Raw genomic sequence first — 72,089 nt, 5'->3', positions numbered from 1 at the left:
GTGAGGTCACCCAAACCCAGAAAAATAAACGCTGTATGTTCTTTCTCACATTCACATTCTCTCTTCAATTGATTTTTTTGTTTGTTTAACCTGGAATATATGTAGAAGGAAGAATACTAGAAACAATTTATTGGTGGATGGATGCTGTAAAGGAATGCTGTTAGAAAAGAAAGCTAAAGTCAAAGTAGAGAAGGGTATTACTGAGGACAGAAATGTTTAAGCATGGGGAGAGCAGAATATAGGAAATGAGGTATTGAACTAAAGCTTACAGTTCTTTTAAAAGCTGTGTTGAAACATGTAATCTCCCAACCTAGGGAAAACAGTTCAATTAGAGAGGGTAGTGGAACAGTGGTGAGATGAAATAAGGGAGAAAATACTCAGGGTAAAAGGTTTAAGTGGTTCTGCCTCAAAGATGTACCACACTTTGTTTACTCCCCATGGGAAGCCTTATCCTCTCTGAGGAGTGGATGAGGAGTGATGTGGGGCTGAGGTGGAGGGAACAGGAGGAGGGGAGGTTGTGGGATCTAGGATTGGTATGTAAAAATGAGAAAAGATTGCTTTAAAATATAGGATTGCAGAAAGGAAAAGGTAAAGGGAGAGTGGGGCAATTTGAAAGAAAAAGGTCCCCAAATGGAGTGGCACTATTAGAAGGTATAACCTTGGTGGAGTAGGTGTGGCCCTGGTGGAGGAAGTGTGACACAGTGAAGGCAGACTTTGAGGTCTCATATATGCTTAAGCCATTCCCAGTGAGACAGACCACTTCCTGCTACTGGAGAGTTAAGATGTAAGAATTCTCAGCACTTCTCTAGCACCATGTCAGCCTCCTTGTCACCACACTCCCAACTGCCATGTTTGCCTCATTGTAATGGACTGAGCCTCAGAAAGTATAAACTGACATCTCAATTAAACTTTTTCCTTATAAGAGTTGCCATGGTGGTGGTGTCTCTTCACAGAAATAGAAACCCTAATTAAGACAGTGGAGTAGTCAAAGCTAATAGTGCATGAAGATGTCTTGAGTAAATCTACTAGTTTATAAGCAAATTAAACATGTGTGTGTATTTGTGTGTGTGTGTTATTAGTTTGAATGATAAACTCCCCAGTATCCTCACATATTTAAATATTGTTGTCTATTTGGTGGATGTGTTTGGGAAGGATTCTTAAGTGTAGCCTTGCAGAAGGATGTTTATCACTTGGGGCAGGCTTTGAGGTTTCAAAAGCCCAGGACATCCAGAGTTAGCTTTCTCTCTGCTTCTTAAGATGTAAGTTCTCAGTTACTGTTCCTAAGTCATACCTGCCTGTCTGCTTTCCTTTCATGTTAACCACCATAATTGTCATGAGCTTTAACCTTCTGAAACTATCTAATTGCCTTGGTCAAGGTGTCTTATTATAGCAACAGAAAGTAACTAAAACATATGCATCTAAGGAGGGAGTATGGACAGAATTATTCTGCAAGGGTATACAATGCCAGAACATATAGGTTAGCTAAGTCTCAATGCCATCCATGGGATATCTCCCTGTCAGTTATTCTTCAGGGAGACCCTAGAGGCACCCAAAACAAAACATGTTATTGTCATTGTTCTTAGTTTCTCATAATAATCAAATAGTGTGGTCCTATTTGTGAAGACACTACTCATTTTTGATGCAGGGCTTGAAGAAATAAATGTCCAACTGACTAGGAAACTCCCTACTGGCTACCTTACATAAAGTGACAAGGTGGTATCTATCCTTCTGGGGGGAAAATTCCCTGGCTTTCCATGCTACAGCACTGACCTGTTGGCAAGGTGGACCTATTAGTGTAATACTGGTAAGATGATTATGGGGGTAACTACTTTCTGGTTGGATATTGGGCCTGATCCAAGAGGAAAATTTGTGCTTGGTACTGTAAATATGCTCAAAACTCCACTACTGGGAAGACTAATAGCTCTAGAGGGAAGCAGATATACTATTGTTTTGCTATGTATCTTATGCTGTCAAATTGCGTTCTGAACCCTTGCCTTTGCACAATAGATTTGTGCTGCCCCTGACTGCAGGAAAAGAAACTTCTTTGTGAGGTAACCAATTTTGAAAAGACCAAATACAAATAACTGAGTGTTGTGCTTACAACCATCCAAAGCTGAGGGAAGATTACAGAAGACCAAGCAGAAAGCATAATAGAGGGAATTGGGAGGAGAGCTATGAAATGCTAACTTCTGAAGATGACACATCTGTAGCAAACATCAACTCATAGCTGCTATGATTACTTGCACAAGGTCAAGTCTCTAAAAACCTCATTATGGATGAGAAATGCCTAGTTCCTCACTCCTATCAAAAGAACTATAAGAAGTTGATGACTACTGAGGGAGGAAGGCTCCTTTGTGGATGTGGCACACTAGGGGATGGCTCATGTATCACTTCATATAGATGTATTATTATCTTCTTTAATTTAAAATGAACATTCAACAGTCATTTATTCCCAGAATTTTGACCAGTTATAATTCTCCACAGTAACCATTGCTCAGTATATAAAAGAGATTTTTGAGACTGAAACTGACAGAAGCAATAATACATATATATATATATGTATATATATATGTATTAAGAATGCAATTTGACAGGTACATCATGCTCACCAACAAAACAATAGCAGATATTTCCCCAGTGAGACCTATGATCATTCTAGCTAAAGGATATTCTTATCTTGATTTAAAATATTAGACACAGATTTCTTCATGCTGTAATCCTTTGAAAAACCTTGTGCTCATTTCAATCTCTTTTCTCTACATATATACATATATATACATATATAGATATGTATGGTATCTTTTCCAACAATATATTGCCTGCACTTGGGGGAGGTGTGTAGCATGAATAATAAAACCAGAGGCAGATATATGGGTTCAGGCTGAAAAATCAGAGAATAAAAGCAGCCATCCACTAGGCCTTACATCTACCTCAGATTGAAAGGGCTGCCCTGTCCGCAGTGTGGCTAGAGAATAAATCTCTGAGACTGAATGCTGAATGCCCCACTCTTATCTTATATGCCTCTCTGGAGCTGGGATTAAAGACATGGGATGCCAAATGCTGAGATCTCCTTAGTGTGAGCTGTTTTCTCTTTTAGATTGATTCACTGTGATGTAACCCTGGGTGGCCTTGAACTCACAGAGATCTATTTGCCTTTGTCTCCTGAGTTCTGGGATTAAAGGTGTGTGCCCAACTTCTATAGCTAACGAGTGTAGCTGGTGGAATTAAAGGTGTGTGTCACCATTGCCTGGCTCTGTGGCTTTGGCTAGCTTTGCATTTTGATTACCAGTGACTCTATTAAATCATAAACAATATATCACAGAAGTATAAGATGAATAATGTAAATCTTTCTTTCCTCTGATTTTCAATGAATTTTACTTTTGTGGTATATCATAATCTTTCACAAGGACCTCTTATTTTTGTGAAGGGATTTTTTTAAATTTTATTTCCCAGTTTAAATTTAGATAAGAAACAAGGTTGCTTCACAAGTCAGTTCCAGGTCCCTCTCCCTTTCCCTCCCCTCCTCCCGTGCCCTGCCCCCAACCCCCCCCCATTATCCCCTCATTTCCCCAGGGAGGGTGAGGCCCTCCATGGGGGTGTCCATAGTCTGTCATTTCATATAGGGCAGGGCCTAGACCCTTCCCCAAGAGTTCAGGGTGAGAGTGCACCTCACATTGTTCTATGGGAGTCCAAAGTCCGTGTGCATACTTGGGATGGGTACTGATCTGCTGCCCAAGGCTCAATAGATTACCTAGGCCTCCTCACTGACACCCAGATTCAGGGGGTCTTGATCAGTCCCATGCTGGATTCCCAGGCAACAAATGGTGAAGGGATTTTTAAGTATGGATAGTTTATAAAAATGACGTTTTTACAAGGGGACAAGTACTGAAATGTACTATTTATTATGTTTCTGTTACTGTTCCCACTTAATATTTTAATCCTCAAACTTTTCAGTTTTATAAATTTTAAAATATTTATTTTTACTTTATGGTTATGTGTTAGTACCTGCATGTACGCATATGCAGCATTTCCATGCATAGTACCATAGAGGGCCAGAAGAGGACATGGTATGCACTGAAACTAGAGTTACATGTGGTTGTGAGCTGCCCAGTATAGGTCCTGAGAACCAAATCAGGGTCTTCTGCTATATTTGAAATCCCTCTTAACCACTGGGCCATCAACACAGTCTACTATTGTTTTCAAATTTAAAGTGTAACTAATATTAGTGTTGTAAAAGACTGCATCTGTTTTTTTGTTGCTGTTGTTGCAGTAATACAACAATTAGACAAAAGCAACTTTTAGAAAAAAGAGTTATTTGACTTTCCAGTGGATTAGCATTCATAATGATGGTGAAGACATGGTGTCAAAAGCAGGAAACTGACAAGTCATATCTCAACAGCATACAAAAAACAAACAGCTAACAAGAATTTGCATGAGGCAACAGAACCATAAAGCCCTCCTCAAGGACTTATATTTTCCAACAAAATGGCTCTATAATGTTTCCAAACAGCACCACTAACTGAGAACCAAGTAGTCAAATATATTAGCCTATTGGGGGAGGGCATTATTCTTTTAAACCACAGCAAAGAGCTGTTAGATAACTTTTATAAATTGCCTAGAACTGATACCTATATATAGTAAAAATCTCATGGATAGCAAATCTGTCCTTTTCAATTAGTAAATTAGCATAATTAAGGCATATTTCCCATCACATTAAAGCTGAATGACAGAGAAGGGCTATTTGACTCAAAGTTACTTTAAAGTAAAATTATTAATAAGCTTATATGCAGCACATATGCTTCTGGGCTTAGACCTGTTAGTATAGCATGAAGAAAACACTTGAGTTGGCTACTTGCTTTAGTCAAAATTTTATTATTTCAGTCAATGTTTGAGTCGTGAAAGAACAAATAAAACTAGGGAGTATTTACAAGGAAGTAGATTAATAAGTGATGATTTCAGTGAGTATGTGGAGAGCACAGCCAGTGGGTTATGAGGAACTTGGCAGTTAGGATGTTCACACAAGATTTGTTGTTTTGATATGCCAAGTTTATTCACATCAGCATTCTTTGCAATATCATGCTATAATACAGGTTACCATAATGTTATGAAAACAGGTAACTCACTAGGCAGGGAACAGTTTGTCAGGCAGATAACTGATGCAGAGTTCCATTCAGGAATCCTTCCCTGTTAGAATGCTTCTTGCAGACCTGACCTACTTTGTTGTGAAGCCCTTCACCTGTGGCAGGCACAGAGGATGGCACTGTTGGAAGTCCCAAAAGGTTCTTGAGAAGGCCACTACTAGCACTGACAGGTAGGCATGCGTGAACTCAGTAACAGTACAAGAAACTGAACAGTTATCAAAGCCAGAACCACACAGAGGCCATTCTCAAAGTGGATGGATATCAGTGCAGAGGCTTGAGATGCCATCTAAGGGAAGTATAACACTGGAATCACGTCCAAATTTCCAATCTTTGTGTTCTTCCAATAGTGTTAGATTTGTGCTATGGAACTTACACATTTCAGGGTGCTTTCACCATTATATCAATACCAACTTGGGGTTGTTCAATAAAAACACCAAAACCTGTGTTGGACTCGGCTCATATGGGGATACCCTGTGGCTGGCTCCTGTCCTGTAAGCCCTACATTATTCCATGTAACACAACATTGTTTTCAAGTTATACAAATTGTTTCATTTACATTCCTAATAGAAGGTCAAAAAGCTGGGAAACAGAACCTGCATTCAGTGGCTGATGGAAGAAGAGGCAGACTCCCACAGCTAAGCACTGAGCTGAATTCAAGAAATCCAGTGACAGAGGGGAAGGACTGATGACCAAAGGGATTAAGACTGGGCTGGTTTAACCCCCAGAAACAGCTGACCTGACAAGGGTTAGCTCTTGAATCCCAGACTGATGCCTGGGAATCCAGCATGGGACTGATCAAGATCCCCTGAATGTGGGTGTCAGTGAGGAGGCTTGGGTAATCTATTGAGCCTTGGGTAGTAGATCAGTATTTATCCCGGGTATACAAATGGACTTTGGGCTCCCATCCAACAATGAGAGATGCACTCTCACCATGGACTCTTGGGGGCGGGTCTAGGCCCGGCCCTGGATGAAATGACATACATTGGACACACTCATGGAGGGCCTCACCCTCCCTGGGGAAATGAGGGGATATTGGGGGTTTGGTGGGAGGGCATGGGAGGATGGGAGGGAAATGGAGAGGGACCTAGAATTGGCATGTGAAGCAACCTTGTTTCTAATTTAAATTTAAATTTAAAAATAAATTATATATATACATATATATATATGCTAGTTGGGTAGGGTGTGCTTTAGTCCTTCCTGGGTGGTAAAACAAAATCTCTTAACCTGGCTATAGCAACATATATTTCTCATAGTTCTATAGTTTTGGAGTACAAGATCAAGATGTTGGCAGATTCACCATTTGGTCCATGTCTACTTCCTCTTGTGTTTTCACATGATGAAAGGGGAAGGGATACTTATGATCAATATGTTTTTTCATAAGGTTACTAATCCTTTTCATGAAGTCTCTCTTCTCAAGACCTAATCACTAAATGACCACCTACAAATACCCTACTATTAGAGTTTAGGTTTTAACATATGAGTTTGGAGAAGATAAAAACATTTAGACCATAGCACGGGGTTAATGTTTAGTAACTATAATAACTGTTATTACCAGTATCTAATGGGATAATTTCAGTTGCTGGGTTCCTCTGTTTAGAACTCAGATAAGGGGTCTATAAATGCTCCTCTTAGGTCTTCCAAAAATCCTTGTTTTGTTCCTTTTATGGATACGGACATTGTGGTTCAAAATGGTTTAAGCTACTTTTTCAAAGTCATCAGTATATAAGTCAGGGAGTGATTAAGAACCTCAAATCAGGAGGAAAACTCAGTCTATTGCTGAGCTACACTCATACTTGTTTAAGAAGGACATGTTTAGAATCAGGTTTTGGCTTTCATTCTGGCATGAGTTTGTGCTACTTGCATTCTTGGGCATTTCAGTCTATTTCTCTGATTTTGAGTTCCCTACTTTATAAAATAATGAAAAGACTACGTACTTCAAAGGGCTGCCAATGAGGCAGATTAATTCATGTATATAAAATATTTTGAGAAGACTCACCTTAACAAATATTCATAGAGACAAGACAAGAGAAATATCTGCGACACGATCTGAGAGGGAATATTTTGAGAAAGAGAAGGAAACCAAGAGAAGGAAATTTTATTTCAACAAAAGAATGTTTCCAAAAGAAAAATAACCAACACTGGAAACAGCTGTGAATAATGAAGAAAATGAGCAAAAATGTTCCCTAGTATTTGGCATTAAAGTTGTCCTTTGTGGTCTAACAAACAACACATGGGGTAAGGAGCCTGATTACAATATATTATGCTGTTGGAAGAAATTATACATGGAAACAGTAAGTATGGAGTACTATGATCAGAAATTTAAAAATTATTTTATTAATATATGTTAATTATATATAGTAATAGGCTTCATTGCTGCATTTTCATAAATGTACATGATATAGGTACCACATCCACTAATGCTTTCCCTCTTCCAAGCTAAGTCCCCTCAATTTTCATGGTGTGTGTGTGTGTGTGTGTGTGATTCAATGGCTTTCATAGAGGTTGTTTATTTACAGGAGCATAAGTGAGTGGTTGTTGACACGACTGTGGAAATATTTGTCTCCCAATCAACCATTCACACTATATAAATCCTCAGGCAAAGTGCAGGGGAGAATCCTGTCCTTACTTCAGGACACAGTGTTTACAGGTCCATGATTGTGCAGATTTCATGCAAGTAACAATGGATGTTGTGAGTTCAAGAGTGCAGTAACAATGTTATTTTTACAAAACAGTGATCCATTCCTGCCCCTACTTTCAGTTCTGATATACTTTTTACACATTTCATGTTATTTCCTGAGTCTTGCAGGGAGTGATTTAGATGTCCCATTCATAGCTAAAAATTCAACAATCACTTAGTCTCTAGACTTTAACTATTTTAGTCTCTTTAGCTGCATTTTTCCATTGCAAAATGAAGATTCTTTGAATGCTAATCTATTGGCCTAAACATAGTTATTCAGAAATTATTTGATTAGCTATTAACTATTAGTGGCATTAACAATAACATTAGTCTATAGGCCTAAACACAGTTATTCAGGAGTGATTTGATTAGCACATTATGCCTATTTATCAAAACAACAGAAACAACAACAAAAAACCCAGCATCTTACCTACTAGGGCCTATGACATCTAGAGTCATGGGATTTTGTCTGAATTTATAGTATCTGACCCAGTATCTAGTCAGAACCTTAACTAAGAAAGGAGAATAGTAGGTTCAAGTTAATTTTACAGTGGGAGGGAGATGAAAACGTGTTTGTGGGTAGAGGAGGGTGGTCACAACAGAGAAGACAAATAATACTGATATGAGTGAAGATGTGAATGATGGATGAAGCATGTTCATGAGGAACAAGAAGAGGATTGTTTCTCCTCTTCTACTTTCAGAGGGAAGGGCAGGACAGGTAGAGAAAGCATGACTATTAAGGATTTAAGTAAACAAAGCAAAGGTATTAAATACCCCAAACTCTCAGATGTTCGTGGCAATAAAAGGCCAAAGTTCATTTTCAAGACTGAAAAGTCAGTACTGAGTAGGAAATTAAGTAAACATTTGAAGTATAAAATAGTTCTCCAGTGTTCAACATCCTTAGCCATCAGGGAAATGAAAATCAAAACAACTCTGTGAAACCTTCTTACTCCTGCCAGAATGTCTAAAATCAAAAACACCAATGACAGTTTATGCTGCAGAGGATGTGGAGAAAGGGGAACACACCTCCACTGCTGGTGAAAGTGCAAACTTGTACAGCCACTTTGGAAAACAGTTTGGCGATTCCTCAGGAAAATGAGAATCGGTTTACAAGATCCAGCAATTCCACTCAGGCATATACCCAAAAGATGCACATTCATACAGCAAGGACATCTGTTCAACCATGTTCATAGCAGCATTATTTGTAATAGCCAGAACCTGAAAGCAACCTAGATGGACCTCAACTGAAGAATGGATGGAGGAAGTGTGGTACATTTACACAATGGAGTACTACTCAGCGAAAAAAAAATGGAATCTTGAAATTCGCAGGCAAATGGATGGAACTCGAAGAAACCATCCTAAGTGAGGTAACCCAGTCACAAAAAGACAAACATGGTATGTACTCACTCACATATGAATTTTAGACCTAGAGCAAAGGAGAAGCAGCTTACAATACACACTTCCAGAGAAGATAGGAAACAAGGAGGACCCTAAGAACGACATACATGGTCTCCCAGAGAAAGGGAAAGGGAAGATCTCCTGAGCTAATTGGGAGTATGGGGGAGGGGACAGGGAGTTAGAAAAAGGAGAAGGGGAGAAGCAGAGGGGAGAGGAGGACAGAAGAGAGCAGGAAGATCGAGTCAGGGGAATAATAGAGGAGAGCAAAATAAGAGATATCATAATAGAGGGAGCCATTATAGGTTTAAAGAGAAATCTAGCACTAGGAAAATTGCCAGAGATCTACAAGGATGACTCCAACTAACAATCAAAGCAATAGTGGAGAGTCTACCTTAAAAACCCTTCTCCGATAATGTCATCCTAGAGCCTTCATCCAGTAGCTGATGGAAGCAGAAGCAGACATACACAGCTAAACACTGAACTGATCTCTGGAATCCAGTTGCAGAGATGGAGGAGTGATGAGCAAAAGGGTCAAGACCAGGCTGGAGACAGCCGCAGAAACAACTGACCTGAGCAAAGTGGTTGCTCATAGACTCTAGACTGATAGCTGGGAAACCAGCAAAGGACTGTTCAAGAGCCCCTGAACATGGGTGTCAATGAGGAGGCCTCTGCAAACTACTGGGCCTCTGGTAGTGGATCAGCATTTATCACTACTACACGAATGGATTTTGGATCCCACTCCACATAGAGGGATACTCTCTCAGCCTAGACACATGGGTGCGGGTCTTGACCCTGAACCAAAGGATATGACAGACATTGAAGATCCCCCATGGAAGGCCTCACCCTCCCTGGGGAGCAGAAAGGGGATGGGATAGGGGGTCGGTGGGTGGCAAAGGAGGAAGGGAGGGAGAGGGAACTGGGATTAACATGTAAAGCAAGCTTGTTACTAATTTAAATAGAAAAAGGAAAAAATGAATGCATAACATATTCAAACTTATGGGAGACATAAGGAAGGATAGGTCATTGCTCTTCCATATTCTTTGGAAAGTGAAGTGATTAGTTAGGCATTTTAGAGTAGCATTTGAGTCTTGACTAATGGGAATGAACTTGAACTAGGCATTTTTGTCAAATGAAAAGAAACGTGATTCATGATGAGTGAAAACACTAATTAACTATGCTAGAACTCAACTTAAGTTTGAAAAAGGGCACAGATATAAGTAATTTTCTTATAACCTACCTTTCTAATGCAGAAGACCCAAGCCATTACATGAGACAGCTAGGACCAAATTATTTTTGAAAATTGTGCGTGCTGACTAATAGATCTAAGAAACTGATTGTGTAATTAGGGATGCTGGTAGTCATACTAGAGTCCAAAAGGTCACTCTATAGCTCTCGTCATCCTGTGATTCATCAACTTATGCTTACACTTGCACTTTTCAATCTTTACAGATTGGAATAGCTTTAATCTAACTGGAGAAACATTCTTTTCCATTAGAATAAATCATTGTGTCTGTATTTTACCCTTGAGATAGACAAGGGTATCCTGTCTCTTTAAGAACTCACTAAGCCCCAGTATTCCTAAGTGGTCTGAGGAACAGTTGAAGATTGGCATTATAATGCCCCAAATCTCTCTCTCTCTCCCTGAAACAATAAAAACCTTTCTGCAACCATAGATATGCTTATGGGAGGCTGGACTTGTCTATCTATCTTCCAGGTAGGTATGTAAGGCAAGTTCTATCAATGATGCATAATCAGAGAAATGCTTCAACTAGGTCTAATAAAGTAACTTCTGCCCATATCGAGGGGAGGATTTGGAGCAGGTCCAAGAAATGAAATGAGCCAACTCACTTTTCACTGCCCATGGGTAGAAGTAGATTCCATATAGAGGAAATAGTTGAGAGCCTTACTCTACCTGAATGCCACACTGTACCTCAGGCACTTGGAACTGGTGCTGATGAAAAGCTCATTTATTCGTTGGAGTACAAAATGCAGGGACAATTCCTTATATTAGAGTATTCTTGAAAATTCTTTCTGAAAACGTTTGAATGGTGAGCTGGAGAAAGAAATTTTATCAGCTCTGAAACCACAAGACCAAAGACCAGTCTTTAGCCTGTCAAATATTAGGAGAAATAAACCAAGGGTACTGAAATCGTTGAGCATAGTGATGAAGGAGATTAGTGGGAGATGAGACCAAATAGGTATGACAAGTTGGTGGCAGTCAGATGGAGTAGAGTGGAATATAAACTATTAAAAACCATAATTAATATATTTGGTTTTTACTGAGAATTAGACAATCCATACAATGGTTTAAAAATACTTGGATTTATTAATATTTTAAAGGGTCATTCACTCTGGTTGCTAAGTGGAGAATTGACTAGATTGGGGGAACACATTGCTACCAGAACAATTGAAGTAAAGGTGCTGAGTTACAGAATTTAGGATGTATTTAAGAGATAGAATTATATATGATCTTTACAAAAAGTAGAAACAAGGATTATTCCAATATTTTTTGTCTCACAGGTTGTTAGGATGAATATATTAATCTAACTGATTAAAATATATGAAAGAATTCCTGTCAAGTGTTCTTAGTGAATACCAATAATTATTCTACTACCGTACAAGATATGGGAAGAGACAGAGTTGCTCAGAGACATTTTCCAAATAATTCAGCAATAACTTATGCACTATGAAGTTTTTCTGCAACTTTTCTCTCAGGTTTCTTCCAGACATAATCATGAAGTACTAGAATTTACTTCAACTGTAAAATGTAAACAGTAAACCCTATTTCAAAGACAATTGTTAGCGACAAAAGAACACAATTTGCACCATTACAGATTGCATTAGTTTAAATCTGGAATGTCTTGCAAGACGCCATTTGTCCATGGCTTGTACAGTAGCACATTGTACTTCTAGAAAAATGCTAGAGCATTTAAGAGGTGAGGTCTAGTGAGAGATACTTTGGTAACTAGGGGGTCTGTGTATGAAGGAGATGGTGAGACCCAGACCATTTGATACTTCTCTCTTTTTGATTCTGGTCATCATAGAAAGGACTTTGTGTTACTGGCATAAGATAAATCACCACAGATCAGAAAAAAACAGGGGCAACCAACTGTGGACTAAAACCTCTAAAACTGTGAGCCCAAACAAGCCTGTTTTTCTTCAAAAACTGATGGTTATTGTTATGAAATGCTGGGTAATGTAGAGCTGAGCAGCTAATGTTGCTTCTCTCCACAATCTAGACCCTTGATATCTAATTATTGTCTGTGACTCAGAAGCAACTGTATCAAACGGGGATCCTGTTAGAAAGTCAGGCTCAGCCTTACACCAGTAATGCTAACTCAAAATCTATGTGTTATCAGACACTGCATGTGTACACAAGCATGTAAGAGGAACCAGTTTAGAATTTCAAGGTCATCAAGGTAAGAATATGTTCAAGTTTGAAATGTCAAAAGCAAGACTGGGAAAGATTATCTGATTTTTGGTCAGGGCCCTAATTCCCAAACCAGCATGCTTTTAATTACAATGGTGTCTCCAAACACTAGCTCAGACACTGTCATTTGAAGAAGATGGAGAAAATCAAGGGGCCTCTTTTTTAGGAAACGTTGCCCTCTCTGGAAGAAAAGGCAGATTATTGCTTTATTGGTCCCTCCTCTTTACTCCAGAAAAAATTAGCTATGCCAGAGAATGATATTCCTTTTAATCTCAGAGGTGATGTCAGATGGTCCCAAAGTATATTTATCCATCCATCTATCTATCTATTTATTTATCTATCTATACCCAATGTATACTTGTGTCGAATACATTCTAGTCATTATTTTAATCCAATTTTGTTCTTTTCCTCCAAAGGATTTTAGACTCCTGAGACTTGATTCTGAATTCCTATTCATGGCCTCTGCCCAGGTCAGGTGAGGTGTCTCAGTTTGGTCGAGGCACATTCCCTCCTCTATACCTTGGTTCAAGCCTCCACTTCTTCCTCTCTCTCTAATGCATTCCAGTACATCTCCTGCAGTATCCTGTGGAGTCACAAGAAGACTCTTGGAAAGCACCATTTTTGGAAGGTCCCTTAGAGGTATTATGCATATGATATGAGTGTGTGTGTGTGTGTGTGTGTGTGTGTGTGTGTGTACACCATATATGTCTGTACAGTGAGAGACCAAGAAAGCCATCAGAGGTAACAGGATGGCTTAAAGTCAGAGTGAAGTGTAGAATTCAGTTTTTCTTCATTTTTAGTGGTCTTTCCCCAGCTTCATGTTTCCTGATAAAAAATCTTAATTTTCTGAAAGGCACTAATATAAAACTGCAAAGTTAGAGCTGGGAAGTGGCTTTTCCTTGTGCCTGAGAATTCTAAATTTCCCGAGATTTGATTTTTTTCTGGAACTCCAAGCCTGCTAAGTCACGCACAGAACTTTGAAAAACTGAGCTGCATTTAGCTGCCTCCTCTCTTCCTCCCCACGGATTCAGCTAGATCCAACTCTAGGCCCTTCCCCCTCTTGCCCCAGCTTCAGTTCCTGGAGCTTTAATAACTCTTGCCATACTTGTGGCTTGGCTATTGTTTACCCGCCAGACTCACAGTGTCCTCGCAGGGGCGGGGTTTATTTGCATAACCACTCCCAAACACATCGAATAGTCCAATAGTCGTCCCGCATGCCTCACAGAGGCAAGGAGGGGGACAGGCATAACATGAAAGAAATAGAGGATGGATTTGATCTGTTGTTGCCACACGTGAAAGTGAAATGAGTCCAGCAGAACACTGGTTGCAACGGATTTCGCCTATTCTGAGAGCGGTATGCAGGCTGGGGGCGGAGGGGCGGCTACTGGGCAGAGTGTCCCTTCTGTACTCTAATGTGTTTGTTCAGGGAATCCAGTTGTATGATCCATCCATTGATCTTGGCAGGGTAAGTGTGGGAACCTTCCTTCATGTGGTAAATCAGTTGGAACCTGTAGCACATAGGTACGAAATAGAAGACCACATTAGATACCGCTGTAAGGGTGGTACAAAGTCAGCATGACTTGGGGGACAGTATTCTGTGGCCATCAGTAATTTCATCTTTGTGCCCTGACAGCACTCTCTGAGATGCCAGAAACTTAGGCTGTTATCCCTGCAGCCTTGACTAGTCAGTTCCTGCCTGTGCAGGTTCGAACTGGAGCCAGATGGCCGCTGGGAATATGCCCGGACTTGTCCAACAAGCTTGTGCATCTGGGATCCAGAGATAAGGAAGGGAGAGGAGGAGGGAATGGATTGGACATTTAGAGCATCCTGCAGAAAGCTGAACTACTAGCCCACCCACGTGGTGCTCGGGCAAGTCCGGGCCTGTGTAAAGAGCAATTTGGCACTGTGTATGGGGGCTTTCAGTCCAGCCTTGTCACCAGTGACTGAGTTTCATTTGATCACTTGCTGCTGGAAGCTGAGCCCAGGACAGTGATATTTTGATCGGGCCTCACCCCAAACACTGGCCAAGGCCCAGACAGCTGCAAGAACTGGCTGGGTGCAGGGAAAAGAAGAGACCTGCCAGAGACTAGACTGGGAAAACAGGCTGTGGGATCTCATTTGGACAGCTTTTGGCAGCTTTGGCCAATGTCCTGTAGGACAATGGGAGGTAGTAAATTGTGGAACTCTGTGTCTAGGTAACTCTCCTGTCCCCTATATCCTGTCACACATTTAAACCAACATAAGATGCATACTGAATATTTACTCTCTATCACCAAGTTTGAAGTACTAAGCTGTCTGTGATATAGAGGCTAAATCTGCTAGGTCTTAACAGACTCATCCTGAGTGTAGGAACACCAATAATATTGCACAAGGTGAACTTTAAAAGTTCAGTCAAAATGCTCTGAAGTTGTCAAGTAAGTATCATATCAACTAGAGCCAGAGAAAAACAGATTTTTATTTGTCTTTTTTGATAGCTTTTGAGTGTTTTGTTTTGAGCAAGACTTGTCCCTGGTATCCTTAGGACCTGATAGGGTTCCATGTAGATAAGGCTGGACTGAAAGAAACTCTTTACAGACAAGGCTCTTTAATTCCTGATCCCCCTGCTTCCAATTACTAAATGCTATAAGTACAGGTATGTGTTCATTATGCCTAGCTGACAGTTTTTCAACCCTAACAACTCTGGGTGCTAGAGAGCAAAAGTATGTTGTACAGACCTCATTTCACCATATTGCAACTGTGTAAAATACTTGTTAAGCACGGTTCAAAATAAGCACGCAACAAATATTAACCATTATTGTTTAAGATAGATTATGTAGCACAGATAGGATTTCAACAGGTGGAAAAGGGAGAGAAGGCATTTTAAGTACAGAAAACACGAACAACTGCTTGATGGCAAGAAACTCAGATCATATGAAAAGAACAATACTTGAATTGGATGCTTTAATACAATTAGGAAACAGTTTAAGTTAGATTGGGAGGAAACTGCACAAGACTTAGGATACTTGAGTTTCTGTTTATTTGGCAGATCATTGTACAGCCACTGTCAGTTTCTGAATTAAAGAAAAAGTCAGATTTGTACTTTAGGAAGAATAATTAGGTAAATGTGAATCAGCTGAGCAGTGAACAAATGAAAAGTAGACAGCCCTAAACTTGATGTACTGGCTATGAGCACAGAAAGAAGACAATGTATTTATCAAGTCACACAAACTATGCCTCTTTCTGAATTTGAAGCTGAAGAATTACATAGGATTAGAAAAGAGAAGCATGGGTTTATCTCCTAGGGTTAGGTTACACTTTGAAAGAGGGCACATTTTCATCCTAGCCCTCTATATAGTGCAAATTGGAATCTGTTGTTCAGAATCTTTTTTTTTCCTTTTTTATTTGAATTAGAAACAAGTTTGTTTTACATGGCAATCCCAGTTCCCTCTCCCTCCCCCTCCTCCCCTCCTCTAAACCGACCCCTTCTTCCATCCCCTTTCTGCTCCCCAGGGAGAGTGAGGCCTTCCATGAGGGATCTTCAAAGTCTGACACATAATTTGGAGAAGGACCTAGACCCTTCACCGTGTGTCTAGACTGAGAGTATCTCTCTATGTGGAATGGGCTCCCAAAGTCCATGCGTACACTAGGGATAAATACTGATCCACTACCAGAGACTCCATAGATTGCCCAGGCTTCTTAAATGCATGGTATTCTCAATATTTCCATTCTGCATCAGCACTAACTTGTTTTATACAACAAAGAGATGTTTCTTCCACCCACTTATAGAACCATGAGTAAGCCCAGCGAGAAAATTAAAACTTCCCTGAGTTTCTGTTTTCTTGAAAAATGGGACATAGTTCCCACTTGTTGGAAGAATTAAAAAGTGATAATCTTGTAAAGGACCTAGCCCAATGCAGATGACTAGTAGGCTTTTATGAGTCATATGTTTCTTTTACAACACTTAACTTCACCTTTAAACATCTGCCTCATCTCTGACAACACTTGTAGAGGAAAAGTCTTCACTGTTCTCTGAAAGAACCCATTATCTGTCTGGGAGGAAATCCTTGATTGTTGAAAGTTTTTTTCTTCTGTTCAGCTGCATTTCTTATGTCTCTGACTTGTACTTAGATGTTCTAGTGGTGCTTTTTGGAGCTACTTACGGACACCTCTTTCTCTCTTTTGAAAGTTCAGAGATCTGAAGATTAGAGACCAAATTTCCTTCCATCTTCTGTTCCCTGGTAAATCAGCTGGGTTTCTTCCATTTATTATGTGGCATGCTATTAGTTAAAATATGAGTCTGAGGTTTTGAATTATATAAAATAGAGTGGTAACACCTCAAAAAAGATGGCAATAACTGCAAAAGAAACATGATGGGAGAATGTGGCAAACTTCTTTATAATGTATTATTCCTTTCAATTCTTTAATTGCACCATTTCTTCACTAGAGAATGCTCAGGGAACCTGGAGAACATTTGGTCTCTGTCTGTGTGAGCCATAACTGCAACCCACAGTTTTTTTTAATTCCCTTTCCTTCATTTTCTACAGCTACTTTGTATATAAGATGATGGCTATATAGGTTAAGTCTCCAATTAGAGCAGAAGAGAGAAAATAATCTTTCAATTGCCTTGTAACAGTTACTGTATCTTTGAAATTTTTCAGTAAGAGAAACCAGGGAGGAAAAAGCCCCTAGACCCAAAAGAAAAGCAAATGATACTTCGGCCTAGAAAGCTAAGGCAGGCCGCAGAGCCTTCCTTTAGTTAGATGTCTTTTTGATCTGTTCCACCTGAATGCCTTCTGCAGGGAGTAAAGCATAAGTCATTATTCAGAGCTGAAGCTTTTGAAGCAGAAGTTATTTTTTCTCTGCTTCCTTTAGGAGATTATCCCTACCCATATATTCTCCCATAAGTTGCTTACTGGGAAGAGCACTGGCTAGTTTTATCATCAATTTATATACTAAAAGGACCATTATTATTAGATACTTTTGAGAGATGTGAGGATGGTTCTAGTCTGTCTTTTATTAGCACTAACTTATTAGCACTAACTATATTTTTTCAGTGTTTCTCTGTACATGCTGTCTTACACATAATTAGCCTTCTTTATTCTGGTTCTATTTTCTTTTTTGTTACTAAGTCCCAAAAGAATGACGAGTGTAGAAACAATTATCAACTGAATTTGTAGTAAATAACTATTCATTCTAGATGATTTACAGATATTCTATATGGATCCATAAAAAATAGCAACCAATTCTGAAAAGTAAAGTTGTTTCCATGTAATGTATGATGGAATCAAACAGTAAGATGTCATTATTACCAGGAGGCTGTTAGTCACTAATGTGAATAAGCCAAAAAGAGTGGGCAGTACTACTTCCCTTCCATGACCCACTCTACCCTTTGGCATTTTTTTGAGAGTTTTCACAGCCAAGAAGTGTGTGAAGCTGTGAAGAAAAAAAGGGTAGCAGTCAGTCATGAAAATGCCCTGCCTTTTTGTGCATGGAAAATAGAGGAGGCACTGGACCCTGAGCAGAAACTTACACTATAATTTTATCACACTATGTACATTTCAGGAATTTTTTTTCTTGTAGCTCCAGTTTTTCTACTTGAATCATAAAGGTTGAGATCACCTTGATACATTCCTGTTGCATTTCATGCCTATATAGTCCCAATTAGTTTTATGTTACATTGTAAGCAGTTGTCAAAATGAAGAAAAAAAAATAATGAAAACACATTGTCTTGTGAGAACGGAGATGCCTATTATTAAAGGGGTTCAAATAGAGATGGATGGTATTTTCCTCTGAGAATTAAAAAGATGAGGTTAATATGACCTTTTGTGTGGGATTTTCAAAATATGAAATTATTTTTGAAAATTATTTCACAAAGCATAATTATATATGGAATAATAGGTTTATTTTTATCAGATATTATTATAATACCAACCCTTTCAAGTGCAGTACTTTCTTCCTCTTCTTGAGCACTTATTCACATATATTTCTTTTCTTTAAAAATTTTTAGTTACTATACAATACATTGAGTTTCATTGTGACATTTTTATAAATGGATATCAATCTTACTTACTTAATGTTCACCTTTAATTACCCTTCCCATTTTACGGGCATGGGTTTTAAAAGGGGCATGGAATAACTTTGGCAACCATTCTCTATGAATAGACCTCCATCTCTTGCGCCATTTTCCTAGTCTTATTGTGTGGTTTTACCTTGGATTGTATTTCATGTGCCTATTGTTTTATCCCATTGTTTCTGTAGGTATATTTCATCCCCTGACCTTCAGAGGAATAAATGTCATATTTGATTATTGTTGGGTAAAAAGAACTGACAGATTCAGGATGGTACAGTTATTCTAGATTGCTTCATAATCTGAACAGAGTAGAAATAATATGATGAAGACCAAAAAGTAGAAAGGGAAATCAGAAATTAGAACACACATTCTGAGTCATACAGTTCCCAACCATGCACATAAAGAACTCATATCATGATTTCAACTTCTTTCCGGGACATCCTGGCAAATTCTCTTGGGAAGCTAATGAATCTCCACTTCAAGCACTCTCCTGGTAGGTAACTACTTATTGTTCATAGCATAATTTCATACTGTCTTAGGGTGGTCAATACACAAACCAGTGACTTCCTTAGGCTTGGATGACAGTGGAGCAAGTCAGACTTAAATATTGGCTCAACATTGACGTGACTTGAGGCTTGTCTCCAATATCTTTTTTTTCTCTGCTCTGGGTGGGATATCAACAAAAGTCCTAGCAGCTCTTCTCATGTGAAACACAATCTGGAGTTTCCAGAGCACTTTCACATACATTGTCTCATTCTTTCCCTTGAACATAGTCCAAGGTAGTTTCTGTGCCTTCATTTCTACTTGGAATGACTGTTTCAGCGGAAATAAAAAGGATATGTTCCCCTTATAATCAGACTAGAATTGATTGACTTTGTGTATGGGCTTGGCCTTTTCTTCTGCTCAATTTACAGTATTTTTGAGAAGTTTATGTGTTTTTGTGCAGTAGCTATGTGTGCAGGCACACATACTGAAATTTAACTCATATGGTTACTGTTTGTCTTTGCATAAGTAGAAGTAGCCCGGTTTCTTTACTATTAATTCTACCTCTACAGTGACAACTGTCTTGAAAAAGAACTACATACTTCTGCCCACATCATATGGGATATATCCTCTTGCTTTGTGCACTGGAATAAAGGACAAAGAAAGCAGGTCAGTCAGTCTTTAATTGTATACAGTTTGGACTTTTTTCCCCTGAAATTGTTACCATGAATAAATTAAATTCTTAAGCCACTAGGAAAATAGAAAAAGAAGCAAATTAAAAACTATAATAAACACCTATGTCTTCTTAAGTATTTCTATCCCAGGCATATATTTTAGCAAATTAAACCATAAAAGATAATTTGCTTTTTAAATTTGAGTTATAAGGCTCAAATCCAGTTCATGAGTCGTTCATGACAAGCATGTTTACCTACCCACTAAGCTATTTTCCTGGCTATCAATTTACTATTACACAAATCAAAATGAAAATGGCACACCTTAACCTCTTTGTCTATCCCTGAAACAACATCTGGCACTAATGCTCACTTCTTAATTATTAATATTTTATCATGCATTACTGTTACCAGAGTCTAGTTTTCCCCTTTGTTCCCCTTGTGTGTTGATGGCTGCTATTCCCTTTCTAACTTTAAATATATGTGTCACTTAACATCTTGTTTCTGGCATCCTTCTTTAGCCGTCTAAGTCTATCCCACTATTTACCTAGTATAATAATTCTTAACCACCAGACGTTTTACTTTAACTAATCTTGGGTATAGGCATTTCCCAAAACTTCCCCAGTAACCCTTTAAAATTATTATTTAAAGAAAAATCAAGTTAACTTTTTATAAAGTTTTTTTTGTTCACTGACAATATTACAAAAAGAAAAAATAATCAATAGCGGTTATGCACTCACTATTTTTGTAAAACACTGCCATGGAAAACAGGGTGCACTTATGCACTCTAAGCCACCTTTGAGTCTTGATTTTCTTTTTTCTTTTTAAATGAATTTATTCATCTATTTATCTTACATCCAAGCCACAGCGTCCACCATCCACCATCCTCCCTCCCCCCAGCCCCTCTCCCACTTCTCCCTGTCACTCGCCAATCCCCTCCTCATCCATCTCAGTCCACGAAAGGACAGTTCTCCCTTGAATATCAACAAAACATGGCGTATCAAGTTGCAGTAAGACTAAGCACCTTCCCATGTATTAAGGCTGGGCAATGTGACCCAGTATGAGTAATAGGGTCCCAAAAGCCAGGAAAAGAGTTAGAGACAGCCTCTGCTGTAGGAGTTCCACAAGAGGACCAAGCAACACAAATGTAAAATATATTCAGAGTTTGGCTTTTTTTTCTTACCAAGTAAATGAACTTAAGGTAATATTTTCTCTCTGAGACTCATTCTTTTTTTTTTTTTGATAAAATGTGTCTTAGCTCCCTCCTAAGGTTATTGTGAAGGTCAATAGAACTACCTTACAAACTATGAGGTTGTTACTATTATTGTGTAAAATTTCTTTTCTACAATTTGCTCAAATAATAAATACTTATTTAGTGACTACTGTGTGATAGACACTGTTTTAAGTATTTTGGATAGGGTAGTGAATATAATAGGTACAATGATGTCATAGTTATTCCTTTTTACTTGGAAGAAAAATGGGATATATGTCAATAAGAAAACCGTGACGTATATGTACTATGACAAATAATGAAACGAGGGGGTAAGGGGATTAGAGGAATTCCAATTTTAAAATAGTGGCCAGATAGGCCCTATGAAGCAGATGATATAATAATAAAGCAGTGAAGAAGTTGAGAGAACCAGTCAAATGTAAATATTCAGGTGAAGACTCCTGCCTTGAGAAGGTATGAAGGCCTTCCACTGAAAATATTCCTGCTTAATTGGAAGAATAGCAATGAGACCACTGTTACTGCAGTAAACACAGTAAGGGAAAGAATAGTAGAGCCTATGGCTAGAAATACCAGATGAAGTTTATGTAGCCAGATTACATAAGGTCACTGGCCATTAAAAGGACTTCAGATTTCTCAGGAGTAAAAGGAAAAGCTATTGAAAGTTAAAAATAAGGTAATGTAATATGTTTAAAGGATCCATTCCCCTGCCTTCTGCTCCTTTATCTCTCATTCTCCTACAAAAAATAAAATATGGGTGGGTTGCCTGCCTATAGAAGGACAGGAACACTCTTTTATTGATTATGCTTTACATTTAAACAATACAGAAAGACAAAGCTAAAGGAACCCTTAAATCCACACTGTTATTTAGAGTAGTTGTACTTGAGCATCAATGGATAAACTGTGAAAGTTCCAGAAGCTCAGATCATATTTTGATTAATTATATCATAAACTCAAGAGTGGTACTCAGGTATCAACATATTTTGGAACCTCCAGAATATAACTAAGATTGAAGTGGTCTGAAGTGTTTAACCTAATCAGCTTTCTCATGATGACTGTGTAGCTTGAGCCAGCACTAAGTATCACTGTTATTATAGGTGAAATAAATAAATAAATCCACAATTAGTGGGCTAGGAAGAAGTTAAGATGCTTGATAATATAGAAATAGGAAATTGACAAGAGAAAGCTGAGCTAGAAATGGATCTGGGCCAGACCAGAAAAGAGAAAACTGAGAGACGGTGTCTAATCATTTACAACAACATGTGAATTGCAGGTCAAATATTTGGAATTGATGAGGGCACTATCCAGATTAGAAGTCTGATTTCCAAGGAAGGAATTATTCTCAAGGCCAAGTTGAGCAACTGCTTTGACTTTTGATAACCCTGTGCACATGGGTGGTGATTGGGCTTGCATGAGAGGAATGGACAGGGAATGGGCCAGCTGCTATCTTCATCACCCCTTTTTAATTTCAGGACTTCTGTACTGCCCCAGCAAAGCAAATAGACTAAAGTCCTGAGTTCTTAATTTAGACGTGTCATCCTCCAAGTTCTACCCATCCTAGATAGAGACCATGCTTCATGCCACAGGCATTTCTGCAAGTTGAGAAGACCAAATGGTGGTCAGAGGCAGCTGCACACACAGCAGTGTGAGAGTACCTTACACCCAACAGAAACTTAGCCAGCATCATTTATTCAGGGCACTGTGAGCTAATGCTGAGATTGTTATTAATGCCGATGTCACTGCTTTTCTCTTTCCTGTCTGACTGCATTAACACTCTTCTAGGTTATTTTCTGAGAAATCAGGACAATGAGAACACACTCACAGGTTTATGCAGATGACAGAGACAGGACAAGTAAAGAAGCACTAGTCATGTTTTTGTCACTCCAGTCTTACTGGATAAATATATGTATGTACACATAGTTGAGAGCATATTGATATAATAATATGTGTACATACACGTCAATTAGGAAATTCGGGTAAAAAGTTGAATCATTTGGATCAAGAGGGTAGTTCAAGTATTTAATTTGAAAAATGAAGGTCATCTATTTTCAAACAACTGAAGCATAATTCACATAACACAAAATTTACCATTTTAACGTTTACAAGTATACATATTAATATATGTAATTCCTGGTCATTTTTATTACACATTTCATAGTCCCTGCTCCTCCTCCAAGAGCATAGCAAATATTAAATCTACTTTTTGTCTCTGTGGATTGTCTGTTTCTGATATCTTGAAAATGAAGTCACATTATTGCCCCTTTATGTCTAGCTACTTCCCTTAAGCATAATATTTTAAAGACTGATTACACATTATAGCACACATTATGTGTTTCATTCCTTTTTCTAGGTGAATAAATTTTTTATACAGGCATACCAAGTTCTGTTTATCAACCTTGCTTACAAGTTGATGGACATTTGGTTTATTTTAATACTCTGCTATTATGAATATGCTACTAGGAACATCTATGCACCAGGTTATGTGTGAACATGTGTTTTCACCTCTTGTCACATATATTTAGTAATCTATATTTAGTAATAATTTCTGTATCATTGTATCATATGATAACTATGTTTCACATTTTGAAGAACTGATAAATCATTTTCTATAAATGTTGCACTACTTTAGACTGAACAACAGTCTATGAAATCCTTGTTGTTTACATCACTCATGAAAGTTGTTTGTCCACATTTAAGGAAAATATATAGCCACTCTACTGTGTATAAAGAAATATTTAATCAAGTTAATTTGCATTCCTACTGAGCACACATTCATGAGCTTATGTTACTTTGTATTCTTTTTAATTTTGAGTTATAAGTATTCTAATTATATTCTAGGTACAAATATTTTATTACTTATATGGTTTGCAAAATTTAGTTGGTTGGTGGTGATGCGCACCCTTAATCCCAGCGCTTGGAAGGTAGAGGCAGGAAAATCTCTATGAGTTTGAGGCAAGCCTGGGCTTCAGAGTGAGTTTCAGGACAGCCATTTTTATTTTATTAAACTTTCCTTTTATTTATTCTTTGTGTCTTTCACATCATGTATATTGATCCCATTCATTTCCCATCACTTTGTTCATATCTGCACTTTGACCTTCAACCCCCAATAAAAATTAAGACTAAAAAAGGAAAAAAAAACAGAAAAATCTTGTTATGGAAGCTGTATTGTGACACAGTGAGTCACACAGTAAACCCTTCTATCCATGTATCTTTAGGTGCAAGTGTTCATAGCAAAGAGTCATTGGTCTGGTTCAAGGCCTCTGGTTTCTGCTACACTCTCGATGTTAGTCCCTCACTGGAGCGCTTCTTGGACATCCTGCTGTTGCTCTGTGTCATGGAGATCCTGAAGCTTTGGGTCTGTTCACATGCTCCTGCATATCATAGATGGGGTCGATATTGGAGTGAACCAACTAAAAGCCCTGGTTCTTGACCTGAGTAGTTGCAGGGTTGGTCAACCCTCCAGCTCTCCCCTGTCTTTACCACCTGGGTGAGCTCTCCAGCATTTCTCTGGCTAATTCACCCCTTGCAGTGATGAGCAATTGTCGGACCAGTTCTCCTGCTTTCATGCCATAGAATTTGGTTCTCCCATAACTACACCTTAAAGGCCAGCTCTACTGTGTTGTCCAGGCAAGGCGTAGGGACCACTTTCCTGAGTGCTGCTGCTGTTGAGGGGCAGGGACAGCTCTCACTCTTATGATCTCAGTGCCAGATCTCCCACATGCCACAGGAGGTGGGGGCATGCCTCCCATGTCCACAGCATCATATGGTGGTTGAGGGGCAGGATCAGATCTACCACGCTCATGGCTCATGTTCTTGGGTAGTTCACCCACCTCCCCACCAACAGGCTCAGCTCTACTGTGCTGCCCAGGTGAGATGCAGAGCTCACTTTCCTGAGTGTTGCAGTTGGTAAAGGTAAGAGTCAGCTCCCTCATCATCTGGTGGAGGTAGGGACAATCAGGGAGGACATCTTTCTTCATCCTCACCACCACACTGCAGTTGAGGGAGGCAGTACTAGCTAGGCCCCTCAAATGTTCTCAGGTCTGGCTCACTCACACAGTTGTCTACAGGGTCAACTCCACTGTGGTTCCCAGGTGAGATGGAGGGCTCTTTCTCCAAAGTGTTGCAACTGGGGAGGGTTTGGGGTCAGGTCCCCCACCTGAAGCAGGTGTTGAAGGGAGGAGGGTATCTTTCCTGTACCCATGCCACTACACAGCAGATGAGAGGAGCATGACCTGCTCTCCCATTCTCATGCTCTAAGGGCCAGCTTCCTCATACCTTTTGTGAACAGGGCCAGCTCTATTATGCTGGCCAAGTGAGGTGTAAGACCCTCTATTCTGAGTGGTTCAGCCAGTGAAGGCAGGACCAGTTCTCCCTAAGGTTGTTGCCAGTGAGGTGCTAAGACAACTCTGTACACCTCTGTCCTCTCTGCCTTTAGTGGTATCAGGAGTCTCAGACATCAACACAGACAAGGATTGCATCAGAGCCAGGAACCCAGACATGGACCCCATAATCTGAGCTTATTTTAAGTTGTGTTTTTTTTAATTTTTGTGTTATGAGAATTCCAATTATATTCTAGGTATAAATATTTTATTAGTTATATGATTTGTAAATTTTGTCTGTTGTGTGACTTATCTTTCATCTTTATTTTAAAATATTTTAATTTTGGCTAACACATGTTAATTATTACATATTGATGAGGTTCAGAGAGTTATTGTAATACATTCATTCAATGAAAACCAATCACCACCTAAGATTGGTTTTCCCTCCCCTTATTTCCTGGTCTCTCTTTTAAAGTTAAACTTAAAAAAATAACAAAAAATCAACTAATGGTTTATTGAGCATGTTCAAAGCCAATATATAGGAGTGAAAACATGCAAGTGGGGCAGTAAAGGATGAAGTAGTGCCAGGAGATGTATTTTCATTCTGGGTACTGCTTCATGACCAATCTTGAAGAGGCAGCTGTTCTCATTGTTTGCAGGTGGGGGAGAAACAGAATTTCCCCTCTTGCTCCTCTCCTATCTCCCTTTACCCACTAGTCAAATTTTACCCATGAGTATTACCTGTCCCAAAAGTCTGGAATTCTATGGTTATATGGAATTACAGATCCCATCTTCTATGGCAAGGAATTCCATTCAAGTCTGGTGGAAAGGTACAAAAACTCTGGGTATGTTGGTAGCCATGCCAGAGAGAATCTAATGCATTACATATGGCATATTCATTGTAGCCTAATACTCTTTTTAAATATATTTTTATTTTTAAATTTGAATTTAAATTAGAAACAAGGTTGCTTCACATGTCAATTCCAGGTTCCCTCTCCGTTTCCCTCCCCGCCTCCCATTCCCTCCCACCAACCCCTCCCAATATCCCCTCATTTCCCCAGGGGTGAGGCCCTCCATGGGGGTGTTCATAGTCTGTCATTTCATCCAGGGCAGGACCTAGACCCACCCCTAAGAGTTCATGGTGAGAGTGCATCTTACATTGTTGGATGGGAGTTCAAAGTCCATTTGTATACCCAGGATAAATACTAATCTACTGCCCAAGGCTCAATAGATTACCTAGGCCTCCTCACTGACACCCACGTTCAGGGGGGTCTTGATCAGTCCCATGCTGGATTCCCAGCCATCAATCTGGGATTCAAGTGCTAACCCTTGTCAGGTCAGCTGTTTCTGGGGGTTAAACCAGCCCAGTCTTAATGCCTTTGGTCATCACTCCTGCCTCTCTGTCACTGGATTTTTTTTGAGTTCAGCTCAGTGTAGCCTAATACTCTTAATGCTATTTTCCAGAAGATGATTAAATAAAACATGTTGTTCAAAGTCCTTTCCCAATGTCATTTACAGTAAGTGATGCTTTTATTATTTGAACCTAAACCTGGTGCTGAAGACTGTGGAAGATCCAGGTAGAGATCCTGGACATTATAGAGCAGGTAAACAAGGGTCATCAAATGGTTTTTGAAGTAAAGAGCTGCAGAAGAGAAGAGCTTTTTAAAGCCCTTTATCTCTGTTCCATCTTCTCATCTGACTAAAGGGTAGAGTAGATGGCTCTGGATACAAGAACATCAGAGACTATTTTTGAAGGTTTTGAAGTATCCCTGATGAGGTCAACAGCTTCATTTGGACCTTATTACCACAGCCTAATGTTCCTTCCTCCATTTAAACCTTTACATACCAAAGAGATGAGCTACTCTGACGAAGTGAGGTCAGGGATTAGAAAGCCAAAGAAAGAAGAAAATTACCTAAAGCTCCTCGCTAGGAATAAGAAGGCCATTGGTCTTTCTTCATTTGGCCTGAGGTTCTAGGCAAACTAAAATCCACTGATGAGTCCTTCAGTGCTACCTAGATGGTTAGATATCCTCAACTGTCTACCACAGTCATCATACCCATGAGGTCAATATCAGGTACATATTCACATTGTAACATCCAAGCACATCAGGGCATGTGCAGTGTTTTATATTTGTAGAACTTCTCACTTATGTTTTTATTTCATGACTGATAAGATGAGAACATTTGATATATACTTTATCATAGTTGTCATAGTGGCATAAATAAAGCCTTGAAATTGGGAAACCCTCTTGGGTGCCTTTTGGAGTTCTCTGTGCTCTATGGAGCACATGTGTGCTACTCAAATAAGAGAAAGCCTTCCTGACAATCTGATTGGTTCACAAGTGAGTCCTGAGATTTTTAAAGTCAGCAACTACTGGTACCCAACCACAGTAATTCAAAAGTCATAGGGATTTCTGATAAATAATATCTCTTCCATAGTAGAGAATGTAGCCTGGGCTTCAGTAGAAGACATGCCCGGTACTAGTACCATTTCATGTGTAAAGGAGGCTGTGGTGAAAGTTATTGTCAGAGAACCAGTATCATTCACTATTTGGATACTGGTGATGGACATGATTGAGATGCCACTGGAAGACTCAGGCTCACTACAGGTTATCATACTTTCTCTGAAGGTCATGGCCATTCCTAGAATTCCAGGCCTTTCTAATGGCATTGTGTGGTACCCTCTTGCAAATTATGCTCCCTGGCTAGAAAAGAGATGGTTACTGAAGGGGTAGGAGTCTGATGGGAGCAGTAGCCCGCACTATTCTTAGGCAGTAACATACTGAACTATGATTCCTCTTTACTCATATTTTTGCCAAGTGATTCATCAGAACAACAACAAAAAAAGCAAAAAAAGGCTTCAGTTTCTTCAGACTCTGAAAACAATAGTGATGAATGCTTGTTGACCTGTGGTTGTAAGAGATGTGCATTCTTTTTCCAGAAAACAAACAAATCCAGAATTAACAGTAACTTCTCATTCTCTAGAGGGATTTGGTAGACAAACCACCAGGATCCCAGTTTTTGAGCTTTGCGATCCATGTTGTCCAGAGTCCAATTCCACTTTGGGACTTCAGGGGTTCAAAATCACTTCTTAAGACAAAAAAGTTTTGAATTTTTAAGTACTAAGTTTAGAAGTGAAACTTGTCTTCCTATCTTGCCCTTTGGCTGCTTATGGAGTTTTACTAAAACTTAAAGGCAGCATAATCTAGGGTCACAAAAATGTATATGCATATTGTTTAATCAAAACAATCTTAAATTATATATATATTATGAGAAAACTCATGTAAAGAAACAAAAAGGTAATGTCTTATATTTGAATTTATATAACACTAAATGACCGTGAAAATATATAATGACAGAAACTAGAATGGCAATTACCTTCAGGAAGGGGTTATATTTACTGGAGAAGAGATATAAGGGAACCTAAGTAGCCAATGTAAAGGTTCTACATCTTTACCTGGATAGTACTTCCTGTCACAAACCACATAATTTGTCTAATGAATCTGGGTTTTGTTCAATGTTCATTTGTTTTCTTTGTCTATACTTTTCTTCCTTTGTTGTTGGGCAAGGTGGTAGCAGAATTTTTGAGTGTGGCCTGTACTGGTACAGTTGAATGCATTGTAAATTTTGACAGAAGCACCAAGAACCCCATCCATCCTATGTCATGCTCCAGGATAGGAGACAAGAGATGCCTGACACTTTCTCTCATCTCCCCTGTTTCCACTAATGTAATGATATAAAAAGAACACGGTCCCATGTCAGAGATCTGTTACAGTACTAGGATGTGACAATGAGAGTGATTATTCTATGGGAAATGATCTGCTACTCAGTAAAGTCACTAATATCATCACTAATATTTTTCTTTGTACTTCCATTTCAGAAGTAATTATACCAGAAAAATTTCCAGGCCTTGTCCACTGAGTTCTTATGTAGGAATATGCTGATGAAAGATATTCAACAAATACTAATACAATGTTCAGTTTAACCAAGGTGACTTAGATACTACATATATTGAAGTAAACCTGTTCTTAAGCCTCACATTATTAGTGGGTTGGGATATGTTCTGAACACACCCAAGTCTCATGTTCCTGGTGAAGGTGACCACTGAAATTATTTTATGTGCTTTACCCTTTCCTTTCCTACAAATATCTAGGGTGACAAAGGCCAATTCCCCTGAAGAACATGTCACACGTCTAAAATGTCTGTGATAACCTCAGGGCAAATGAGAAGAAAACCTACTAATTACCATGGAGTAACACTTGCACAAAATTCTATATTAGGTTCTTTAACATATGTAAGAACATCTATTTCTTTGAAAAAAAACTCTGGAGGGTTTGTAATTTTAAAATACCAAATTTAATGGTGAAATGAATAGTGCTGTGAAAAAGAAAACCATTGTAAAGCCTAGTAAATGGCAGGGTTGTGATTCACATTGAAGTCTCCTTGACAAGGGTTTACAATACAATGTCTGGAAAGGCATTATTAGAGAGAGAAACAATCTAAGTTTCCTAGATGCACACATAATTATCACAGGCCAGTAAAGTAATCGTGTTCACAAACTAACAAACATCGAGCTCTATTGGATTACCATTTCTCTACTAACTTCCTGCTGCACATTAAGAGTTCTTTACTAAATCGCACCCAGGATGTAGAGCTGGCTGTTACCGAAGGCTCTTCTGATGCTAAGTCGGGTGGAGTATAGAGTAGGGGGCGGTAGTCAGGGGTGGTGGGAGAAGGAGGAGATGGTGAATCACTCATAAATGGCACCCAAGCAAGACCTGAAACCCAAATTCCAGGAGTGCCAGAGAGTGCTGTGCTTTTATGGGCCTCTTCTCTATGAAGGAAAGTGTATAAAGGTTGCCATAAAGGACAAACAAGTGAAATACCTTATCCGTCACAGTGGTTGAAATAAAAATCGAGATGAATGGGTTCCAGAAAGCAGAGTACTCAAATATATGGACACCAATTTGCAGAAACAGCGAGAGTTTCAAAAGGCCAATCAGGAACAGTATGAAGAGGGAAAGACAAGAGGGGCTGCTCCAGGAAATAAGACATCTGGTCTGCAACAGAAAAAATGCTGAAGTGAAAAGAAAAAAGAACAAGCAGAAAACACCCAGAAATGGAGATGGTGGCCATACCAGTAAGACACCTCAGCCTCCTAGGTCTTAGAAAAGAGCCCGGGTAGATCCAACTGTTGAAAATGAAGAAACATTCATGAACAGAGTTGAAATTAAAGATCCCTGAAGAGCTGAAACCATGGCTTGTGGATGACTGGAACTTGATCACCAGACAAAAACAGCTTTTTTGTCTTCCTGCCAAGAAGAATATGTATTCCATTTTGGAGGATTATGGGAATTATAAGAAGTCTCGAGGAAATACAGATAATAAGGAGTGTGCTGTTAATGAAGTTGTGGCAGGGATAAAGGAGTACTTCAACGTAATGCTGGACATTCAGCTACTCTACAAATTTGAGAGACCACGGTATGCTGAGGTTCTTGCAGATCATCCTGATGTACCTGTGTCTCATGTGTATGGAGCGCCACATTTACTGAGATTATTTGTGCGAATTGGAATGATGTTGGCCTATACACCTCTAGATGAGAATAGCCTTGCTTTATTACTGAACTAGCTACATGATTTCCTCAAGCACCTGGCAAAGAATTCTGCAACTTTGTTCAGTGCCAGCGATTATGAAGTGGCCCCTCCTGAGTATCGCTTGAAGCGCCTGCTCTCTTTCTCTCTCTCTCTCTCTCTCTCTCTCTCTCTCTCTCTCTCTCTCTCTCTCTCTCTCTCTCTCTCTCTCTCTCTCTCTCTCTCTCTCTCTCTCTCTCTCTCTCTCTCTCTGTGTGTGTGTGTGTGTGTGTGTGTGTGTGTGAGTGCCTCGTGCTTGGATCTCTATAAACAGTTTGTTTCTTAGTTCTTCTTGTGTACAAATGTACAAATGATGTACTTTGAAGACCACTAGTATATAACAGAATTGATGTTTGTTTTCTGCTTGATTTTAAACTGAGAAAATAAAAGGAGTCAATTCTCCTTTTCTTCTTTCTTTTCATTTCAAAGTTTCTACCATTGTATTCAGTGATGGACAACAGAGAGACGTGCTATAGAGTGTTTTATTGCCTAGTTGACAAAGCTGCTTTTGAATGCTGGTGATCCTGTTCTTTTGATACTACGTACTTTTATAATATGTGTTAATGCTCTATGACAAAATGCTCTGATTCCTAGTGCCAAAGGTTCACTTCAGTGTATATAACTAAACACTTATCCATCTGTGCTCGTTTTTTTTTTAAATGGTGCTTAAAGAGCCCATCCTTTGCAAGTCATCCATGTTGTACCTTAGGCATTTTATCTTTGCTTAATTGTTAAAGAATGGTGGCATATTTCATGGTTTTTATATTTGTGTCTAATAAACATTTTAACATGATAGATACAATGCATCTTGTAGCTACAGTTTTATGGAAAAGTTAATCTTGTAGAAGTTGTTTTCAGTTCTTCAATAATTTTTTTCTTTAAATTTCAAAAGAACAGTTCTTTACTAGAAAAATCATAGGTCTGACTGTGCATTGCTGACTTACTTAAAACTCCATTTTCTGTAATATTTTGTAGGAAGTTAGAATCAGTGACAGGATATTTAAGAATAGTTGTATTTGCAATGCCTAATTAATCTTTCTTATGCTTAGCATAAATTAGCATCTGATGTAGGACACTATTATTCATAGAAAATGATTTCATATAAGGCATCACATTATTGATGGGTGATGAAATTTATTACTTATTAGGAAGTTTTATCCGTATAACCAGGATTCTTCACAACAGTCTAGCAAACACATGGTTTTGGGTTTTTTTCAATAAAAACAGTTTTTAAATGATGGAAGATGCCCTTCTGTATGTTGTGAATATATGTTTCTCTTATTGGTTAGTGAATAAGTACTGATTGGCCAGTAGCCAGGCAGGATGTATAGGTGGAGCTACTAGACTAGGAATACTGGGAAGAGGAAGGCAGAGAAGAGCTACCAGGGAGATGCCATGTAGCCACCAAAGGAGCATTATGGGTGGAAATACATAGTTTAATAGAAATGGGTTAATGATCAAGACAGAGCTAACTAATAAGAAACCTAAGACATTTGCCAAACAGTTTATAATTAATATAAGTCTCTGTTTGTTTATTTGGGTCCAAAGAGCTGTGAGACCATGCGGTAAACAGAAATTTCTGTCTACATTTAAACTCCCATTGAAATACAATTTAATTTATGTTTTAGATAACTGTTTTGATAACTATTTATTGACTCTGTCCAGGTATATGTATTTGGCAAGAAGCCTTCCTGGAAAGCAATCTCATATCAGCTTCAGGCAATTTAATGTATTTGGTGGTTTTGGCTTTGGAAACCAAACTGTAAATAGGGACGCACATATCTCTATGGCCAGCAGCCTCCATGAAAATTTTAGGTGCTTGTGTTAAGAATTTATCTCCTAAGGAGGTTTGCTTTTGGGACTCTGTCAATGTTTTTCTGGGGTTTTGTTTATTTGGTTGTTTGTTTTTTGAAAAGAAAACTATACACGCGAAATTTTCTTTGGATAATCTATGCTGGATTTGCTACCATAACGCTGAATTCCTTGTCATTGAGGAATATGAGACTACTAATAGGTTTTTTTCTTCAATGAGAAGTATATTGAAGAGGGGATGCTTGCCTTCTGAGACTGACAATTTGAGACAAATAACAGAAGAGAAAGTGTATTCATTTTGTGCCAAAAGTGGACTTCATAGGACACCTTCCACTGAGTAAAGAACTGGGAAGGAAGAGTTACGGGAAAAACTATACTTCAACAAAAATGCCAGCCAGGACATTTATTTCTATTGGTGACCTTTGTGTAGATGATTGGTGGTCACACTGCCCTCTCTTATAATGAGATATATATATTAAGGTCTATCAGCGTGTAGAGAGCCCACTTGAAATACAGTCTTAAATGAGACCACTTGAAATACAGTCTTAAATGAGATTGAGAGTGACAAAAAACCTATCAGAGTTTCATTTTAGAGACACAGGCACCATGTATATGTTCCTTGATCCACTGTTATAATAAACATGTATGTGTGTGTGTATGGCTATCTCCATACTTAACACTTTCTTCAAAACCTTCATGATGACTTATAGGAAATTAACACATTTAATCCTCTCAAAAGCTGGCTATTGTAATCAGTCCCTTTGGTGAAGAAGAATCATGTTTCAATTTTTTCATTCACAAATAAATATAATATCTACATTGCTTAAGTCAGAAAAATATTGAAAGTATTTACAAATAAAATAGGTGTGAAAGTGATTTTGTAAACGCGTAAGAGCTTTTCACACATTTGATTGTGCCCACTAGAAAGAAAGAATCCAACTGTTTTAATTATCTATCTGCCTGTCTTTATCAATCTATTGACTGTAAGCTCCTGGTGTAACCACTAGCTGAAAATTTGTTTGTCCCTGTGCCTTTATTTCCTTACTTGTAAAATGGCATTAATAATAATTTGTGCTGCTATTCTTTGAGAATTGAATGTATTATCACATAGGAAGCATTTAGAAGAGTTCTGGACACATTGTCAATACTGCAAAACTTTTAGCTGTTTTCAGTTGGTTTCCTTGGCCATTGTCACTAAAAGTCACAGTTAAGAAGGCACAGAAGCCAGGTGGTTGTCAGGGAAACCAACTATTTTTTGCTTATCTCAGTAGTAATTGCTTTTTGTACCCACAGTTTTTTCATCATGGATTGTCAAGAAAATGAGTACCAGGACCAATGGGGGCACTGTGTCACCTGCCAACAGTGTGGCCCTGGACAGGAGCTCTCTAAGGTAAACCCTTCTGAACAGTGTTTTTGTTTTTATATCTCAGGAACCTGGAAGTGTATTGCATACCTGGGTGCGTACGTGCATGCGTGTGTTTAAAGAAAAAAATCTGAGAAAGGCCCATATTGGCAATACATTAAATATCAGCTGTTATTAGCTCAATTCAGCTTATACAATGAGATACAAATAGTATGTAATCATAGTCACTGTTGAAGCAAGAAGTGAGGCTAGCACACTCAGAGGCAAGGGAGAGTGTAATGATATAGTTGGGTACCTCACGAAGAGATATGTAAATATACATGTCCAGACTTTTGTACTAGAGAAATCTGTTAAGCAAAGCAAAGAATATTTAATTAGGTTTAGAAACAAAATATCAAGTTTGGGAATTTGGAAGAGAGAGGAACCAAGAAGGCTGAAATGGTTTCTGTTCTGAAGGATTTGGTTTACTTAGCAAATTGTCTAAGAATGAATTCATGGATAGGAAACCTGCAGGAGCCTAGAATGATCCAATTAAAGGTAAAGTTTTGAATAAAAAGGAAAGCAATGAAAAATGAGACGAAGGCAGATACTTCTTATTTTTCACTTACTTCAGATTCCTTGTTTCTCCTTCAATTAGAGATGGTATTACATTTTGCTACAAAGGCTAGAAAAAGACAGTGCTCATGCTTTGTTTTACACAGTTATTCGTTCTTTAATCAATTACTTATCAAGAATTTGCAAAGAGGTCAGTTTGATTGTAGGTACCTCAGTGAAACAAATCACACACACACACACACACACACACACACACACACACACACAGTGAGGGGTCAAGAACCAAACTATGTTGACATGATGCAGAGTGGACGGCTACTTCAATGTAGGGTGGTGGGGAAGAGCTCCCTCAGTAACTGCTTTCTGGGAATAACATGTAGCTAATGCAGTCCCAAGCTGAGTACAAATTATCATTGTTTCATGAATAAGAAGATTAACACAACTGATTCATAAACAAAAACATAATATACAATGAAAGGGAAAGTGAAGTGTAGGTCAGAAAGTACGGGGACTTGAAGTTTTTAATGAGAAATATTCATATTTTTCCTTAGGGCACTAGAAATCTGGGGGGTTTTAAGTAAGCAATATGTTCCACTGGGTAAAAGAAATAAAGACAATATTTATCTCAATTCCTCTTCCATTTATAAGTTAAAAAAATAGAGACTAAAGCCAGGGACTATCAAAGGATGTAAGTATCATCTCTAGTTTTAACAGTAGTATGCCTACAGAGTTGAGTAGTACTTTAAAGGCCAAGGTAAGGCTATTAGAGGGTAGCTCATATTGGATATTAGGAAGAATCTAATACAACAAATTTATCTCTTTTAAATATCACATCAGACTTCACGATAAATGGTTTACAAATGTTCCTATCATGTACATGGTTATCACCTTTAAAACCATCTATATTTGCAATGCTGCACTTATTTAGGGGAAAGGGGGTTCTGTTAATCTGTCAAGCGGTGTCTGAAACTCATAAAAGGGATACTGCAATGAAAGAACCATTTGACTCAGTGCCTCTCTGACTGCCATTTACTTCCATACCCTTGAAAGTTCAGACAAACACATATATGGCAACACTGTTCATGAAAAACTTTAAATATAATGAATTTATATTTGTCTGGTAGTCTGTACTTTATAAATAGCTCTCAAGTATGTTATTTTGTTTGTTTTTGCAACTATCCTGCCAAGACACTATTGTGAGCCTCATTTTACGGACTGGCATACCACAACTCAAAGAGTATGTGCAACTTGTTCAGTCATAAGCGTATAGTGACAGTGAATACCTAAGAAATACATTCGGGATCAGATACAACTGGGTCCCATCTTTCTTTCAAATTAAGTAGGATACACTTAATTGCAACATTTCCCAAAAGAAGACATGCGAATAAACAATGGGGACATGAAACCATGTTCAACAACACTATTCAGGGAAAGGCTAGTCAAGGCAACAGGATACACCTCACCCTAACGAAACTGGTAATAAAAATAATACTAAAGATTTTGTTTTTAATATTTCTAAAGATGTAGAAAATAAATCTTATACACTATGGTAAGAATGTTGTAAAATAGCTTGGATTTTCCTCAAAAAAATGAGAATAGGCATTTTTAGGGAAGTTGGCAGATTAGAGATCTCATGATGCAACTCAGTGAAAGAAAACAGGAGAGTACAGGATAATCTTTATTTTTGCAAGAGACAGTAGCTCTAAATGGACTTATTAAGCCAAGTGAGATCTCTGTGGGGAAGCAGACAAAAGTGGCTGTGAACTGGTGCCTAGCTGCACAAATTGGCTCTGGTGAGGTAATTGGAAACCACAGGGAAGCCCTTTGCAGAACACACACTCAGCAGAGCTGCGGTAACAGTTAGCTGATAACTAAGGACTGGATATGCAATTGGAGATGAGGCCTTGGAACTAAAGCTTCAGTTCTCACAGCGGCTTCCAGTTGAGGTTAAGTGGGAATTGCAGGAGGAAAGCTTACACCTCCTTCCCCATACACTAGCATGGTGATACAGCCTGAAGAAAGACCTGCCACAAAACTGAGAGCTGGGTGGGTCCAGGGATTGAAAGGTGATAGTGCAATTGACACTCTCTTTATACCCAGTCTGTAGCTATAGTTCATGGGAACCCACAGCAAGAAATGGCAACCTGTCTTCTCCAGCACAATGTTGCCAAACCACACAGAGTACCAAGGAAGGAACTGAGAACTACACTGCTCATCTCACTGAGGCTGTGCCAAATTCTCAATCCAAAGTGTTATTAGCTAACCTCTATGGGACAACACATAGACAAAATCAGGCTTTACAGCTTTCTGCTCTAATAACAAACAATTTGTTCCTCACCTATTAGTGCAATTTGCTTTATGAAACTTTTGAAGGGAAACCCATCTCAGGATAAAAGAAATATTGACTGATGGGATTTTTATTACACTTATTTTTTGCTAATGTTAAAACTTTTGTTAATTTTTATTTTTTCTTTTCATCTTTTAATCTTAACTCTTGAATAAATACTTTGTAATGGCTTTCCTTTAGGTCATACATTGCTCAGATTGTATGATTGTTTTGTATCTTTTGAACCCATTGTACTATTACGTACTCTGTGATATTCATCCTACATACAACCCATCTGTTTTCTTGCGAATTCCCACTTTTTTATATTTTGTTTTCCCTGCCACCACTTCTTTTTATTACTAACTTTAGCTCTCCAAAACTTTAAAAATGTATAATGCCAGCTGAGCATTGGTGGCGCACGCCTTTAATCCCAGCACTCGGAAGGCAGAGGCAGGCAGATCTCTGTGCGTTTGAGACAAGCCTGGTCTACAGAGTGAGTTCCAGGACAGCTTCCAAAACAATACAGAAAAACCCTGTCTCAAGAAACCAAAAAAAATGTATAATGCCATAGAAAATAACAATATCCCAATGCTCTGCTCCCAGATATTTTTTCTCATCTTAATTTTCCTCCATTTGGTCTAACACTAATTCCTATCCTTACCCAGACCTCATCACTTTTATTTGTATTCTTGGTAATTCTTTGGTATATACTATACTGTCCATGTGTATCAGTACTCCAATAGTTATTGGAGTTAAAAGTATCACTTCTGTTAATTGGCTAGAATGACACTTTCATAGGAATTCTATCCAGCAGTGTGGTTGATTCTACAGATAATATTCAAATATTTGGTTTTATCAGGAACCCTGAGTTCATGACTGGGGATATAAAGTCTAAATTATGCATATTAATTCTATCAATTGAATACTGAAAATATTGACTGAAATAAAGCAACTGATAAACCCAATTAATAAAAAATGCATAAATGTCAATGGAATAGAACAAGAAAGATGACAAATCAAGGTCAATATGACCTCCTCCCCATGGAAAATATCGTAGCAATGGTCCACAGTGAGAGTGATATAAAATCCAGAAAATATGAAAAATTTTAGTAGGATATTTAATAAAAGAGGAGGGAAATAAAATCCAGAAAGAACTCAGGAAGAGTAAAAATAAAGAATTGAGTGTGATGAGAAGGTCAACATACCATACAAAACTGGAATGTGGTGAAGAAACAGAAATGCAAGAAAAATAAAGTTGAAATTTTAGTAATAAGAAGTTAATCAAGTAAAATAAATTCAGTTGATTGCCTCAATATGTAATATAATGGATTGTATGAAAGAAAGAATGCCAGAGACAGATGAAAAGAAACACCAAAGACATCAACAAAGATAAAATAATGAGAAAATATAACGAAACCATTTGAGTTCTATGGGACACTATTGAAAGATCAAATTTTTCTGCAGCACAAATCTTGTACCTTAGATTTAGAAAACATCATAGAATGGGCGCTGAAAATGTTCAAGAACCAGAGGTATGCGAATAGGCACCACGAATAGCCATTTGTCCCTTCTGACAGTGTTAAGGAAATGGTTGCTTTAGTAGAGGGGAACCAGCTTTACAAGTTCCTGAAGAATGCAGGCTTTTGTGTAACCATCAGAATTTTCACCTGACAAGTATATCCAATGAATTTGTATTGAAGAGGTGGCTCAGTTAATAAAGTATTTGCTTCACACACATAAGTACCAGGGTTTAGACCCCTTGCACCCATGCAAAACTTAAAATCCACACGTGGCAGCATGCCCTTGTAATCCTGTGTCAAAGAGACATAGTTAAATAATCATTTCAGTTTGATTACCAGCTAGTCTGAATTTATGAGCTCCAGTCTGACTGAGAAACATTGTCTCAAAAAATTAGTTGAATAAGCTATTATGAAAGATACCTGATTTGCATGTGCTCCTGCCTGGATGTGAACGCACATAAATAAGCTATTGGTATACCTATGGCTTTGGAAGAGCAAGAAAAAGCCAAAGCCCAAATCAGCAGATGGAAAAAAATAATCATCTTCAGAGAAGAAATTAAGAAATTTGAAAGAACAACCACAATAATTAAACAAAGCAGTTAATTAATGAAACAAAGAGTTGGTTCTTTGCCAAGATAAGATCAAGTAAGTCCTTAACAAAATCGGTCAACAGAAAAAGAGGGAAATCCAAATTATCAAAATTACAAGTGAAATGACAGATTTTACAAAAGATACCAATGGCATTCAGAAAAACAGTCTTTTTTTGGGGGGTGGGTTCGAGACAGGATTTCTCTGTATTGTTTTGGAGGCTGTCGGTCCAGCCCTGCCTCGAACTCACAGAGATCCGCCTGCCTCTGCCTCCTGAGTGCTGGGATTAAAGGCGTGTGCCACCAACTCCCAGCAGAAAAACAGTCTTTTAAGACATCTTATAAAATATTTTCCACCAAATTAATACATCTAAAAGAAGTGAATGAATCACTAAACCCATGACCTATAAAAACCTATAAAAATAAAACAAAGGTAAGGTAAACAAATTTTAAAATCTAAACTAAGCAATGTGATTATAGGCATAATAATAATAATAATCTCACAACTGAAAAGTATAGGATAGGCTAGTGGTGGTGGCGCATGACTTTAATCCTAGCCCTTGGGAAGCAGAGGCAGGTGGATCTCTGTGAGTTCTAGGTCAGCCTGGCCCTGACCTACTGAGGGAGTTCCAGGACACAGAGAAACACTGTCTCAAAAGACAAATATAAAAACAAAAAACAAACAAACAAGCAAAAAGGTCTAGCATAAGGAAAATTCACTGCTCAATTTTGACAACCCTTCAAGGAAGAAGCAATACAAGTATATCTCAAATTACTTTGTAAAATAGAAAGATAAAGGGCCTACAATGTTCCTTCTATGAATCCTGTATTACGTGATACTTAAACTGAGCAAAGAAAAAAATGAAAATACTAAAATATAATTATAAGTTAGTTTCCCTAATGGACACAGACAGTATTTTTCAATAACATACACATCACAATTGGTTTTCTATTGCTATAATAAAATGGCATTACCAATGAAACTTATAAAAGAAAGGATGTACTTAGGCTTACTGTTTCAGAGCTTAGAGTCCCTGATGGTGAGACAAAGGCATGGTACTAGGAACAGCTGAGAGCTCACATCCCAAAACCCTGAATGGGTCTACAGAGCGAGTTCCAGCATAGTTAGGGATGTTAAACAAAGAAACCTTGTCTAAAAAAAAACAAAAAAGAAGATCTAAAGATTTATATAAAATCAAGCATTTTCTGAATAGGACTATAATGGCAGTGGTTGGTAACTGAAATTTTATGAAATCAAAATGTTTCTACACTATGAGGGAAACAATTGAGCAAAGAGACATCTTAGAAAATAGTAGAAAATATTTGCTATTTATTCATGTGACAGAAAGTGTTGTGTAGACTATAAATGTACTCAGAAAACTAAACAGCAAGAAAAGAAAGCAGACAATTGATAAACAGGCTAATGCAATAAGTGGATAATTCTCAGAAGGTGATGTGTGGCAAACATCTGAGAACAGACACTGAGGGCTTGCTTCACTTGATATCGTACAATGTTTATGTTTTTGGGTACCAATTTAAAATAAATTTAACCAGAGCAGCTGTTTTAAAACTTTAAAACATTGTCTGTGTTTAGAATGAAAAGCAATCAGTAATTAAAATTTAAGAATGACTTAATATATAATCACATATATGGATGAACATATTGAAGCCTGGATATAGACAGCCTTGTGGTGTCTTTTGCTGATCAACAATGTTATAAAGGACACAGGCTCTTTTCAGTTATTTTAAATACTTTGATATTCTGTCTGAATACTCATGGATCCATAGTTGTTAAAACCCAAAGCATCATATCTTCACATCACAAGTCATGAAGCAGTGAAAAAGACAAAAGTTTGCCTTTTTTTAGGAATATTTCCCCAAAGTTTCCGTGTAGATTTTTCTTTATTTATTTTGAAACATAACTGGGTAATGCATATTTATACACCTGGTAGGGTGACTGGGAAATGTGTGTTTGGCAGCAAGAATGATGTTGTCATGATTGACTAAACAAATTAAGAAATTATTTTTTACCCTGGTTATCATACTACATAGAATGAAATCAACTAATGATAATTTAAAGAAGGTCTGTAATGTTTGGATAAATAGCTAACAACATCCAAGACAACATTTCTGTTAAGTTATCTTTATTTAATTTATGTTTCACTCATGAATTATAAATATCACTGTAAACAAATTATTGCAGAAAATTAACAGTACTTCCTCGGGATATTTTTCTAGAAGTATAATTTGTAAGCTTAATACAATTTTAATGTTCTTGAAATATAAGAACAGATACCACTTTTGAACCTTTTCTTAATAATTTCCATTACAATTGAATGTATTTTCAATAATGCATAAAATTCCCATGTCCCAGAAGTCAAACCCCAAAATGAATAATACATATTGCCATCATCTGTTAATTTATGCTTTTTTCTATAATAATAAATTACTAATTTGTGCAACTTGATGATTTCTTTTTTCTTTTTAAATATTTGATAGAGAAAGATACTAACCTGTGAACTCTTTCTTAGTGCAATGTTTACTGTCTGATTTCCACTCATGTAAAATATTGAGTAGCCAGATATGGCCAAAGGAAAGATTTTAAATCCTTTGTAGAATAAACAAATAAAATAAAAATGTTTTCAAATTTTGTTGTATTTCATTATATGATATGCACTTTTCATACATTTTGTCTTCATCGTGTTAATTTGTTAGTATAGTAATAAATCTTCAAGTTAAAATATTCTGTATTTTCAGCATAAACCATTCTTGATTATAATTGTTAGTTAATTGTTCTCATATATTATACAAACAACTTTTAAAAGGAAATAACTATACCTACTCCATGATGAGCATCAAAATTTTGTGTCAGCATCATGAAAGCATGATAAAATTAAGATAAATGTTTCCTGGTTATAAAACTGATTAGCAACAAAATCATTTGGGAACCTGAATCATTTAAAAAACAAAAATCTCTTTGCCTCCTAACTATGAAAGATGATTCTCAACAAGAGTTTTAAATGATAATTTGCATCTTTTTAATTCTTAGGAAATGATTCATTCATCAGTGAGAGAAATGGCTACTGGGGGCAATTTGATAGTATCTGATTTTATCTACAGTGCTCATTTCTATCTTTTAATTGCTTTGCTTAGATGATTTAAATTTAAGATTGTTATTGATTGGCATTTTAGAGCTTAAGGTTACCATTTTATTGTTGTTCTCTACATTCCTATCCCTTTCTAGTCTGGTTTTTTTTTTTTGGCCTTGCTGCTGGTTACACAAAGGTATCTTTTAAGACTCCATCTTGATTTATTTGTGCCATTTTATTTTATTTCTTTGTATTTATTTACTTAGCTGATCTAAATACTAAAATATATACATGATTTTTCAGGGTCTGCTAGTTTCAACTGTTCCAATTATGAATATGGAAACATCACATGTGTATATTTTATTATTTAGTCAGGTTTCTATTGTTGTGAAGTGATACCATGACCACCGAAACTCTTATAAAAGAAGCACTTAGTTTGAGGCTTTCTTAGAGTTTCAGATGTTTAGTTCAATTTGAGCATGGTAGGAAGCATGGCAGAAGCCAGGCTGATGTACTTCTGGAAAAGGAGCTTGGGATATCCACCTCTAGATCTGCAGGCAGCAGGAAGAGAGAGAGAGAGAGAGAGAGAGAGAGAGAGAGAGAGAGAGAGAGAGAGAGAGGGAGGGAGGGAGGGAGGGAGGGAGGGAGGGAGGGAGGGAGGGAGGGAGGGAGGGAGGGAGGGAGGGAGGGAGGGAGGGAGAGAGAGAGGCTGGCTTGGGATTTTGAAACCACAAAGCCCACTTCATCGCTGACAAGCTTTCTTCAACAAGGCCACATCTTCTCCAACAAGACAACACCTCCTTTTCTTTTCCAAATAGTTCCACTCCTTGATGACTTAACATTCAAATGTATGAGTCTGTGGGGGACCATTCTTATTCATACTACCATACCCAACATATAAATATAATTGATATGGACTAATAAAATTCATGAAAAGATTGTTTAAAATACATTTTTTTAGTTTTTCAAATTAACATATGTCTAACCATTCTATGACTATGGGTGTATTTCTGACATACTAGGAGACACAATCTCACAGCAAACTTCCTCATCTGTCAGATGAATAGCTGGCAAAGATTCTCTCTCATTCTGTGGGAATGCTCTTCATGTGATCATTTCTTTAGCTGTACAGAACCTTTTTAGTTTTATGAGGGTCCACTTTATAATTCTATGAGGTCAATTGTTGACCTCAATTTCCGGAAAATTGAGATCCTATTTAGAAAGTCCATCCCTGCCGGGTATTGGTGTTGCACGCCTTTAATCCCAGCACTCGGGAGGCAGAGGCAGGAGGATCTCTGTGAGTCGAGACCAGCCTGGTCTACAAGAGCTAATTCCAGGACAGCCTCCAAAGCCACAGAGAAACCTTGTCTGGAAAAACCACAAAAAAGAAAGTCCATCCCTACACTTACTTAATGTAGAGTACATTAAATATTTTCCTCTAGATATTTGAGATTTCACATTTAAGTCTTTGTCCATTTGAAGTTAGATTTTTGAAAGGTGATAGATATAGGTCTGATATCTTTCTTTTGCATGTGGACATCATGATTCCCACCACCATTTTTGAAGATGCTGTCTTTTCTCCAGTGTATGCTTCTGGCATATTTGTAGACTAGTATATGTATGTCGTTATGCATACTCATGTTTGGATCTTCAGGGATTTTTTTTTCCATTGGTGATTCTATCTATTTTTGTGCCCTTACCATATTGTTTTCACTACTTGACTTTGTAATGTATCTTGAAATCTGGAATAGGTTTTGTTATCTGGAGACTTTTGTGGTTCCATGTGAATTTTAGACATGCATTTTGATTGTGATAGTATTAAACTCTAAATTGTGATAGTATTAAACTCTAAATAGCTTTTGATAGAATATTCACTTTTACAATATTAGTTCACTTTTACAATATTAGTTCTACTAATCAATGAACATGATTTATGGTTCCATTTTCTTGTCTCTGTGTCTCTTTATTCAGAGGTTTAAAGTTTTCATTGTAATGATCCTTCACCTCATTAGTTAGATTTATCCCTAGCCATTTTACTTTCTTTGACGCTACTGTAAATGAGAGTGTGTCTATGATCCCTTTCTTTGCGCTTTTTGTTATTGGTGGTGGTGGTGGTAGTGGAAAGAAAAGCTCCTGATCTTTATCGAACCTGCACTTGACGTTTATGCACTCTCAACACTTTAAAAAACACTTTCAAAGTTTCAGATGAAAACTCACTGTTATTTGAGTGATATTTTCAAAACTTTTATTTTTTATCTAGATGATTCATTATATAGATATAGACAGATATATGTATAGATAGATGGCAGATAAATGACAGATAGATAGACAGATAGATAAAGATATCCGTGTATGTATTTGTTTGAATTTATTCTATGATAATTGTTAATTGATCACCATATTTGATGATACTTTTTCTAAGTTTGTGAAAATTTCAGGCTTTGTTTCTTTGAGTATTTTTTGCCACAAATTATTTTGGGTTTTCTTCCATGTGACTTCAAAAGTTTTATGGCTTGATCTTTTATTTTAACCTAAAGTTCTCTAGTCATTGTCTTATTTTTCGTCTATTTTAGTCTAATTTCCTTGCTATTTGAACTGCTTTCATTCTACTGTTTTATCCTCAGGTTCAGTGATTTTTCTAATTTTCTAGTAATCAGTGCACCCAGTGAATTTCGTTCATTTATTTAGTTATTTTTATAACTTCCATTTGGCTCTTAAAAATAATTTCTTTGAGCTGAATATTGCTACCTTCAGCTCTAATGCCAGCATTTAGAAGGCAGGAACAAAATAACTTCAAGCTTGAAGCCAGCTTGAGCACTATGTGAAAAACCAAACTTGCCAATAAAAAGTCATTTATTTGCTGTGATGTTTTAATTTTCTCTCATATTTAAATGTAATTTGTAATTGCTTGTCAGAACAGTTTTATGGGTACTTTAAAATCTTGTTAAACAATTCCAATAATTGATTCATCTAAATGGTAGTGTCTGTTTATTGTCTTGTTTTCATTAATCTGATTTTTGTGATTCTTGTTATCACAGGTGTTTATGGTGTCTGGTATTTTTCAGGAGACTCAGAGTCCTGCTAAAATCTTCCAATTTTATCAAGGAGTTGCCTGTGTTAACATACAGATTCTGCCTTTCTTTGTTGATGTCAGTTTGAATGACAAATTTTCTATATCCTTGGTGCATTATTTGAATGTGTGTGTGTGTGTGTGTGCATGCGTGCGTGCGTGCGTGCGTGCGTGTGTGTGTGTGTGTGTGTGTGTACTGCTGGGTCTTGTTTTACTCTGATAGACATCCTGATGATTGGAAAGATGTTTTCTGAGCATTTTCTCTATTTATCTCATTTGAAGGAAAGAAATCTCTGAGTGTTGAGATGATGGGTAATTCTAAGACTGTAATGGTTGTAGGATACTACCTTCCAGTATATTCTAAGATATCCAGCCCTATTAAGTATTGTTAGACTCACAAATAAAGTGGCTACTTGGACTGGTTATTTTTGTCAGTATCCTTGTTGCTCATGTCCACTAAAACACAGTCTCTCTGTTTGTGCATGGAGAAATCTCATGAGTTGGCCAACTGTTTTGGTACAAAAAAATTCCCTTTTGAAATAGAGATTATAATGCAACCTTAGAAATATATATGGAGAATAAACAAGTATAAAAGTCTCTGAAGGCAGGGATTTTTCTCTGATGATTTTATTAATTTAGTCATGATACCCATGGCAGAATCACAATGCATAATAGTTGCCTAATAAGTATTATCTGAATTAACCAGTAACATCAAAGAAAATGCTGAAGAATATGTATATTTATTATTTGATTATCAGTGAATGTTGGCTGGCTTCAATCATTATCTTCTCCAGTCAGTTAGTTAATAGGAACTCTGATACGAGTAACCTATTTGCTTTAGAATGTATAACAATAGATAATGTTACTTGTTCATTGAGAACTTTCTATTCACTAGGCATGATAACAACAACACATGCATTCAATACATGCATAGTTGAATTATGGGATAGAATCCTAAAAGCATATGCAATCTTGACTTAGTATTGGCAATTTCTCCTCATAGGAGCTATGATGTTTTTGTGTTACCAGCAGAACATGGTTATGCCTGTTTCCTTGCAGTTTTCTTAACACAGGATATTGTCAAACATTTGCAACTTTTTTACTCTAGTAAGCGAAAAATAAATTATATGTGAGGATAGCTTTGTTCTTAATTCACCTGGCTATGAGTAAGGTTGAACATCTTTCATCTGAGCCATTTATGTTTAGTTTTACGTATTTAGTTTCTAGTCAGTTTTTGTTTCAGTTCTATATATCAGGGATATACAAATTTAGCCTATGAAACATGATGTATTTATTTTTCTGTTTGTTTTACAATTTTGCTTTTAGATTGTTGTGCCCAAACCTTCTTTTATTTTTTATGTGATTATATTCTTACTTATTTATAGACTTTGTACTTTTTAGTTATAATTAAGAAAGCTTTTTCCCACTCCCAGTCTAAAGAGAAAGTCAACTGACCCCCTCCTCCCAGGACAAGCATTTGTTCACTTTTAATCCTTAAATATCTGATACATTTGGAATTTGTTTTTGTTGATAATATTAGGACTAAATTATATTTTATTATTTTTCATATGTTGTCAAAGTACTCAATAAAAATCATCTCAACATTTCCCCCAAAGAATAAGCAAACTGTGTTGGTTTATTGCAGTTTTAATTGTGGTATATATAATATAAATTGTTTTATTCAATTATTTTGATTATAGAATTAAGTATTATTAATCACATGTGCAATTTTGTATATATCTATTTCTTAAGCATTCTAAACCCCTAAACAGAAATGCTGTATCATTATGCAGTAACTTGAGTAAGATTTGTGAATACTATCAGGCAGGAATGTTATAGCTGTTTAACCTGTGAGAGCTAGAATAATGTTTTAGCCATAGTGTACAGGTGTTTTTTCTCCTTTTATTGAAAGTGAATTTTTTCACATAATATATCCTGAGTAGGATTTCCCTTCCCTCTACTACCCCTCATTTCCCCCACTTCCAGTCCTATTCAGATGCACCCCTTTTCTATCTCTCAGTAGAAAAGAAATGAACTTCTAAGGAATAATAATAAAAAATAATATAATAAGATAAAGCAAAAACTAACACATTAGAATAGGAAAAAGCAAACAGGAGAAGAGCCTAACAGAAGGCACAAGAAACAGATATAGGACAGACCCATTCATTCTCAAATTCAGAAATCCCATAAAAACACTCAGCTGGAGACCATAATATATATATAAGAATCTGTAGGGTAAAAAGAAAGCAAAATCATATAAATAAAATAAAGTTTAAAAAGATAAGCTTTAAAAATTTAAAAGCCCTGAGATTATATTATGAGACAAGAAATGCCCAAAGATGCCACTGACTTCGTTTTTTTGTTGGTCATCTACTTCTGGGCTTGCAGCCTATCCTTAATGGTTTGTTTCTCCAGTGACATTCCCTTGTAGAAAACTAAATGTTCATTTGAAAGTGGCTATCAAATGAAGGCACTTTCTGGGTTAGGTATGGGGACATGTGTCTTCTTCTTTTTTCAGCTTGAGGATACCATGTGGGGCAGATTTGTGTAGGCCCTGTGCATGCTGCTTTAGTCTCTGTAATTTTATATGTGCTTTGATCTTGTTGATTTAGAGGGCCTTGTTTTCTTGGTACCCTTCATCCACTCTGGCTATTACATGCTTTCCACCTCCTCTTCTACAGAGATCCCTGATCTCTGAGGGGAAGGATTTGATGGAGATAACGATGTAAGGATGCATGTTCCAAAGTCTCTCACTCTCTGAATAGTGTCTGGCTGTGGGTTTCTGTATGTATTATCATCTGCTGAAGGAAGAAGCTTCTCTGATGATGGCTGAGCAAGGCACTGATCTATGAGTCTAGCAGAATGTGACTAGGAGTCATTTTATTGCTACCTTTTTTCTTTAGAATGGTAGTATTTGGTTTTTTCCTAGGTCCCTAGGATATCTAGTCTCAGGTTCTTAGTCACCCAAGCAGTGTTGGATAGGACTTCTATCTCATAGAGTGCACCTTAAGTCAAATCAAGTATTGGTTGGTTACTCCCACAAGCTTTGTGCCACCATTGCCCTAGCTTATCTCATACAGGACAACATTGTATCTCACAGACAGGACACCATTTTAGATCAAAGAGTTTATACTTGGCATTTATGTTTCTCCTTTGCTAGTGTGCAGAGTACCTTCTGGTACTAAGAACACTGGTCCTTATAGGTGAAGCCTCTAGGTAGGTACCTGCTTGAATTCATCATATTTGGTGAGTTTTGTAAGTGTTTTCTTCAAAACTGGGCCTTGTAGTCAGTTTGTGGAGAGCAACAGCATGGGTTGTTTGGGAGTTCCTATGGGACCATGTTGGCCACCAACTCAGATATAATCTGATTCTTATACTGGAGGTTTCCATTTTTTATAAGAACTGTCCAGTTGAGGCTCTGTCTCCCCCATTATTTGGTGAATTCATTTAGATTCCCTTCGTATATGTATATACTGTAGGAAGCTTCTACCATATCTAGTTTCCATACTACCCCTCAAATGACCCTTAATTTTAGCTGTTTCTATTCATATTCCCTTCCTCTTCTCCCTTTTCCCTCCCCTGCTCTGCTTGATCTTCCTGTTTCAGTACCCCCAACCATTCACAACTATCTATTCTAGTTCCCTTTTCTAGTGAGATCTAAACATCCCCACTTTGGATTGTAGCTTGTTTATAATTGACTTATCAGTTGATATACACATATAATGTGTACCATATTTGTCCTTCTGGATCTGTGTTACCTTAATCAGGGTGATTGGGTTTTTTTCTGGTTCTTTTCGTTTACCTACTGATTCATTTTGTAACAGGAAAATAATATTCCCTAGTGAAAACGTCCCACATTTTTTATCCATTCATTTGTTGAAGGATATCTATGTTGTTTATAATTTCTGGCTAGTATTAATAGAAGAGCAATGAACATTGTTGAGCAAAGTTCTCTATACTATGATAAAGCATCATCTGGGTATATGCCTAAGAGTGATATACCTAGATCTTGAGGTAAATTGATGCCTATCTTTCTAAGGAACCACCATACTTATTTCCATAGTAGGAGAGCTAGAATAATCTTTACAGAATAAATATTCCAATCTCTTATGCACATAGAGAATAGGTTGGGAGTAATAGTCATAGTATCATTGCATTAATATCTGATGCCTTATCCAGTGGATATTAATACATTTTTACTATACTAGAATAAGAACTAATTTTTTCATCATTACCTAACATGTGCTAATATGTGTTTTACCTGTGAAAGTTTTAATTAAAAAGATTGGTACTAACTTTTATGTGAGATATTTGCTAGTCCCCACCTTTTGATATACTGTAAAATTGTGCTTTCTTATACTCATTATACTTATCAGTTGATGTGTGTGTCATGTGCTGTATGATAAAAGTGACATGTGCTATCTCTTGAGGGCAAAATGTTCTCCTTTACCTGATGCTTCTATCATAGTAGGACAAAAATGAAACCTTTTATGTATGTATCATTGTGGCTATTACATGTCAGAATCCCCATTGAATCTCCAATAGGCAGAGTTTGAACAAGAAATGATGTTTTCACATAACTAAAATTTGGGGGGGTTATTTTTCTGTAATCTGTTTATTTTGATTAATGCACTTAGCTTTACTTCATTGTATGTCTCTATGCTCTTTAGTTCCATTTCAATTTTCCATGTTGGTTACAACTGGTAAATTGATTCAATGATCCAATAATGTGGCTGAAACTAGAACTTTGATAAATATGTTTTATACTATATTCATTTGACTAATAGTAAATCCTTTCTCTAAGCTCTTATGAATACTCCTATATTTCAGGATTGTGGTTATGGAGAAGGTGGTGATGCATATTGCACAGCCTGCCCTCCCCGGAAGTATAAAAGCACCTGGGGACATCACAGGTGTCAGACTTGCATCACTTGTGCTGTCATCAATCGGGTTCAGAAGGCCAACTGCACAAATACCTCTAATGCTATCTGTGGAGACTGTATGCCCAGGTAAGCCTACTCAATTTTATCAGTCTTCCTGGGATTTCTTAAAACGTTTGATATTCCTTATCATTCTACCTCTTAGACCCTAGTAAAAGTTTTCTGACTACCCATTCCACACTCTATTTAAGCTCTATGAATGGGGAAACCATATCTTCCTAGCTAGATCCCTATATAAAGTATCTGACAATTATTAAACACAGATGAGCACTTAAAAGCTTTTTAATGGTGCTGATATTCTGCCTAAAATTTAAAGTAAAAATGTCACTTTAGATAGATTACACATAAATCATGAAAAAATTGGTATCATAACTGCTTTCCCATCTCATGTCCTTAGCTACCCTTTTGGCTATGGGATGTGATGAATTAGAAAAAAGCTGTACTGAATCACACATGTCAGAGTTTTCACAAGTGTAGGTATTGCTTCCCATGAAAGAAACATTAAGGAAAGACTTTTAGACATTCTCGATGATCTCAGGGAACACTGTTACAGACAATTGCTTGTTTCATCACACTGACATTCCTTTCTGATCTGATCACAGGTTTTACCGTAAGACACGCATCGGGGGACTGCAGGACCAAGAATGCATCCCATGTACAAAGCAGACTCCTTCTTCTGAGGTTCAGTGTGTGTATCTATTTTTCTCTCCTGTCTTCCCCAATCCTTTTTGTGCCATCAAAGTCAATAGACTTCTTTATTCTTGTAAAAGGAAAATACTCTTTAGTACTCCTTCCATTGGAGTCCTGGTAAAGACAATCACCTATGATTTAACCCCAAATGTTCAGCATTGAAACTCATTTCCTTTGTCTTAAAAATTGAATCTAATGAAAATATTTTTATTCATGCTTTATGACCTGCTTGGCTAGGTTTGGTCGAGCGAAGAATGCTATAATACACTTTCAAATAATAACATTTCTACATTTATTAATTGCTATTATAGTCAATATAGCTATTAAAGTCAATACACGTGGTATATGGAAGTACTAAGGTTTTAGACCACATCAGAATCTAAAAAAAAGAACTAGAATCTAGTATATGTCCATGTCATTTGACATTTACTTGTTTGTCTGAGTTTCCATAAATTTTGTCTATCTTCTAACATATTCTTTAAATTAGTGGTTTAATCCCTAAAAATCATAATATATAAAACAAACATTGCAAAATACACATAAGTATAAAAATATAAAGTCCTAAATTAGCTGAGATTTCTAGAAAAGAAATCTCAAAATTTTCCATATTTCCTTCAGATTTTTAAAAGAAGAGACATAATGAACTTCCCTTTTTTATCCTTTCTGTGTTGTCTTCATTCCTTCCCTCCACAGAAACAACCACTTTCCTGAAATTTTAAGCAGCTTTTTGTTAGGCTATCCTTTGCTAATAAATACCTACTATGTTTCCTTTCATATGGCAAAGGTCTTCTTCTACCAGGTGCCTATAATTGCTAAACTAGGTAGTACCCAGGTCCTTGTCACAGAAAGAAGTGATCGAGATGCATCAGCTCTCAAATGAGTCCAGAAATGACATACATTGTTTTCACTCAAAGTGCATTGGCTGCAATTATGTTGATGTCTTCACTGTAAGGGTGTAAAGAATACAGAGAGTGTATGGTTAATTTATAGGCATATTCCTCTGCTGTATTCTCTACTACTATTTAAATGCTTCTATAACTTCATGTATATTCATATTCTTAGACAATATGTGCTAGTATTTTGGTCTTTGCAATATTTTCTGTAAAGGTCATCTAGCTATTCTTCACTTTGTTTTTCTCCTCAGGGTTATTTATAATAATCAATGAAAGGTCTTTTATGACGTCTTAGGGGTAAATCACGATTTTCTGATCTAGTATTAACTGATGAGCATTTTAATTTGGTTCTATTTTTCAGGTTATATTACTAAATATAGCATGAATGAAGCACAATAGCAGCATCTTTTGGTTAGTCATACTAATTTACACAGTGCCTACAGCTTATGAGTTCTGCTTTTTTCATTATAATATTACCTATTCTCAGATAAAACATAGCAGCCCTGATAGACATGACCTAAAGGAGGAGATGTGACCAAAGAACCTTAGGGCCCTTGTCTAACTGTTAACTGCCCACATTGACTGGCCACCCCCATTGTTTTGTTTTTGTTGTTCCACAGGTACCTTCCAGTTGAGCTTAGTGAAGGTAGATGCACATACTGTTCCTGGTAAGGAAGCCACACTTGTCGCACTGGTCGGCAGTCTGCTGGTGGTGTTTGCATTGGCCTTCCTTGGACTCTTTTTCCTCTACTGCAAGCAGATCTTCAACAGACATTGTCAATGTGGTAAGTATGTCTGCTTAACATTTCACATGAATCAGAAGTAAGGTAAATATTTTTGGTAAAAGAGGAATTTTTTTGAAGTTTTAAGTTAATGGGCCTTCTCTGTCATATTGGAAAATCCCAGGAATGATGCTCTGTTATCATGTGGAGACGATCTGGGATGGCATCAAAAACATGGGATGTCAAAAGGGCTGGAATGTACTTGGTATAGTGGACTGATTTATTAGGTTTTAAGGGTTCTCTTAGTGGGAAATCACTTGGTAAAGAAACCTAGAGATCAAACATCTATTTTTAAACCATAATGTAACTTAACCTATCTAGATTCTTTGAGTTCACTTAATTTTAATCTTCAAAATGATAGATGGGATTGGAGGAGTTGTTTAAACTGTTTTCTGGCTGGGAGGTGGTGGAGCATGCCTTTAATCCCAGAATTCGGGAGGCAGAGGCAGGCAGATGCCTGTGAGTTTGAGGCCGGGCAGGACCGACAGCCTCCAAAACAATGCAGAGAAACCCTGTCTCGTAAAACAAACAAAAAAAAACCTGTTTTCTGTATTATGTATTAGTAGATTCTGAAGCATCAAAATTGAAGAGGATTTAGCTATATCTGAAACATGTCTAATAAATGTTAATGAGGTCTACAGTAAATGCTGTCAACACAGTATTTTCCCAAAATGGGATAACCGAAAGCATAGTATTTAGTCAACATTCTTATATTTTTCTGTCCTCCAAAATATTGCTGCTCCAGGAGATCTGGCCCATGCCATAGTAGATGCTACATGAAAAATCAACATAGATGATCATGTTCAAAGTCTTGCTAACGCTTTGACTTTTTTTCAACTTCATCTACTGGCCAATAATGTAAGGCTGAAAGTATAGTTCATTAAGGAGCAAATACAGAAGGAGTGGGATCATCAGGACTAAATAAGGCCATAGAATCCCAGACAAGAATACCAGTGTCCAGTGCAGTTTCAGTGCAATTAATGGAACCAAGAACTAAACAGGGAAAATGAAATAAAATAACTCAGACTAATACACAGACCTGGCTTAGTAAAGGAAAGGATAGAGTTGGAAAGGATAGAGTTTACTAAATTCAAAATGTATCAGGATTCCTTAACTTAATGGACACTGTGCCTGAAGCAACACTTTATTTTAACTTTGTGTTGGAAAATCCTTTTTTAAATAGAACTTGCTTAGTCCATTTGGCTCTAGAACCTATCAATGATTTATTTGTGTGTACTCAGTGTTTAGCAAAAATGAATCTAGCATTTCATGAGATAAAGTATTTCCCTCTTGATTCACAATGCCCCTTCTTCAACTCTACTTCAGTCTCCGTAAATCTTCTCTGGTACCTCTAAAGTTCAGAGAATGGTGGATCACTGTATCTCTGTTTCAATGACCATTCAGTCTTTGGACTGTGGTGTGTAAAATAAGAATCCTCACCCAGTCCTGGATCACGGGTAATGAAGTGTTTTGGTCCCATTTCTCATTAAGGTGGATGTGATACAACATTTAAGAACAGCCTGTCTCCCTATTCTTCACTTAGAAGAGAAAAAAAAAATGAGTAACTCTTTTTCTAGCCTTAGGATGCTATTGTAGTATTCTCCTGGAAGCATAATGACAGATAGCTTCCTCATGATTTCCATATGAGAAAGGTGTTTATTAGTACCCACTGACTGACACACATTTGCAGGGAATGTTAACTTGGTGTGAACTAAATCCAATGCAGATTCAGGAAAAAGGATTAGGATTGTGGCATACTAAAAGGACCATCTCCTGTCTATTCAAAAGCATGCTACTCTTCTCCTTCTATTTGTTACCACTCAAAACTTTCCAAATTTTCAAATAATTCAGAAATTTGTGATTTTGTATGAAATTTTCTTATGCGCTCACAAATAATTTGAACATACCATAATGTGGAAATAAGCAAGCATTTGGTTTGTAACCTAATATTGAGTCAGACTCATGTATGCATGATGGGTTACTTATAATGTAACAAATTGTCACATATTTAGTGGCTTTTCTCAGAGCAGTGGTTCTCAAGCTGTGAGGTACGATCTCTCTGGTGTTCAAATGACCCTTCACGGGGGTTGCCTAAGACCAGTAGAAAGCACAAATATTTACAATATGATTGATAACCAGCAAAATTATAGCTATAAAGTAGAAACATGAAGAAGTGTATTAAAGGACTAAAGCATTGAGAAGGTTGACATCCACTGGCCTAGACGCTGCTCATATTTTTTGGCTCATGGCTCTCTTCTATTTCTAAAACTAGCAATGGTATATTGACGTTGTTTTATGCTATACCTTTCTAATGCTCTGTGTCATTTCTGCCTTCTGATACTTCTGAGGATGCGTCTAGTAACCTAGAAAAATGGAACTAAATTAAAATGCTCGTTAATCATAGAATAAAAACCATGATTTTAAGGATGTTTGTGAAGTCATCTGCATAATTCAAGATAATCTTCCTATTTTAACATCCACTACCATAATACTGATTGCGTGGTTCCTTTGCCATAAAATATAATACAAACAAATTATGGATGAAAGGGACATATTAAAATATCTTTTCTAAAAGGCATTTATCTCTAGCTGAAGAAATTTGTCTTCCCTAATCTAGCATCTGGCCTATTAATGTTATACACCAATGAAAGCATGTTTCTGAAATGTATCAGTTTAGCCTAATTCTAGATACTTTTGTCCTCCAGAAGGGAATGGAAACTCTGGTTCCTAGACCTCCTTACTCCCTCCTTATTTTGTGCTCAGGAAGAGGTACCCGGTTGAGAAGAGACTGTGACTTTGGATGACTCAGTGACTTTCTGCTTCAACTTGCAGGAGGTTCGTTGCAATATGAAGCGGAGAAGGCAGTGGAAGAGGACTCTCTTTTCCCCATGCCGGCTGGCCAGGAGACCAGTCCTGAACTTCCAGTGAATGAGGGCATCTTTGAGATCAAGTCACTTAACTCCATCGTGGATGATGACTGCAGTTCCACTCGTGGCTTCCCCACCCAGGAGTCCTTTACCATGGCGTCCTGCGCCTCAGAGAGCCATTCTCAATGGGTCCATAACCCCATTGAATGTACAGAGCTGGACCTGCAAAAGTTTTCCAGCTCTGCCCCCTGTACTGGAGCTGAAACCTCGAGGGAGAACACACCTGGAAGCTCGGGAGACAGGCTGCAGCTCCATGTACCTTTTGAAGCTCCCAGACTTTGACTCTACTGAGGTGAGCTAGGAAAGTGTGGTTAAAAGTCCAGAAGGTATGGGCCACTCTAAACAAATTTCCAACCTCAGTTCTATTGCATGACAGGGCTTCGGCAGAGGACTGGCAGCAAATTAAGCTGATAGAAGTTGGAGAGGCAACAGTTGTGGCACTGTGCTTTTGAGATAAATTTACATCAGACTTGTAAGCCAACAATTGTCTGGAGACTGGGCAGGCTGACATGATGCCAGTGTCTTCATCTGGACCCCACTATTGACTAGTCATATTCAATTTTCTCCTTTAATGTGTATAAGTAGCACAGCATTGCACAAACGTGCAGGTCTATACTCGGATAAGCCACAGTTCCTGAATAGCATTATGAACTCATGGAAATCATTTTACCTCTTTCATACAAAGTCTTCTGCTCATAAGTTATTGTGAGGATTGAATGAAAATATATGCACAAGTGAGTGTCCTTCATAATGTCTTCAGGAGTGGTATTTACACCATGTAGACATTGCCTTCCTTTCCTTGCATTTGGCCACAAATTACAAATTCCTTCAATATTCACTACATTTTTTTCTGAACTTCACAGCTTCATGTCTTTGTGGTAGGCAAATCAGAAATATACTAATCTCATTTTAAACAGGCAGGAATTGAGCCACAGAGATGAAAAATGATTTGCTTAAAGTCACAGAGCAACCCAATCTCAGAACTAGGCTAGAACCCAGAATTATCAGTCCCATTATAGAGTTCATCTAACTCCATCACTGGATTTGAAATATATGTGTATCTCAAAATGTGTCACAGTTACATATGTTGTGTGCATGTGTGTATATATATATGTATATGTGTGTGTGTGTATACATATACATCTTGGAGAAAAATCAGAACATATATAAAATTCACCTTTGCTTCACGTACATCTTAAATACATATCCTGAAGGTACTTTCATGTGCTATTTTAAGTACAAACTGTCATGGGTGATCAAGTGTAAAATGTTTCACTTACTGTGTCATGTCAAATAGTTATGAAATTTTGAGCATTTGGGATTTTGAATTTTTGAACTTTGGACTAAGGATGCCCAATCTATTTCTTAATCAAGAACTTATGTAGTTCTTGTCCATATACTACAGTGAACAAGAGCTCACAACTGTCCAATGTGTAGTACAGCTATGGCTGAAAAATTGGAATTCAGCATAAAAAGCATAATTGCATCTCATCCTCTTGAGGGTTCTGGTTCTGTTCCTTGTGCCACACATCTGATTCCTCTGCAATGTGAGAGAACTGAAGACAACATCTGTCTGGACAGCATCACTTTTGGTTTTTCTTAAGTACATAGTATTTATAACTTAACCCAGTTTCAGTAAAATTACTTTGTCTAATTTGAAAGAGGATAGATTTGTCATCTCCATAGACAGGTGATATATTTCTGCTATTGTGTCCTAAATCATTGGTTTAACCATGAACTTGTAAAGGGAAGGGAGGGTGGTGATGAGACTGCATCACAGGATTCTAACTTACTCTGCTCTTTTTCTAGGTCTCTTTCACTCTTGACAACCTTGACAGTGGTTATTGCTGGATTTTCCTGCTCTTCTTCTGTTCAACAACAGTAGCATGGGCCTGTAATGTAGGCCCTACAATAGCCAGTATGGGGTATACATAGCTCCATCCTACCAGAGGGTTAAATCCCCACCATTTCCCCAAGACTGACCTTGAGCAATTTTGTTTATTTATTTTATCCTGGGAACCCAGATTCTACAGCCATGGAACTGCTGGGCATACTCTTTCTCTTTAATTAATTATAGAAGCGGGAGGAATAATGATGAACAAAGAGTGACTTCCTGCCTATATATTTTTCCTGCCTATATTTTTGTCAGATAGGCCTGAAGAAAGGACTTTACAGAACTCCAATGGCATTTACCTACTACTTTAGAAAGAAAATTGAAATGCTTGCCATTTTAGCTTTCTGCTTTGACTCTCTCCCCTACACACACACACACACACACACACACACACACACACACACACACAGTGGGAAAATATATAGATATAGAGATATCATGAGGGAGGCATGAAGTATTGATTCTACAACTCATGTCCTAGACTTCTATAGCTGTGATAGCTCTGAAGCCAGCATATTTGTTCGAGTCTCCATTCTCAAAGATTAAGCTGCCAACACTCTCTAGGTGATGCAAATTAGTGTCTTTTAGATTTCAAATATTTCTTATTTTAGAATTCTTTCCATTTTTATTACTCTTTTTGCCTTTTTCCCTTCCAGTCAGGTCTTGACTGTGAAGTTTCTGAGGTGCAGGAGTAGAGCACTGAAGAGCAAAGGGGACCAATTGGTGCTTTTTTGACTTAAAGAATAGTCCATTTCTCTTAAGCCTGAACCTCCAGTTTCACATGCTTCTCAGCATGAACTGAAACCTTTTTTTTTCATAAACTTTCTGTGGAACAGGGCAGACGTGATCCTCAGGACGTAGATGTAAGCATCATGTATTGATTTTAAGTATCCCCTTATGTCTGAAAAGAGCCACTAGTTTTGATGCCTATGCCCTCATAGTGGTCCAGGTTTAGGTGGGAAAAAGTGGTCAAATGATTAAAGCAACTGGATCTTTTTGCTTGGGAGTAGTGTTTGCTGTCCATGAAGCTAGTATGACTTAATTTATTGAAAATTTCCTTAATTTATTGAAAACAAACTAAATATAAGCACAATCATCCTGATCAAGATGTTAAGATTCACTACAAATATGGGTGCTACACTTTACAGTATTCATATCACAGCTGTCTTCTCCATGACTCTTTATACAGACTTTGGTATAGGCAGTGAAGGGGTTACTCAGTGCAATAGGGGTGCATAGCAAGGCTAGAACATTCTCAGTCATTCCTCCTCATTTGATACTTCCTGATGACTTTTAAAAGGTAGAAGAGCAGGGAATGAATGCATACAGGTATTCCCTTAACATAAAGGTGGCATATGCAGAAGTACCAGAATTTTGAGGCAGTTCTGCACAGTATTGCAGGATTCTTTTTCAAAAACCGAAGGGACAGGAATTTAGTTAGTGATGGAGTACTTGCCTTTAGCATGAACAAGGTCATAGATTGATCCTAGCCTTATAGAAGAAAGAGATTGGTGGAAGAAGGAGAGGATGGAAGTAAAGGAAAAAAAATAAAACATTTCCACCACCAAGAAATGAACTAGAACCCATAATCTGCTGGTGCTGCTGAAGCTGTAGTGGAGTATTCTATTGGAAAATATCACATGAGTTTGTCTTAGGAGCTTTGCTTGCTTTTTCTATTACTAGCTCTTAAATATTGTTACTTTTTCGGCTTGCTCTTGGGTCCCTAGACTCATAGCATTCTGTGAGTCTCCTGGATGGTCCAGTGGATATTCAAAGAGCAGTGGTCCTGAGTTGTAACATAAAACAGAAAGGAAGTTTCACATGATTCTCCTGGGTCTTATCTAATATTTGAAGTTCTATATTTCTCCACCCCTAACAGGAAGCCAGGTTGAAGTTTGATTTTTCAAGACCCTACAGAACATGTTTTAGCCAATTTTTGCTCTCCTATGTCTGAGTTCTCCATACAACCACCCAACAGACCTCTACAGATACCTCCAACTTATTTAGGATTATCTATGTGATGATGTGAAAGGTGACCCAAGGTACTGATATTTCTTTTGACATCTCAGTCAGTTTGATGCTTATTGTGCTGTCCATTGATTCATTTTGAAGGCTAATTTTGGCTTTAGCTTTTCTCTATACATTTCTTGAGCAGATAGAAACAAGAGGAACCTTGGATATTATATTACTTTTATTATCTCAGAATCTGAATCTTGTACAGCTAGTTTCTATCCTACAAGTGTGTGGTGGTTAACGTAAAATGTGGCCTTCATCACCAGATTTTATTTCTAACAGAGAGTATTCTCTACAAGATTTCTGGTTTTAGGATTCTGTTAAGTGTATCTTTAATAACAGCTCGTCCACAAACACTGATTAAAGACCTTAAGGTCAAATCAATGATAAGTGTGTTAAAAGCATGGGAGAAAAATGTTAAAAGGTCCCATTGTACTTGGCAGGGGATTAGAAGCAATTGAATCACAAGCCTTCACCAGGCAACCTGGTTTCATGTAAGCATTAGCAAATATGTGTGAGCCGACGTTTAGACCTTGGTCTTTGGGCTCACTGTACTTTTTTCTGGGACATTTATTCTTATCTCACCAACTTTAATTAGTCATATCTATACTTCTGGTGGAGAAGAGCTAACACCCAGTCTGAGATGGATTCGGCTTAAGAAGTTTCCAGCTGTTGAAAGGTCACCATGTGCCTAGCACTGCTTCAAACTCAAGTCTCTCACTGCTTCATAGTGAAAAGGATTGTGGTGATAACACAGCAAAAACATTGTGATTAAATGAGCCAGGCATCCCACTACACTGTGGTTGTACATAGCAAAGTCATTATAAGCCTGTACCAAAAATCATTTTGGTTCCAATTTTCTTAAATTTGACAGTTGGAGTTGGTAATTAGAATAAGGTGAAGTTTTGTTTTCATTTGTTTTCTAAGGTATCTTGAGTAGAAGTGAAGGATGCATTTCTTTCTTTAAACTGATATTTGGCCATAGCCAAATTCATATTTGCATGTTTGTGCAAGTAGTGTCCTCATAAAGTGGAACAATATTGCATACTATGTTTTTATGTGACTTCTACTTGGGAATATAAGTAAGTAGAAGAATCCATTACAAATGTATTCAACATAACTCTGAGCCTGGAGAGTAGCTCAGTTTTACATATTTGAACTAGCAAAAGAATGGTGATCTTGTTTACAAGGCTGAAATAGGTGTTTAATGTAGGTGAGTCAGGCTTCAGTGTTCACTTACTCCTCCACTTACAATTTCACTGGAATTTTGAAAGGTTTTAAGTACTATGGGAGATCAGCTTTCTTCCCTAAGGGTCTTAATATCAGGTTAAATAAAATGTCAACACTACATCGCTCTTCCCAACAAACATCCCTTACACACTGAGATGTAACCCTTTTATCCAACCCTACTCAATTTATTGCCAAGGTCTTTGGTGTTTTGTGTTTAATGTAGGTAGATTTTAATTACTACTTTTCTTAAAATAAGCTATTTGTAGAGATTTTTTAAATCTTGAGCCAGATGCATGTGTGGATACTGAAAAGTTGTGTTTGGTTTATGATATCTGCAAACAATTCATATGAATCAATAAAAGATGTACATCTAAGTGTCTTGTTTATTCCTCCTGTTTCAGAGAACCGGGGTTGACTCATTCAGTTGTTTTGTTGTGTCTGCTCAGTCAGTACAGAAAGAAATGTGTTTCTAATCATTGAGTGTAGCACCAGGGCCACCGGGATTCTGAATTGTAACACAGGAGATCTGAGTTATAGTCTAAATTATCCTGCTTTTGAATTGTTTATAGCATTTATATTCTTGTCTGGCTGCAGAACTACCGGACAATTTTGTATTCTAAGCTTATAATTCTTAAACAGGTTTATGCAGTCTTAAGACTGTGTGCATATATTTAGAGGAATGAACCAAATTCCCATTAGTTCATACTGTTTTAAAAATACGAAAACATGTGCACGTGCGCACGCTCACACACACACACACATGCACATGCACACTAGACCATAGGTAGGATTGCCTCTTAGGAACATTGCTTTCCATTATTTGGTCTGTATTTTTGTTTACAGTGTTATTGGATTCAAGGGACTGCTAAAGGACTAGCATTTAATTTGAAATGTTCTTCACTACTGTAATGTTATTTAAAACCAGGCAAATTAAATTTTTTTCTATCTCAAATATTGTCTAATCCTAATAATACTGACAAGGATGTGAGAAAAGGAGAAAATACGTACAATATTGGTAGGATTGTAAAGTACTGTGGCCTTTTTAAAACAGTCTGGCAGTTCCTGTAAAAGTTGAAGCTTCAGTTATCATATGATTCAATAAATCTACTCATCCATATTATTGAAGATAATTAAAAACATGCACATATACCTTAACTAAGTATGCTTAGAAGCACTGTTTTTTTGTTTGTTTGTTTGTTTGTTTTTGATGTTTGTTTGGTTTTTTGTTTGTTTGTTTGGTTTGGTTTTTCCGAGACAGGGTTTCTCTGTATTGTTTTGGAGGGTGTCCTGGCCTCGAACTCACAGAGATCCGCCTGCCTCTGCTTCCCGAGTGCTGGGATTAAAGGCGTGTGCCACCAACGCCCAGCCAAAGCACGGTTTATAATGTTCAAAATTGACAGTGATCCAAATTTTATCAATTGATAAATGAATAAACAAATTGTAATACAATGTAAGTTATTAAACAACGATTAAAAGAATTGAAATTCCTGTAAGTGATATATCAGTATTTATTCTCAAATTATATGAAGTGAAATGATCTAGGTATCACAACATACATATTGCACAGTTCCATTTTTATTAAATATTCGTGCAATATAAGCTAATGGGGAGAGAAGGTAAATTAGTGGTCTCTTGGTAATGAGTATAAGAGAAACAAATAAATGTTGATAGTCATTCATGATCTTGTTTAGAAAATAAAAATGTTATGGTGCTAGCTTCATTTCTCAGTAAATTCATTTAAAAATTGCAGACAACAGACTGGAGAAATGGCTCAGACATGAAAAACTAGGCTCACTACCGAAAAAAATGGAGATAAGCATTCCATTGTTGGTGGCACATGCCTTTAATCCTAGAACTCAGGAGGCAGAGGAAGATGGACCTCTGAGTTAGAGGCCATCCTGGTAGAAGTTGAGTTCCAGGACAGCTAGGGCTACACAGAGAACTCCTGTCTCAAAAAAGAAGTTGTGGACAGGAACACTTGAAATGGGTGAATTTTATTATATAAAATGCTCAATAAGGTTATTTTAAAATCATGATCATTGATGACTGAGTTCACTTTTTACTTGTTAGTTTAAGTACTGTCCACATACCGTCATTGCCTCGTCTGAGTCTGTAATCTTTCTCTCTCTCCCTCTCTCCCTCTCTCCATCTCTCTTTCTCTCTCTTTCCTACACTACTTAGATACTCACTTCAAGGTAAAAAAGAGATGTATTCAGTTCTATTCTTTTTGAACTATGTACATAACCAGGGAGAAAGAAAAAATAAGTATATAATAGAAACTCAGAGGAAGGTTTGGGCATATGTCTCAGTCTACAAGACGAAGAGCAGGGGAAGTCACTACAGTCTCAGGACTGGACAAAGAAAAGAGATGTTAGGCAAAAGAAGTACTGGTACAGGCATCAGTGAGGCATTATCAGTGGATAAAATATCGATTGACTGGCAATTACTAGTTGTTAAGAGGCTGGGGACGCCGGGCGTTGGTGGCGCACGCCTTTAATCCCAGCACTCGGGAGGCAGAGGCAGGCGGATCTCTGTGAGTTCGAGGCCAGGCTGGACCGACAGCCCCCAAAACAGAGAAACCCTGTCTCGTAAAAACCAAAAAAAAAAAAAAGAGGCTGGGGACTGTGGTGAGACTATCCTGTTTCTGGATATAAGAAAACATGTCAGGTCTTATATTCTCACTTGATTAAAATTAGGAGCTAATAGGGTGGGAGGCTGGGGGGGGGGAAGGAGAGTGAGGGAGGAGGGTAGGGAGAGGGAACTGGGATTGACATGTAAAACAAGCTACTCACACTCTACCCTGGAAGGACATGGGGAAACTGGATCCCTGAACATATGGATAAGAGCAGTAAAATAATCGAAACATCAAACAGGTAATTTTTACATGGTTATTAATCCTTTTATTAGTGACTAAGAACAATTGCATTTTTCTGGGCTAGTAACACTACTTAGTTATGTTCAGTATGACTGGTAAGTTTCTATATACCTAGAACTTAGCCTTTCAAGGACTGAGAAATTATTTATATCTGAGTATTGGGATTTCAGGTGCTGTTTGTCTGAACAAAATGGCTTCCTACTTAGGGAACTTGCTCCACAGCATGACTATCATCCACTAAGCTTATACTCTTGTGGCATCTAAAGGTAGCAAATTCCATTCATTAATAACTCCTTTATAAGTAGTAGTGCAGTGACAATGACGTAAAATGGAATATTAGTATGTGGAGGTTAGTGTGCAGATTAGTTTCTTGTCATTTTGATACAGCCTAAAGTATCTGAAGATGGACCATAATTGAGAAAAAGGCTCTTTGGGTGGCCTGTAGGCAAGCCTATGGGGCATTTCTTGATTAATAGTTGATATGGGAGAGTAGTACTACCCCTAGGCAAGTAGTTCTGGGTTGTTGAAGAGAGTAAACTGAGTAAAGCATGGAGAGCAAGACAGTGAAAAGCATTTCTCCATAGCCTCCGTTTCAATGTCTGCCTCCAGGTACCTGTTACTGCTCCTGCCCTGACATTTATGCCAAACAAATTGAAAGTTGCTTTTGATCATAGTGTTTCTCAGAGCCATAAGAAAAACTAAAGATACTCTTATGTGAGTTGACCCCCACATGTGCATTAATAGCTTGTATTTTATTGAACCAAAGCCTCATGATAGAGATGGTAGTTGCCCTTAGTAATATTTATCTTATGAAGAAGAAAAGTAAAGTTCTGACAGATTTAATGATGTTTTTCTGAAGATTATATGACTTTAAACAATATTCTGGAATTCTAGCTTGAGCCTGTATGCCCCTTGGACTTAAGTGTGTTCCACTATTCCATGGATGTCTCCCGATGACTAGCATTAGGAAACATAATGTTTATCCAACTAAGTCCCCCATATTGTTTATATGGTAAAGGTTGGGTAGGAGGAAAGCCAACAATACAAATTTCAATTATCATAGACCATAAACATTCTCAAGGAAAGACTGCTTGTTTGTTTTTTCAAGGCAATGTGTAAAGAAAGGAGCATCATTGTAAGCAATGCTTGTACTACCTAAGCCAAATACAGAAAATTTGTTCTCTTATTGCACCCTTGCCAGTAAGTTAGTGTGATGTGGGGGTCAAGGCCTATGTTCTTACTTTCCTATAATGACATACTATTTTCTGTCCTACCAGGCTGATACCAAACAAGTCCAAATGCAACATGGAGACTTTGTCACTACTTGCATCCCACTAAGGTATCAGTGAAAATTTAGTAGGAGACTGGGATTTCACCTTGCCACATATTTACCGAGCGTTCTTCTCACTTCCATCCCTGCAAGTGATTGTTAGTGGAAGTTTTGGGAAAGGCCAGAACATTAGCTACTATCTTGAAATAACAAGGTATGTTTCCATTCAAAGATGTCAGTGGTGGTCATCTGGGGAACAGTAATATGTTACCTTCCTCTGGCCAGGTCAGTATCTACAGAAATCTCAAAAAGAATTAAAAATTTCATGTTACCAGGAATAAAGATGGGTCTCTCACCTCTGAGTATAATGAGAGGCTGAGTGAAACACTTTGACCCCACCACCACCGACTGGCAGTAATAACAGGATGAGTCATGTCCTTCAGTTGTTGTGTCAGGTTCCTTGTAACCTTTTTCACTTGCAATTCTTCCACTTTGAGTCACTCTGACAACCACTCTGACCACTTTTGCCTATTTATCAATTATCTCAAGCATGCTCATCACTCCAGAGCATTTATAATTACCATTCTTTCTGTGTAGCATTAATCTTGCCACTAATATCATTATGTTTCAAGATTCTTCTTAACTGTTACCATCTCAGATAAGGCTTTTCTGATTTTGTTATGTCTCAAATAGTTCATACATATGCAAGTTCCTGCTCAGCACATCTCCCTTCCAGTTCCTTGTCCTTTTTTCTGGTTTTACTTCTTATTTTTAATCTGCTGAATCCAAACAGTGTTGCCCATATATGCATTGACATGGAGTCAACCTACTGAGGCATGGGCAACTTACTAGTGACCATACTCCCAAAGGAGAATGCTTTTCCTCTTCCAACACCTATCAACTGTCAAGGGCTCCTTAATTAGGGATGGGCTCTTGTGTGCTTCTATCCCATCCATGCTGGAATTTTGCTGACAAAATCTTAATATTGTGCCAGTAACCCCAACTGCTGTGAGCTGTGTTAAATGGCAATATCATAACCAAAAGATAACATTTTACAACACTCCTCCACATCCTACAGCTCTTAGATTCTTTCTCCCTTTTATTCTGTGATGTTCCCTGACTGAACCTTGGGGGTTTATATAGATGCCCCATTTAAGGATAAGTGCTTGTTCACATGTTTCTCAATGGGAACAAGTTTGACAAGTGCCATTCTAGATATAAATAAATTCCATGACAAACCCCAAACTCCACAACACTAATCTCATTTTTCTAGTACCTATCCTTTTGGCATCACATCATTTATCCTTAAATCATCTTTCCTGTTTGATTTCTAACTGAAATAAATGAGGAAAGAAGAATTGCACTCATTTTAATTGGTTAGACCCAGAGTAGAGTAGTTTAACAACAATTTCTGTGTAACATAGAAGTGACAGAATTATATATATAACACGTTTATAGTATGTTTATAGACTGCTGACTATTCTTCAGCCTTTACCATGTTCTCTTCTGGAATCAATCAGTAGAGCAACTGTTCATTATTCAGGAGGCATTGAGATGAGTAACTAAGAACACAGACTTGAGAAATCAATGGACTCATTTTCAATCGTGTCTCTGGCTGCTATATATAAACCTGACATTAAAACTCAAGTCAGTTTTCCTGTTTGTACCTTTATCTTTCTTTAGTAAAGCAAAAATAAATTTGTTCATAAGATGACTCACATCCCTGCACTTATTGTAACAGTGTCATATTGTACATGTTCTATCAATATTTGCCATAATGAAAATGGATGACTAAGCTATTGTCATCTTGCTGTTGTGGCCTCAGGTTTGTTGTGCCCAAATAACTAAACATGGTCTCACTATGTAAAAAAGGATGGTCTTGAACTGGTGAGCCTCCTGCCTTACCTATTCTAGTACAAAGATTACAGACATGTTTCACAATGCCAAGTGAAATTGAGTTCTTAACTGGCATCTTTGAACTTATCTTTCTTTTTCATATAAGTCTCACATTTCTTATATTTTGTTTCTGTGAAAGATAATCATTTTCTAAATGCAGATTCACAAAGGACTGAAGAATGGAATTGACTAATAGACAGGTCAAGTAATTTTGAGAATTCCTCAAGGGATGTTTTTCAATTTGCATTTTCTAGTATATGAGAAGCCCAACATATTCAATATTAAATTTTTGAGTTAAAAATAGAGACCTAGCTAAGACTCCTAGCAGTGGGGAATACATAGCCTGAACTGACCATCTCCTGTAACCAGACAAGACTTCCAGTAGAGGGACTGGGACACCAACCAAGCCAAATAACCTACATCCTACAAGATTTGCTGCGTTATAGGCAGTGGTGCAGAAATTGTGGGAGTAGCCAAACAATGACTGGTCCAGCCTGAGACCCATGACAGAAAAGGGAGCCCAGGGCTGACACTACCAAGCGGGCCAAGACCCAGAAGCTGGATAGCCCAGAGACCTAAGATAGAACCACACTACTGTTAAAAAAATCAATTAAATGATTCCTAGTAATGTAATATTATACTGTACTTGTAGACTGGTGTCTAGCCCAAATGTCATTAGGGAGGTTTCATCCAACAACTGACAGAAACAGATGAAGAGATCCACAGCCATATATTAGGTGGATCTCTGAGAATCCTGCAGAAGAGAGGGATTCAGAGGAATCAAGAATGCCACAAGAAAACCCACAGAATCAGCTAACTGAAGAGACAGCCAGGAAGCCTGCATGTGACTGACAAGGCCCTCTGCACATATGTTACAGTTGTGTGGCTTGGTCTTCTTGTGGGACTCCTAACAGTGGAAGTAGGGGCTGCCTGACTCTTTTGTCAGCTTTTGGGACACTTATCCTCATACAAGGTTGCCTTGTTCAACATCCAGCTTGATATGCCATGTCTGGTTGATAACCATAGAAGGCCTGTCCACCTCTGAAGATAAACACAGGAGGATTGGATAGGAATCAGGAGGGGGAAGAAGGGAGATGAGGGAGGACTCGGAGAAGATCAAATGTAAACAGTGGTATAGCTGATATATATATATATAATTTCTCATGGGTGATTATGAATCAATAAACTGGAAAGTGTTTCTTTCACTAAGATTGTGATAATGGTATGCACATGCAACCTAAAGAAAATTATAGGCAGTGGCCAAGGTAATTAAATAAACATAAGGAACAATGAAGGATACTTATAAACTTTGAATAATAAATCTGTGCTATTGGCAAGACACAACCATGACAAAAACAAAAACTGTACTATGATTCTTTATTTTTAAGAAAATTTTTGGTTCAAAAACTGCCAAAAAAGAAGAAAAATGTAATCACAGAACATCTTGGCACTCCTCTAAAATTCTATATTGTCATTGCTTACTGTCAATTAAGCAAAAGTAATGAGACAAAAATGATATGAAATTATGGAAGATTACTTTTTTTACCTGTGTGAAAGATAAATATGTGTGGGCAATATAGGGGACATTCATAATGTATGTGTTTCTTTAAGCAAACATATTAGTGCACTATCATGAGTACTGAAACGCTGTCATGTGTAGAAGACACTGTGTAGCAGCAGATCATCCTGATCCTCTGGCTCTTAGACTCATTCTTCCTCCTCTTTCATAATGTTCCATAAACCACAGGTTTAGGGTTTGTGTTACAGATGAATCAATTGGTCCTGGGCACCCCACAGTCACTTATTCTCCTTATTTTGGCCAGTTATAGATTTGTGTTGTGGTTTTCATCTTCTGCCAAAAGTGGCTTTGATGAGGGGTAAGGGCTACATATACTTGTGTGTATAAAAGTAAGTATTTAGAGCACAGAAACTATATTAGTTTAGGAACATGGCAATAATATATTCTCCTCTAGGGTCTATGACCTCTTCTTTCCACAGACATTTGGCTAGGTTTATGTACCAGGTATGAGTTTCCTCATACGAAGTGGACCATATTAATTAGACAGCTGTGGATGACTCTCAGTGTAAAAAGTGCCACTGTTATACCATTGGAGATATATTACCAGGTGAGTCATTATTGTGGTTCATAGTCTCTACAGCTGGGTTTTTCTTCTTTGACAGTTTGCTTAGCAATTTTTGATACCATGAGAGTTGGTCTTCGGAGAGGAAACTTATGGTTAATTTTAGCTCAAATCCTTTGAGTCCTCTTGCCTGAATTGTTTGGTTTCTTCAGCAATAAGGACTTCAGGTTCTGTGACTAAATAATGACAACACCACCTGACATGTCAATGTGTATTAAGAAATTTTCAACAGTTCTCATCCCTAGTAGAAGAGCCACTAGCAATCAATGGCTTTCAAGAGAGGGAGAATCAGTTTTCTTCAAGAAAGAGTACTTACTGATATATTATCTAATCCAAAGTGGTTGTCTTTAAACACATATACATACAATCAACACACACACACACCATAGTAGTGGTTGGTCTTCTATGGCTGCTATCATAATTCCATATAGAGTTTAATATTTTTAAATAATTCAATTAAAAAGGAAGCAGGCTTATATAGCAATAATAACTATAGAAGAAAAGACCAAGAACATGAGAGAAAGTGAGGGAAATATGAGAGGAGTTGGATGGGGAATAGGAAGATGGAATGGAAATGATGTGAATATAGTACTTGTATATAAAAGTCTCAAAAACAGTAAGTTCTATCTTTATAATACCTAATATTGAGAAATCTGGCTGGAATACAATTCTCCCTTTGTATCTCACTGGCTTGTGATCCTTTGCAAGTTTATTTTCTCTATTTCTACTCACTTTTTATAATTTTAAAATACTAATAATGATAGTAATTTTACGGGGTTATGGTAATGACTAAATACAATAGGCTATGTGAAAACTATAGATTTATACTGTAGTGGTTTGACCAAGAAATGACCCTTATATCCTTAGGGATTTGAGTACTTGGTTCCCAGTTAGCACTGTTCAGGGATGTTTAGGAGATGTGGACTTGCTGCAAAGTCTGTCACTGGAGGTAGCCTTTATGTGTTCATACATCCAGTTGATGCTCTCTGCTTCTGGTTTGGGACTGAAGATGTGAACTCTCAGCTTCCTGCTCCTGCTACAATGATTTCTACTTGTTGCCATCCTTCCAGCCATGACCAACTGTTATCCCTTTGGAACCATTAACTAAAACAAAGTCTTCCATAAGTTGCCAAGGTGTTTTACCACAGCAACAGAAAATAACCAATGCAAATGTGTGGCATATTTTTAAACCTTAGCAAAATTATTATAATAATTATTGTTATCACCACTATTACTTCTTTAATTATATGATAGTACTTAGCTCATAGCAAGTATTTAGTAAATGTTATTGATAATCACTATATCATCATTCTATGAGTCTGTTATTGTTACTATAACAAACCCACATGGACTTAATAATCTAAACAATGCAATTAAAAATTTAATCAGATTTATGGTCTTTCATTCCCCCTTTTCCAAAGTCAGACAGGAGTTACTAGGCTAAAATAAAAACTGTTAGATTGTATCCCTTTCTGCAGGCTTGAGGGAGAAACAATTCCCTTACTGCCTGGGTCCCTGTTCAGGTGCCACTCAGCTAGGGCCTCCTCCAGTGGTCAGGGCTGTGGGAAGGGGCTTGTCAAGCTGGTCACTTCCCGGGGCTGATCAGGATGGTGAGTTTCAATGACCTAGACCCCTCCCCTAGTCACCAGAGGAAACCACACTAAGTAGTAGAGACCTGTCGAAGCAGAGTCTGGCTTTATTGTAACAGGCATGTGTTTATATAGGGTAGAGAAAGAGGGTGGGGACCTCAGGATGGGGTGAGGTGTTAGGGCCAATAACATTCCACCACATTAGCAGCAGCTGAGCAGAGACAGTTTTGCTGAGTCAGGTTGCCAAACTCTAGCCAGGCTCAGGAAATTCCACTAGGCTTTGTGTTCCGGTCTTTTTAGTTACAACACCTTACCATTTGAAACTTCGAAAGACTGCAAACACTGCTTTGCTTGTGGCCTCTTATTGCATCTTACAAGCCGGCAACAACAGGTTGAGAGCATCTTACATGAAAAAGTCAGTGAAGATTTTTCTGATGATTGATATAAGAGGTCACAGCCCACTTTCAATGACACATTTTTTTTCTGTGTAAATGGTCCTGGGATATTTTAAGGAAGGTGGATTTGGATCTAGAGAGATGGCTCAACCACTATGAGAGCATACTGCTCTTACAGAAGACCCAAGATTGGTTCTCAGCACAGATTTCAGGTGACTCTGAAAGACCTATAACTCCTGCTTCAGAATCTCTGATGTCTCTAGCCTCCACAGGTAGTGCCCTCACATGCTCATACCTACAGGCATACACACAAACGTACATATAATTAAAACTATAATGAAGAAAACTACCAAAGCATTAGCCTGTGGGAGAACCAGAAAGTAAGCATCAAGAAGCATTCTGCATGGGTCTCAAATGCTGACCCTGGTACTGTGTTCCTATCCTGATCTGTCTCAGTGATAGATAATTTATAAACTGAAATAAACCCTTAAATCCTGTAAGTTGCTTTTGATTATTCTGTTTTATCACAGCAACAGATATAAAACTAGAATAGAAATTTGTACAAGGAAATTGGGCTGATGCAGTGACGAACCTAGCCATGTGGTTTTTTAATCTTTTGGACTATTTTATGTGGGAGAACTGTGACGGATTTGGGGAACGATGGGTTATAAAATCCATTGGATGCTCAGAGAGTAAGGATCTACTATGTGAGAGAAATTTGAGCTTCAGAGGGCTTGCCTGTGAGGCTTCAGGTGGAAGCAAATACTTTATTTGGGCTATTTGTGTGATATTTGGGATTAGCAATCTGTGGTTGCTGTTTGGCAGGACCTAAAGAGACAGTTCATGGATTATGGACTAACAGCTGGGGAACATGCATGGGACCAAACTAGGCCCTCTGAATGTGGGTGACAGTTATGTGACTTGATCTGTTGGGGTGTCTGGCAGTGGCACCAGGACCTATCCCAGATGCATGAACTGGATTTTTGGAGACCACTCCCTATGATGGGACACCTTGCTCAGCCTGGATGCAGCGAGGAGGGACTTGGTCCAGCCTAGACTTGGTATGCCAGACTTTGTTCACTCCCCTAGGGAGGCCTTAACCCCTCTGAGGAGTGGATGGGGGTAGGAAGCAGGGAGGTGGGTGAGGCAGGAGAAGGGGAGAGAGGAGGAATTGGGGTTGGTATGCAAAATAAAAACTAAATTAA

At 37.7% G+C, this 72,089-nt stretch overlaps 1 protein-coding gene and 1 pseudogene across 4 annotated transcripts; both read left to right on the top strand.

Moving 5' to 3' along the window:
• The first annotated feature begins 13,868 nt into the window (after nucleotides 1-13,868).
• Nucleotides 13,869-61,092, top strand: Eda2r (ectodysplasin A2 receptor). 4 transcript variants are annotated; one of them, XM_040744227.1, is made up of 9 exons: nucleotides 13,869-14,000; nucleotides 19,751-19,847; nucleotides 24,899-24,989; nucleotides 34,133-34,229; nucleotides 50,180-50,358; nucleotides 50,892-50,977; nucleotides 52,493-52,657; nucleotides 55,487-55,873; nucleotides 57,391-61,092. In XM_040744227.1, the coding sequence occupies exons 4-8, from the start codon at nucleotides 34,143-34,145 to the stop codon at nucleotides 55,861-55,863; spliced, it is 894 nt and encodes a 297-aa protein (XP_040600161.1). In that variant the 5' UTR covers nucleotides 13,869-14,000; nucleotides 19,751-19,847; nucleotides 24,899-24,989; nucleotides 34,133-34,142; the 3' UTR covers nucleotides 55,864-55,873; nucleotides 57,391-61,092. The 4 variants fall into 4 exon arrangements, with proteins under 4 accessions (XP_040600161.1, XP_005081208.1, XP_012976760.1 ...); XM_040744226.1 differs by lacking the exon at nucleotides 24,899-24,989 and adding an exon at nucleotides 18,884-19,188 and having other exon boundaries at nucleotides 13,885-14,000; XM_005081151.4 differs by lacking the exon at nucleotides 24,899-24,989.
• Nucleotides 26,766-31,503, top strand: LOC121139900 (annotated as a pseudogene).
• Nucleotides 61,093-72,089: the final 10,997 nt, after the last annotated feature.

Source organism: Mesocricetus auratus, unplaced genomic scaffold, assembly GCF_017639785.1.
Source record: "Mesocricetus auratus isolate SY011 unplaced genomic scaffold, BCM_Maur_2.0 Super-Scaffold_100003, whole genome shotgun sequence".
Lineage (NCBI taxonomy): Eukaryota > Metazoa > Chordata > Mammalia > Rodentia > Cricetidae > Mesocricetus > Mesocricetus auratus.
Note: the sequence above shows the minus strand (reverse complement) of the source record. Positions and strands in the feature narration are given on the sequence as shown.

Excerpts from the sequence above, each read along its gene's own strand:
- Eda2r (XM_040744226.1), top strand. The coding sequence starts at position 19,110 with ATGATTTCAACTTCTTTCCGGGACATCCTGGCAAATTCTCTTGGGAAG. Across the intron at positions 50,978-52,492 it reads TCCTTCTTCTGAGGTTCAGT|GTACCTTCCAGTTGAGCTTA; the intron begins GTGTGTATCTAT and ends GTTGTTCCACAG. Across the intron at positions 52,658-55,486 it reads CAACAGACATTGTCAATGTG|GAGGTTCGTTGCAATATGAA; the intron begins GTAAGTATGTCT and ends TTCAACTTGCAG.